This window comes from Saccopteryx leptura, chromosome 3 (assembly GCF_036850995.1).
Source record: "Saccopteryx leptura isolate mSacLep1 chromosome 3, mSacLep1_pri_phased_curated, whole genome shotgun sequence".
Classification (NCBI taxonomy): domain Eukaryota; kingdom Metazoa; phylum Chordata; class Mammalia; order Chiroptera; family Emballonuridae; genus Saccopteryx; species Saccopteryx leptura.
Genome location: NC_089505.1, coordinates 81,782,152 through 81,852,471, shown reverse-complemented (window position 1 = coordinate 81,852,471; position 70,320 = coordinate 81,782,152). Strand labels below are relative to the sequence as shown.

Here is a 70,320-nt window from a genome sequence, read left to right as displayed (position 1 = left end):
TTGTTCCTCCTCTCGCTTAAAAAGAAAATAAATAAATAAAAATAACCAACGGTACCTCAATTTAAAAAAAGAAAATGTCCCTAAATATAAATAAAATAGCCATGGTGGGCTAGCTCGGTTGCTCAGAACATGGGCCTGAAGCAGAGAGGATGTCAGTTTGCCCCATTCAGGGCATCTACAAGAGCAGATCAATGTTCCTGTCTCACTGTCCGTCTCTCTCCCCCCACCCCCGTCAACCTCCCCTTACTAAAATAAATGTTTTAAAAAATTAAAGCCCAAATAAATAAAATAAAAACCACTAGAGATGTCATCTGCTATAAATAAATAAATACCTCCCCAGATAATCTGGTATTGACAGAGGATTGAAAAACCTGGCTTGCAAGTGGCTAACAGTCTGAAGTGGGAGGGTGGCCTGCACCGGCCCTTCTGGGAGGAGGATTTACCCCAGGACCACTGAATGAGGGGACCCGCCGCCCTGCTTGCTCCATAGCGTCTGGGGCCTTCTGGAGGGTGACCTGCCCCAGGACCACGGAGGAAGCAAAGACACAGAACTGGCTGGGCACCTGTGAAGCCAGAGCCAACAGCACCTCTGAGCGTCTTGTCAGGTGAGGTCATGTTTCCCGCAGAGGGAGAGTACACGGGTGTTGTAGAGAAGTCACTGAGGCACCACAGCCCACAGGAGGCTGTGCTGGCAGATGCTGAACCACAGCCCGGGACCCACTCATTGTCACAAAGCAGATGTGCACTCAAGTCCGCTAAGCACCCGGCACAGAGGAGAGGTGCACGAGACCCTCCTTTGGCTGTCAGGGGTCTTTACTTTTCCTCCCTCTCAGAGCACGTTCATTAAAGCTGGGGACAGTGAGACAGGGAAGGCCTTAGGATAGAGGGAGCAACAGGAGAGCCTAAGCAAGAGTCTAAGAAGAGGAAGGGGGGAGGGGGGGAGAAGCAGACGGGCGCTTCTCCTGTGTGCCCTGACTGGAAATCGAACCTGGGACTTCCACATGCTGGGCCAACACTCTACTACTGAGCTAGGCCAGGGGTTTTGAGCATTTTAATATGGATGGTGGCATTCCTGGGCTTCACCTATCATGTGTCAGTGGTATCCAAAGCCTAGCTGTAAAACCAGAAACATGCCTGACCTGTGGGGGCACAGCAGAGCAAGCATCAGCCTGGAACCCTGAGGTTACCAGTTCAAAACCTGGGCTTGCCTGGTCAAGGCACATATGAGAAGAAATCAATGAACAACTCAAGTGAAGCAACTATGATCTTACTCCTTGTCTCTCTAAAAGCAATAAAGATCTTAAACAAAAACTCAGAAACATCTTCAGACATTGCTCAGTTCCTCAGAGGAGCAAGGTCATCCTGAGGTGAGATGCACAGGTTAGGAGGTGATGAAGAGAGTGATGAGAAAGTGAGTGGAATGGGAGAGAACCTCTGTGAGCTGCGGGTCAGGACACAGCACCGAGGAGGTGGGGTCGTGCTGAGCAGGGTGGCTGTATGGAAGGCTGTATGGAGTGCCCAACAAGAGACCACTTATTCTACCCACCCAACTTCCTAATTTCGCTTTACTTCTCATGAACACAAATCATAATTCCAGTACTATAAACCCCGCATGCTTGGCCCTAAGCCCTGAATTTTCAGCTCTCTGTTCCCTTGACTTGAAAGGTCCACCGTGATTATCTTCAAGCAGAGAAACAACTACGCTGGAGTCAACTCTGGCGTTCCTGATGTGTGGGCTGAGTATTTCTTGGTTGAGGATGACTGTCTTGTCCCTCATAGGCTGTAGTAGGACCTCTGGACTCTGCCCACTAGATGCCAGTACCACCCACAGCCCAGCAGAGACACTCAAATGTGGCCACACACATCACCAAATGTCTCCTGGGGGACAACACTGTCAACTGTTAAGCATCAGGAAACAACGAAAGCAGCACTGAACCTTAGGATATTAGAGGCCTTCATGAAGATACAAGATCATAAAAAAGGTCCATAACCAAGACCTGTGTTTAGAACAACACTTGAAAGCAATAAGAGCAGAGGCCTCCTGACGGCCTTCGCAATTCACCCTCTCCGGGAGAACATCCCATCAATCATGGCCCTGACAACTGGCCTGTCAGGGACACTTGGGCCAACCAGGCTCACTCAGATCCATCTCTGGATTTGAAATAAGAACCTCAGACAGGTCCTGGATGAGAAGCTTAGTTGCTTAGAGAATCATCCCAATAGATCAAATTGCAGGTTCAATCACTAGTTATGACACATTTGTGAATCAACTAATAAAATGCATTTAAGTAAATAAAACAACAAATCAATGTTTCTCTAATTAAAAAAACAAAAAACAAACAAAAACAAAACCCTCAGACAGAGGCCAATCTGTGCTGGGCGCTGGGGAGAGATGTACAGGGAAGTAGGGGCTCAGGGGGCCACTGCTGTCTCAAGGACATACAAGACAGCCCAGCAGCAAAGAAAGACATATAATATAAACATGAAAAAACAGAGACAAGGAATCCGAGCGCCACAGAGAGCACTGAGGAGAAAAGGCCACTTTGAACAGCATGACATGAATAGACTGAGACAGATAAGACAGAACAAAAGACCCAGGAACCAGGACAGAATCCTGGTGGTTCCCAGTTCCTATATCCTACCTTTGAGTTCTATAGAACACTCCCATTTCCTTTCACCAATTTCTAGAGGCAGAGGAAAACTGTGTCTTGCCCAGGGGACACATGGAGATGAAATAAGAAGTGAGTTTAGAAAACAACTGAGGCAGTGCCCTGGCCAGTTGGCTTAGCAGTACAGCGTCGGCCTGGAGTGTGGAAGTCCCGGTTTCCATTCCTAGCTAGGGCACACAGAAGAAGCGCCAGTCTGCTTCTCTACGTTTCCCCCTCTCCTTTCTCCCTCTCTCTTCCCCTCCCGCAGCCAAGGCTCCATTGGAGCAAAGTTGGCCCTGGGCACTGAGGGCCCCTCCCTGGCCTCCGCCTCAGGCTCTAGAATGGCTCTGGCCACAACAAGCAACTCCCCAGATGGGCAGAGCATCGCCTCCTGGTGGGCATGCTGGGTGGATCCTGGTCGGGCACATGCAGGAGTCTGTCCTTCTGTCTCCCCGCTTCTCACTTCAGAAAAATACAAATAAAAACCACCAAAAATCAAAAACATAAAAACAAAAACACAATGACTGAGGCAGTGGACAGGAGAAAAGAGAGGGTCCCGAGTGAGACCTTCTTAACCAGGCTGGTCTAGAGCCAGAGGTGGAATAAAGTGGCAGGTGTCCCCCGTGCAGTGGGGAGCACTTACCCAGAGACACCAGGAGCCTGCAGTTTTCCAGCATCACCTCCTGGTACAGGGTCCTCTGGGCCGGACCCAGTTGTGCCCACTCCTCATGGGTGAAAATCACAGCCACGTCATCGAAGGTCACAGACATCTGGAAAGTCAAATAGATATGTAGAGTTGGCCTTCTAGCCGTGGGATGGGACCAGAGATCAGCTGTGTGTCAGGGCAAAGGTGCAGATATCAAGGCCCAGAGCACCAAGCATCTCCTGAGGGCCGAGCTCTGTGCTAGGCTCAAGAGCAAGGTCAGAATCTGACCTGTGGTGGTGCAGTGGATAGTGTCGACCTGGAATGCTGCAGTCACCGGTTCGAAACCCTGGGCTTACCGGGTCAAGGCACATATGGGAGCTGATGCTTCCTGCTCCTCCCCCCTTCTCTCTCTTCTCTAAAAATGAGGGATCCAGGAAGTGAGAGAAACATTTAAATAATGGTAATGAGCCTAACCAGGTGGTGGCGCAGTGGATAGAGCATCGAACTGGGACGTGGAGGACCCAGGTTCAAGACCCCGAGGTTGCCAGCTTGAGAGCAGGCTCATCAGGTTTGTTTTCTTATTTTTTTATTTTATTTTATTTTTTATAATTTTTTTTTTTAATTATTTATTTATTCATTTTAGAGAGCAGAGGGAGAGATAGAGAGAGAGAGAGAGAAGGGGGGAGGAGCTGGAAGCATCAACTCCCATATGTGCCTTGACCAGGCAAGCCCAGGGTTTCGAACCAGCGACCTCAGCATTTCCAGGTCGATGCTTTATCCACTGCGCCACCACAGGTCAGGCAGGCTCATCAGGTTGGAGCAAGGCTCACCACTTGAGCCCAAGGTCGCTGGCTCGAGCAAGGGGTCACTCGGTCTGCTGTAGCCCCCTGGTCAAGACACATATGAGAAATCAATCATTAAACAACTAAGGAACTGGAACGAAGAATTGATGTTTCTCAACTCTCTCCCTTCCTGTCTGTCCCTCTCTCTGACTGTTTCTGTCATAAAAATAAATGAATAAATAAATAATAATGGTAATGATACCAATTATCAGGTGTATCAGCAGATGCACAATAGCCTAACTGATCCTACAACTGCCTGCCCCATGCTGAGGGCTCCACTTTCTGGTTCAAGAATCTCAAGTCCCCACTTCTGTCTCCTGTGGTTTGCATCCAAACTCTGAAACCCGACGCATGCCAGCTGTGTAACCTGGGGGGCATCATTTCATGTCTCTGAGCTTTGGGTTTTAGATCAGTAACAGTTTCCACATCAGCACTAACATCAGTGACAGCAATTATTGCATGTTCGGTTCGCTTTGGAGTTATTACCACCACAGCCCCTGATGTCAACATCTCATCACCTCTGAGCACATTCCACCAATTCACACAGAGTCTAACGCCTTACTAACCAGAAACAAAATTTTTTTTACAATTCTTTTTTTTTTAATTCAGTGAGAGGAGGGGAGGCAGAGACAGACTCTCGCATGCCCCCAACTGGGGGCCACCTGGCATGCCCACTAGGGGGTGACACCCTGCCCATAAGGGGCATTGCTGAGCAACTGAGCTCTTCTTAGACCCTGAGGTGGAGGCCAAGGAGCCATCCTCAGTTCCTGGGGCCAACTCTATTCAATCAAGCCATGACTGCAAGAGGGGAAGAGAGAGGCAGAGAGAAAGGAGAGGGGGAGAAGCAGATGGGCACTTCTCCTGTGTGCCCTGATCAACAATCGAACCCAGGACATCCACACACTGGGCTGATGCTGTACCACTGAGCCAGCCGGCCAGGGCCCAGAGGCAAGTTTTTAGCACAGGATACTTACATAGGATCTAACATTAACCTGAGCCTCTTCCATTATCTAAATGAATACATAGTAAGGAGATCATGAAGCACTTAGACCTGTTTTTTTGCTACAAAGTTCATTTCTTTCACCTCTAAAAATATACCTGTGGGCCCTGGCCAGGCAGTTCAGGTGGTTAGAATATTGTCTGATACGCCAAGGTTGTGGGTTTGATTCTCAGGGCACATTCAAGAATCAACCAATGAATGCATAAATAAGTGTAACAAGAAGTCAGTGCTCTTTCTCTAAAGGTCAATAAAGATTTTACTTAATTTTCTTTAATTTTAATTTTATTTTCACAGAGAGAGACAGGGACAGACAAACAGGAAGGGAAAGAGATGGGGGGGGACGCTCCAGCTGAGCCAGTGATCCCTTGCTCAAGCTGGCGACCTTGGGCTCAAGCCAGCAACCTCTTGGCTCAAGCAAGAGACCATGAGGTCATGTCTATGGTCCCATGCACAGGCCAGCGATCCCGCAGCCCATAAGCTGGTGAGTCTGTACTCAAGCCAGCGACCTCCGGGTTTTAAACTGGGTCTTCAGCGTCCCAGGTTGATGCTCTATCCACTGTGTGGGAGACGGGCCGTGGGCTGGCGCGGTCGTTGTACCCTTTTAATCCTAAAATCTTCTCAACACTAACCTTTTCTCCAAGCACTTAACTGTTGCATGATGTGGGGTGGTGCACTCTTATGAGGAAACCAATTTATGCCTCAGATGAGTAGCTTTGTATCAGAGACTTTCCTATTTGTATATTAGATTAAAGGCTTTAATTTTCTATGCTATATAATAAAGCAAAGATGGGGGCTCACTCTCTCTGATATTGCCATCAGCATTAAAGAGGCCTCTCAATCCCATCCTCTTTTCTCGGTAAGTATTTTCTTAATTCCGCACCTTTCTCCCTCAGGACCTGGAATTACTGGCTGCTCTGGTTTGCAGCAACACCGTCTGATCTGGCAAAAACGATTTTACATATAAATGAGCACAGATGGAGAAGCACGGACTTCACAGAAACGGTGGCACCTACCTAAGTAACGTCTAGGCCTGAACTGGCTTCCCACACCCTTCGTTCTCCCAACTCCCAGGCACATTCCACAACGAATCATTAACCTCTTCCTGCAGAAATCCTGAAATCACTTACCCCAGAGAACGGGATACTTCGGGACCAAGGAGCATAAATGAGGAAGTAAGGATAACACAGGCTGCGACTGTGAGAAGCCTTGGACTGATCAGGGCTTGTCGTGGGCAAGGATGGGTGACACTCTGCTAAAGACCACGCACTGTCACGGTCTGAGATGTATCTCAGCAGCTGTGGGAACCGGGGAGACCCCTCGCTGGGCCTCCTCAAACAACCTACTGACCTCGCCTCTGTCGGTGCACTTACGCCTGGAAATAAATGCTCGTCCCTCCTCAGGCCCCAATACCCACAGTCACCTGTTAGGAGAGGACAGGCAAGCCTGACCAGGCGGTGGCGCAGTGGACAGTGTCGGACTGGGACGCGGAGGACCCAGGTTAGAAACCCCGAGTTCGCAGATTTGACCCGAAAGATCGCTGGCTTGAGCAAGGGGTCACTCGGACTGCTGAAGTCCCCCGGTCAAGGCACATATGAGAAAGCAATCAATGAACTAAGGAACCACAACGAACTGATGCTTCTCATCTCTCTCCCTTCCTGTCTGTCCTTCTCTCTGACTGTCACTGACACACAAAGAGGGCGGGTCTCTGCACCACGTGGAGAAGGTCCCGGTCTCTCAGCCCCTCACCAACCACCTGTCAGAGGCCCGGCGCCATCCACGACTGGGGACAAACGAAGCGGGAACACACGACACCTGCAAACGCAAAGGCGGCGGCTGTCCGGTCTCCTCGCCAGTCAGTTCCAACGTCCCCGTCCACTCACCTGCGTGTGGCAGGTAGGCGACAACGCCATCGTGCGACCGCGGGGATGAAGGACGGGCGCGACCCGGCGGGGCACCGGGAAACACCCCAGTTACGGGGACTCGCACACCGGACACAGAGGCGGAGACGAGGCCTCACCTTTCGGGAAGGAGCGCTGACGACAGGCCTGAAGATACGGCCCCGCGTACGCCGGGCCTGGCCCGTCGACCAAACTGCAGACAAATGGCGTCGCGGAGAGCAACCCGGAAATCCCGCCCACGTACACATGCCGCCGGAAACACCTCTGTGCTGGGCCCTCATTGGCCAGTGCCTGCGTATCAGACGTAGGAAACCCAGCCTTCTGGTAACGTAGTCCCTAACAGCCCCATAGCTGACGATGGGAGAAGTGCCTTAGCGAGGACATCAGTCTCTGAGCAAAATGCCCACGAACCCCATAAATTGACGGGAAATAGAGGCTCTGAGGTTGAGATTTTCGCTCATTTAAGGGCCTGGCCCTCGGCTCGCCTGGTGACTTTTCCATTCCCATTACTACTTCCAACATTTTCTTCTGGAGAGACAAAAGAACCCGAAGCCTTTCCGGGGCGGGGGCTACTTCCTGAGGCTGACGACGGAAGTCCCGCCTCAACACTGAGCACCCCCTCACCGCTTCTACCCAGGAGGTGTTTTGACTAGAATCTCCTATTGTATGATGTTCTGAGCCACGCGTTTGGGCCCAAAGCACGCGAACGGATCTGTAATCGCTTGAGTTGGGGAAAGCCAAGTGAAGGCCTGGAGGAAAATTCGGGACTCCCATTTCCAATATGGCCAAATTTAAATATATGAATCCACAAGATGTCAGTCATGTAGACATGTCAACCTATGACAATGTTGGGAGAGAGTAGGAGCCTGGATATGTAAATTTGGTGGTTATCTGACAGTTTTGGGTTTTTTTTTTAAAGTCTTGATACTAGATGAGTCCATCAAGAAAATGAGTGTAGACGGGAGAGGAGACAGGACATAGTATGAACCGTGGACCAACACAATTGCACCAAGTGGTTGATGACAAAACCCAGCAAACGCATGTTACGGGTCCCAGCATCCACCCAAAGGTGTATATAAAGCAATTTTAGAAGTAAACAATGGTGGACTGTGTTTTTTATTTTTCTTTTTAATAACTGTGGAATGCCTGATCTGTGGTGGTGCAGTGGATAGTGTTGACCTAGAATGCTGAGGTTGCTGGTTCAAAACTTGGGATTTGCCTGGTCAAGGCACATCCGAGAAGCAACTCCTACAAGTTGATGTGTCCTACTCCTCACTCCAACTTCTCTTTCTCTCAAGTCAATAAGTAAAATCTTCAAAAAACTAAAAATTAAAAAAGCAGAGGAGCAAAGCCTGACTGGTGGTAGCGCAGTGGATAGACGATTGACCTGGGCTACTGAGGTCTCAGGTTCAAAACCCCAAAATTGCCAGCTTGAGTGTGGGCTCACCTGTTTCAGTGCGGGGTTGACAGTTGTAACATGGAGCCACTGAAATTATCCCAGGGTTGCTGCCTTGAGCCCAAAGATTGCTGGCTTGAGCTCCCAGTCAAGGCACGTATAAGCAGCAATTAGGCCCTGGCCAGTTGGCTCAGTGGTAGAGCATCGGCCTGGCGTGCAGGAGTCCCGGGTTTGATTCCTGGCCAGGGCACACAGGAGAAGCGCCCACCTGCTTCTCCACCCCTCCCCTCTCCTTCCTCTCTGTGTCTCTGTTCCCCTACCGCAGCCAAGGCTCCATTGGAGCAAAGTTGGCCTGGGCGCTGAGGATGGCTCTGTGGCCGCTGCCTCAGGCGCTAGATATGGCTCTGGTTGCAACAGAGCGACGCCCCAGATGGGCAGAGCATCGCCCCCTGGTGGGCATGCCAGGTGGATCCCAGTTGGGCACATGTGGGAGTCTAACTGCCTCCCCGTTTCCAACTTCAAAAAAATACCAAAAAAAAAAAAAAAAAAAAAAAAAAAAGCAAGCATGACCAGGCGGTGGCACAGTGGATAGAGCGTCGGACTGGGATGCAGAGGACCCAGGTTCGAGACCCTGAGCTCGCCAGCTTGAGTGCAGGCTCATCTGGTTTGAGCAAAATCCCAGCAGCTTGAACCCAAGGTCGCTGGCTCCAGCAAGGGGTTACTCGGTCTGCTGAAGGCCCGCGGTCAAGGCACATATGAGAAAGCAATCAATGAACAACTAAGGTGTTGCAACACGCAATGAAAAAGTAATGATTGATGCTTCACATCTCTCTCCGTTCCTGTCTGTCCCTGTCTATCCCTCTCGCTGACTCACTGTCTCTGTAAAAAAAAAAAAAAAAGTGCCAGAACTGTAAGTTGATGCTTCTTATCTTCCACCCTCTCACTAAAAATAATAATAATAATAAAAATAACTGTGGAACGAAGAGAATTAAAATGCAGTTCTCATGATTTGAAGATGCATATGAATTGAGAAATGGAATCAGGGAGTATAGAAAATGCATTAAGAGATTTTATTTTTTTAATATGTGAGAATAAAAAAAGATAAGTATAGTGACAGAATGTTAATTAGATCAAGAAATGAAGAGTATTGATCAGTTCTGCAAGTACTAAAATATATATTTAAAAATATATATTTATCTGTGTATATGTATGTGTATGTATGCATATATTTAGGGATGTATACTTAAACATATATGTATGGGTAGTATAGATGTCAGAGTTTTAAATTATTTTTATTTTTTATTTAATCATTTTTTAGAGCAGAGAGAGAGAGAGAGAAAGGGGGGGGGAGCAGGAAGTAACTCCCATATGTGCCTTGACCGGGCAAGCCCAGGGTTTTGAACTGGTGACCTCAGTGTTCCAAGTCAACACTTGATCCATTGCGCCACCACAGGTCAGGCTATGTCAGTTTTATTCCAGGTAAATGGCTTACGATGGTGGCCTGGCAAATCCACACCCACACGGTAGAGGGCAGGCTGAAAACTCTTCAGCCAGAGCTATTCTGCAGTCTGGAGGCTGAATTTTTTCCTAAGGGGATACTTACTTTTCAAGGCTCTTCAACTGCTTGGATAAAGCCCACTTGTTTAAAGTTAACTGATTTCAGATGATAAACACATCTACAAAATATCTTCAAAGCAACACCCATGTTACTGTTTGATCCAATGACTTTGTAATGTAGCCTCACCAAGCTTACTCACAAAATTGGCGATCATTCTCCACTGCTTGTTAACTTGATGCACATAGACAGAAATTTAACCCATACCTCATCTAAAAAAAAACACCAAAAAATCCACATTGTATAAAAAGATGTACTATTGTCTAACAAGATCAAATCTGGCATTAATCCATCTGATGGATATTACATGTGGTGGGTTACATATGATGAACGTAGTATGATCGTCTTAGATCTATCAGTTGAATATTAAATAATCTCATATTGTAACAGCATGGATGCACTTGTGGCTAATAAAGAAATTTAATGAGGGTTTTATATCTTTGAGGAAAGAAAAAGAAATATTATTAGGTCTCCATGCATATTAAGTAGAAAAATCAATGAGAACAAACCTTTCAGAGGTTAGTTTTTTATTGTTTTGTTTGTTTGTTTTTGGTTTTTTTTTGTATTTTTCTGAAGTTGGAAACGAGAAGGCAGTCAGACAGACTCCCGCATGCGCCCAACCAGGAATCACTCGGCATGCCCACCAGGGGGCGATGCTCTGCCCATCTGGGGCGTTGCTGTATTGAAACCAGAGGCATTCTCGCACCTGAGGCAGAGGCCACAGAGCCATCCTCAGCGCCCGGGCCAACTTTGCTCCAATGGAGCCTTGGCTGCAGGAGGGGAAGAGAGAGACAGAGAGGAAGGAGAGGGGGAGGGGTGGAGAAGCAGATGGGCGCTTCTCCTGTGTGCCCTGGCCGGGAATCAAACCTGGGACTCCTGCACGTCAGGCTGACGCTCTACCACTGAGCCAACCGGCCAGGGCCCAGAGGTTAGTTTTTTAAATTTCCTTTCTTTTCCCCCAGTTCATAGTCTATATAACTTCTCTATAAGAATTTGTTTCTGCAAGGCTTGAGGAATAACTACATCTGTTTTCCTTGTAACTGCAGGGAAACAGGAAATAATTTCTTACCTGCAGAATCCTTTTTCAGAAGTTTAGATACTTCTTACCAATTGGTATGAAAATATCTATACCATATAGTGTTAGGTAAAAATACCTAAAATACAAGATTAAACACATTATGCTACCTTTTGGCAAATAAAAGAAGGGAAAATGTTTTTTTTTGAGACAGAGATAGGAAGGGAGAGAAATGAGAAGCATCAACTCCACTATAGTTGTACACTGATTGCTTCTCATACGTGCCTGGATGGGGTCAGTGGCGTGAGGTCAAGCCAGTGACCTGAGGTCAAGCCAGAAACCATGGGATCATGTCAATGATCCCACGCTCAAGCCAGTGACCCCACACTAAAGCAGGTGACCTTGAGTTTTTTTTTTTAATTTATTCATTTTACAGAGGAGAGGGCGAGACAGAGAGAGAGAGAGAAAGGAGAGACAGAGAAAGAGAAGGGGGGGAGGAGCTGGAAGCATCAACTCCCATATGTGCCTTGACCAGGCAAGCCCAGGGTTTCGATCATGCAACCTCAGCATTTCCAGGTCGATGCTTTATCCACTGCACCACCACAGGTCAGGCAACCTTGAGTTTTGAACATGAGACCTCGATATCCCAGGATGAGGCTCTATCCACTGTGCCAGCATTGGACAGGATAAAATAAGAAAATTTTAATATACATTTGTTTTTCCAAAAGAAAAATCACTCCACAATTTACTTGTGAGTCAGGGAATAAGTAGGAATGAAGAAGCCACTCACTACTTTTTCACAATATTTTATTTTAATGCCATACACGTGCAGTTCCTATAAAAAAATTTCAAAAATCAGTTGCATTGTAACCTGATCGGTGGTGGCGCCATGGATAAAGCATCCACCTGGAATGCTGAGGTCACTGGTTCGAGACCCAAAGGCCTGCCCAATCAAGGTACATATGGGAGTTACTGCTTATCACTCTTCCCCACCCTTTTCTCTCTTCTCCACATCTCTCTATAAAAAAAATCAATAAAGTATTTTAAAAATCAATTGTATTACTTTAAATATACACATAATTTTCTAGATTGTGATCCAAGGCTTTATATCATACTAAAATGTCTTTAGTATGTCTTTGTGCTAGACACTGTTTTAAATTCTGGATACAGGTTTGGCCAGAAAGCTATGTTGGTTACAGCACTGTCCAAAGCACACAGATTGCAAGTCAATCCCCGGTCTGGGCACATACAGGTACAGATTGATGTTCCTGTCTTTCTCTCTCCTTTCCTTACTCTCTCACTAAAATAAATAAATGAAAATAAAAATAAGTTTTTGGATACAGGAAAAAATAAAACAAAAACCCTAATGAGCAGTATTAACAGGAGGAAAATATTTAGAGAGACAGAAAGTAAACAATAGTTACAATAAAGAAGTCAAATGTATTCTCTGGCCAAATGGCTTGGTTGTTTGGGGTGTGGTCCTGAGGTGCAGAGCTTCCTGGTTCAGTCCCCAGTCGGGGCACATGCAGGAGCAGCTCAATGTTCCCGTCCTTTCCTCTCTTCCTCCTTACCCTCTCGCTAAAATCAATACATTTAAAAAAAAAAAAAGAAGAAAGTTCTGGCCGGTTGGCTCAGTGGTAGAGCGTCAGCCCGGTGTGTGAAAGTCCCAGGTTCGACCCCTGGCCAGGGCACACAGAAGCGCCCATCTGCTTCTCCACACTTCCTCCTCTCCTTTCTCTCTCTCTCTTCCCCTCCTGCAGCTAAGGCTCCACTGGAGCAAAGTTGGCCTGGGCGCAGAGGACGGCTCTATGGCCTTCGCCTCAGGCATTAGAATGGCTCCAGCTGCAATGGAGCAAGGTCCCAGATGGGCAGAGCAACTCCCCCTGCTGGGCATGCCAGGTGGATCCCGGTCAGGGGCATGTGGGAGTCTGTCTCTCTGCCTCTGCTTCTCACTAAAGAAAAAAAAAAAGTAAAGTATGTATGAAAAGTTAATCAGTGCTAAGACAACAAAAAGGAGAGGGAAGAGGAGAGTCAAGTGAATATGGATGCCGGTAAGGTTAGGGTGTTGTTTTGTCATTTTTATTAGGATGATCAGAGAAGAGCTCATGGAGAAGGTGACATACAACTGAAGTCAACAAGGAGGTGGTAGGGGAACATGTGGAGATGGCAGGGGAGGGGAAATGTCCTGGCACAGACTTAAAAGTAAGTGTGTGTCCAGTCAGTGTATGAAATGGGAAGCTCACGTGGAGTCAAACAGAAAGAACATGCCTATAAGGACTTTGGCTTTGACTCTGAGAGGAAGAGACCACTGCAGTCAGGGTTTTGCGTAGAAGAGTCCATCCTAAGAAGGTATCTTAAATGTAATGGCTCAAACCAACATGCACCTATTATTTCACACTCTCAGTCGGTCAGTTCAGTGTTAAGTGATTTGTCAGCTTCAACATTTTACAAAGCTGTGAAATTAGTAAGAATTGAAGGTCCAACAGAGGAACAACACACTTCATAACTCACTCAGCTGATTGCTAGTTTATTTTCCAGTGTTTGTAGGACTGAAGACTTGTTTCTATTTCTTTCTTTCTTTTTTATTAAGTGTGAGGCAGAAAGAAAGACTCCTGCATGTGCCTGACTGAGATCCACCCAGCAAGCCCATATGGAGTGATGCTCCACTCATTTTGGGCCATTGCTTGGCAACAGAGCTATTTCAGCGCCTGAGGCAAGGCCATAGTGCCATCCTCAGTGCCTGGGGCCAACTTGCTCGAATGAGCCATGGCTGTGGGAGAGGGAAGAAGAGAGAGAGAGAAAGAGAGAGAGAGAGAGAGAAAGAGGAAAGGTGGAGAAGCAGATGGTTGTTTCTCTTGTGTGCTCCGACCTGGAATCAATCCAGGACTTCCACATGCAGGGCTGAGGTTCTACCACTGAATCAACTGGGCAGGGCCTTGAAGACTTGTTTCTTGATGTCTGTCACTAAAGATCACACAGACCCTAGAAATTTCTTATTATATGGGCCTACTAAAATGACCACCTGCTCATCGAGTCTGCAAGGAAGAGACAATCTGAGAGATGGGTCATGCCATCCCATGTAACATAACCATGTGTACAGATTATGACATACATACCATCACCTCTGGCATACTTCGTATGTTTCAAAGTAAGGTACAGGTCTGGCTCACAGTCAAGGAGAGAGGAGGACATATAAGGGCTAGAACACCAAAAGGCAGGATTATGAGGCGCACACTGGTCACCCTAGAGACCACCAGCCACACGTTTTCAGAAGTTCACCCAGACTCTTGGAAGAACAGACTCTAGTTGAGATGAGGATGGAAGCAGAGAACACAGGGGTTATTATTGGAACTCAGAAGATTTCATGGGTCAGATCAGAATACGGTGGAGAAACCCTGGCTGCTTACCTTACTTGTCTGGAGTGCTGTCCAATATGCAAACGTCATGTGTTCCATGGCCGGTGAGGGCACATATAAAGATCAACCAATGAATAAATGGAACAAATTGATGTTTCTCTCTCTCTCCCACCCTCCCTCCCTCTTTCCCATTCTCTCAAATAAAAAATCAATAAGGTGGAGAAACGTTCTCATTTCTAAGTTTCAAGAAAACCACGAAGAAACTGCTGCAGGACCTTCACACAGGTTTATCAATGAACATTTACTCACACTTCCTTTATCATCCTCATTCTCCACTGACTGGTGGACTAGTGACTTTTGGGTTTCATGGAATTATTGTCAGTTCAGAGTCAGTGTCCAGTAGTTTCTAAAATGTCTAATTCATCTTTTCCCACCATGTACACTTATCCTGGTAAATGGTCCCTTTGGGGAAGGCTGGGAGAGAGAATATTGGTATGAATTTTCTGTCGTGCACCATGGGCCTTCCTCCAGGGGACCTAAGTCACCCCTCCATTCAAGGGGTTCTCAATCTGTAAAATGGCCCAAGTCTGGGAATTCACTGACAGGCTGTGACTGTCTGTTTTTAAGATTCGAGTTCGATTTTATTCACTTAACCTAGGACTTTTATGTTATATGGATCAAGTAAGAGTTGAGTAGGCGTCCTATAGATTTCTCTTCTAGGAACACCATTGTTAGTAGCCGATGCCGTAGGTCTGTGTGCCTGGGAATATTCTGACTGTTGCCCCTCATGGTACCCTCCCCCACCTTGCCTTTGGCAGGTGAGTGCTGCCCTTGGCTCCTGCCCCCACTGGGGTCCAATTACTCCCATTGCATTTAGGTTTTCCACTTCTCACAGTATGGTCTGGCCTCCAGAGAAGAAGGATCAGGGAGCTTCTCAAGGATGTTGGGGCTTCCTCACAAATTTATGTCTCAAAGTACAGCAATACCTTGGTTTTCATTGATTTCGGTTATCATCGGTTTTGGTTTTCATCGATTTTTTTCTGCGAGAAATTTATCTTGGTTTCCATCAGTTGCCTCAGATTTCATAGATGTGCCCACGTGACCTCACTAATTTTGCAAAAACAATGGGCAACCCCGAGTTCTCCTGCTCAGTGTGGCAAGTTTCTCGGTGTGTGGGCATCACCCCATGCATCTAGCCAAACAATTCCATTGCTTTCCAGTGTTTTTAATTGATTGCAAGTGCTAATACTATGATTATATGTAAGTGATGACTGTGTATATGGTATTCGGTGTAATGTGTTTGTGATTTTCAGTTTCAAAATGTACATAACGCACATAAGATAAAATCACATGTGCTCAAATCTCATTGTCTCTGTTAAGTGTTTTGCTTGCTAATAAGTTAACCCGTTCCTTTTAGCTCCCTCATGGGACCAAAAAAAGTTTCTATTTATTCTTTACATTAGTCTTTTATATTCATTTTATATTAACTTCTTATTGGTTTAAGTATTAAACACTACATTTATTCTCTATAAAATGTTTTTGGTATGTATTTTGGAGTGTCTTGAACGAATTAATTAGATTTACATGGATTCATATGGAAATAATTGCCTTGGTTTTCATTGGTTTCAGGTTTCATCAATTGTTTTCGGACAAATTATTGACAAAAACCGAGGTATTGTTGTACTGAAGAATGGCACGTCTTATGGACCACCTAGTGTAGGTGAGTCGATCTGTTTTAAATTTTCACTTAATTTATTGGGGAGATGAAAATATAATTTATTGGGGTGATGCCAGTCAATAAAATTAAATAAGTTCAGGTGTACAGTTCTATAATACATCATATATAAAATGTATTGTGTGTTCACCATCCCAAGTCAAGTCTCCTTCCATCACCAATTAACCCCCTTTACCCTCTCCTACCTCCCCCACCCCCTTTCCCTCTAGTCATCACCATACTGTTGTCTGTTTCTATCAAATTTTATTCTTCTTAATCCCTTCACCATTTCCGCCCAGCCCCGTACTGAGTCAGTCTTAAATGACAAATCCTCTCCAACACTCAAATCTCCCCAAGTCTTTGAATCCCTTCCTCTACACGAAACCATGGAAGTTGAGCATTTCCGATTTGCTCACGGTGCGCCATCTTTTATCCGTGGTTCAGCCAACCAAACTGTTAAGAGCCCTTTCTGACTCCCTGAGCAGCAACATTAGATGCAGAATTTGTCTCTGCTTCATGAGCCTGGATGAAGATATTCAGCCTGATCCAACTTCATATTCCTTCCACCACCATCTCACATCCTAATCCACCTCACATTCTGTTCTCCAGAAAACTCAAGTGGTTCTTTTGTGGCTTAATGCACAGCCTTGTGGTCATATTAGGACCTCAGCTTTAGGAGCCTGCTGGACTAGAGTCAGTTATAGGTCTAAGACCATGAGGGGTGTTGGGAGTGGGTCCCAGGGAGGTTCAGCACTGCCTCGAATGTCAGCTGCCTCAGGGAGTGGGAACACCCTCACTGTTTCCTCAGGAAGGGCAGGGTTAATTCTCTCGGAGGTGGAAGGGTGGATAGGAAGTGGGTAACATGGTGTGGGGAGGTCCCTTCCACTGTGGATGGAGAGATCTTCCCACTGTCAGAAAAAACACTCATCAGAATACAGGATCTCCGTGCCGCCATTTTTATCAAGGTCTTCCCACATCCCTCTATGCCAGTTTCCTGGATCCCGTTCTTTCCTAATGACCGCCCTCACTTTAATAGTTTGATATCCTGTGAGGTTGGGAGTTCATTCCTGTTGTCATTCAATCAATCCCAGGATTGATTTTCAACAATTTCAGCCTTCTGTTTACAGGAGATAAGGGTCTCCTTCAGGGCACACACAGGAACTCTTAGGTCATTTATTGGGTGTGTGAGCTGGGAATTGGAATCCCTGCTCTCACCCTTTCTTCACCACTTTGTCCAGCAGTGTGAGCCACCGACCAAAACCATTGTATTTTTCTGTTTGAACGTATCATACACAGCCCTGGCCACGTAACTCACTTGGTTAGAGCATCATCCGATACACCATGATTGTGGGTTTAATCTCCAGAAAGAACACATACAAAAATCAACCAATGAATGCACAGATAACTAGAAGAATTCAATGTTTCTCTCAAATCAGTAAATAAAAAATTTTAAAAGCCAATGGAGATATTTTGAGTATCTTTTTTTTTTTAAGTGAAAGAGAGACAGAAAGAGACAGAAACAAGAAGGGATAGAGATGAGAAGCATCAACTTGTGGTTACAGCATGATAGTTGTTCACTGTTTGCTTCTTTTATGTGCTTTGACAGCGGGAGGGGTGACTCCAGCCATGCTGGTGATCCATTACTTCATGCCAACCACCTCGGGCTCAAGCCAGTGACATGGGATCGTGTTGATGATCCCTTGCTCAAGTCGGCCACCCCATGCTCAAGCTGAATGGGCCCACACAGAAGCTGGCAACCTTGGCTTTCAACCTGGGGCTTCCGGGTCCCAGGCTGATGTTCTATCCACTGTGCCACCACCAATCAGGCAAGGATGAATTTTACTAATTTGTTCTAGGTTTTCTGGAATAAGCTCTGTAGTCTGATTAGATTTAAAGTTATTAATGGCTCTATTTCCAATAGTGAGGAGAGCATTGATAGTCTATGGTGTGAACTGTTTATAGAGAAACTCAAAATAGCCTGACTACTGGTAGCACAGTGGATAGAGCATTGACCTAGTATGCTAAGAACCCAGGTTGAAATCCCAAGGTCGCCGGCTTCAATGCGGGCTCATTCGACTTGAGCACAGGCTCACTAGCTTGAATGAAGGGTCACCGGCTTGAGCGTGGGATCATTGACATGATCCCATAGTTGCTGGCATGAGCCCAAAGATCGTAGGCCTGAAGTCCAAGGTTGCTGGAGTAACCTAGGGGTCATTGGCTTGGCTGTAGCCCCCTAGTCAAGGCATGTATGAGAAGCAATCAATGAACAACTGAGGTGCCGCATCTACGACTTGATGCTTCTCATCTCTTTCCTTTCCTGTGTCTGTCTCTCTTGTTAAGAAAAGAGACCTGGCCTGACCTGTGGTGGCGCAGTGGATAAAGCGTTGACCTGGAAATGCTGAGGTCGCCGGTTCGAAACCCTGGGCTTACCTGGTCAAGGCACATATGGGAGTTGATGCTTCCAGCTCCTCCCCCCTGTCTCACTCTACTCTCTCTCTCTGCCTCTCTCTCCTCTCTAAAATGAATAAATAAAATTAAAAAATAAAAAAAAATTAAAAAAAAAAAAGAAAAGAGACCTGACCTGTGGTGGTGCAGTGGATACAGTATCAACCTGGAATGCTATGGTCACCGGTTCAAAAACCCCAGGGTTACTCAGTCAAGGCACATATGAGAAGCAACTACTGAGAGTGGATACTTCCCATTCTTCCCCCTTCCTTTTTCTCTCTCTTCTCTAAATATCAATAAATAAAATCTTTAAAAAGAAAACTCATCCTTAATATATATAGTCAGAGTTAAAATTTAAGAAAATATGCAGAAGTAAGCAAAGAGTTATCATCTGATAAGACTCAATAAATATAGTCATTATTCCTTATCTTTGGGGTACTGGTTCCAGGACTTCCTCCAGATACCAAAATCCAAGGATGCTCAAATACTTTACTTAAAATAGCATAGTAATGCCTGAGTGGTGGTGGTGCAGTGGGTAGAGCATTGACTTGAGATGCTGAGGTCCCAGGTTCGAAACCCCAAGGTCACTGTCTTGAGGGCAGGCTTGCCAGCTTGAGCGTGGGGGTCATTGGCTTGAGTGTGGGATCCATATGATCCCACAGTCACTTGCTTGATCCTAAAGGTCGCTGGCTTGAATTCAGCCCAAGGTTGCTGACTTGAGCAAGGGGTCATTGGCTCAAGTGGGCCTCCCCAACCCATCATGGCAAATATGAGAAGCAATCAGTAAACAACAAGAGTGATACAACTATGAGGTGATGCTTCTCATCTCTCTCCCTTCCTGCCTTTCTTTCTTTCTGTCTGTCTCTGTTAAAAAAAAAAATGGTATAGTAATGCCTGGCCTGTGGCAGCACAGTGGATAGAGCGTCAACCTGGAATGCTGAGGTCACCAGTTCAAAACCCTGGGCTTGCCCTGTCAAGGCACATACTACAAGCAATCAATGAACAATTAAAGTGAAGCAACTCTGAGCTGATACTTCCTGCTCCCCAACCCGATCCAAACCCTTCTGTGTAAAAATCAATAAATAAAATCTTTAAAAATAAAACAGTAAAATAAAAAGTAACTTTTAAAAGTGTAGTAATTTGGGCCCTGGCCAGTTGGCTCAGTGGTAGAGCATCAGCCCAGCATGTTGAAGTCCCCGGTTCGATTCCCAGCCAGGGCACACAGAAGTGCCCATCTGTTTCTCTACCCCTCCCCCTCTCCTTTCTCTGTCTCTCTCTTCCCCTCCTGCAGCCAAGGCTCCATCAGAGCAAAGTTGGCCTGGGTGCTGAGGATGGCTTCATGGCCTCCGCCTCAGGAAGAGCTCAGTTGCTGAGCAACAGAGCAGTACCTCAGATGGGCAGAGCATTGCCCCCTGGTGGGCATGCCGGGTGGATCCGAGATGGCCGCATGCGGGAGTCTGTCTGCCTGCCTCCCCACTTCTCACTTCAGAAAAAAAAAAAAAAGTGTAGTAATTTGAGGTGAAGAATATACAAATATAACATACAAATGTATTATATCATACATCTAAAACTTACATAATTTTGTTAACCAACATCATCACAACAAATTCAGTAGAAAAAGAAAATTTAAAAAATGACAAAGTGTCACTCTAACTTACACAGTCATCAAACATTTTGCGTGTTTCTCTAAGCACTAGAAATGATCCACTGTAAGGACCAACGCAGAATTTTTTCCTCTTTCAAACCCAGATTCCCAACCTTGGGCTAACTCCCAGAACTGGTATAATCCTACTGAAAATTGTCTGCAGAGTTTCAGCTCATTTCTTAGAAGTTTCCTCAAATCCAGAGTTGTAGCTTCTTGGTCCTCACTGCTTCTGTACTTCTCAGATATTTTCCCCCTCTGATATCTTTAAAAATATAATTTTTGCCCTGGCCGGTTGGCTCAGCGGTAGAGCGTCGGCCTAGCGTGCAGAGGACCCGGGTTCGATTCCCGGCCAGGGCACACAGGAGAAGCACCCATTTGCTTCTCCACCCCTCCGCCGCGCTTTCCCTCTCTGTCTCTCTCTTCCCCTCCTGCAGCCAAGGCTCCATTGGAGCAAAGATGGCCCGGGCGCTGGGGATGGCTCTGTGGCCTCTGCCCCAGGCGCTAGAGTGGCTCTGGTCGCAACATAGCGACACCCAGGATGGGCAGAGCATCGCCCCCTGGTGGGCAGAGCATCGCCCCTGGTGGGCGTGCCGGGTGGATCCCGGTCGGGCGCATGCGGGAGTCTGTCTGACTGTCTCTCCCTGTTTCCAGCTTCAGAAAAATGAAAAAAATAAAAAAATAAAAAATAAAAATAATTTTTGTCTGGCTTTTCTAGTTGTTCTTGGTGGGAACATGAGCCTATTATAAATTATTTCATCTTTTCCAGAATCATCAACTGTATCCCACTACTTTTGATACTTAAAATTTTCATTATCACGCAGTTCTAACTAGTTTTTATATTTTTATTCCAAGAATAACTCAAAAATGTTTTTAAATTTCCACACATATACTTTATTATTTTTTAAATATTTTAAATTGATTGATTTGAGAGAGACACATCGTTGATCCATTTACTTGTATACACATCGATTGCTTTTTTTTAATATATATATATTTTTAGATTTTATTTATTCATTTTTAGAGAGAGAGAAGAGGGGGAGGAGCAGGAAGCACCAACTCCTGTATGTGCCTTGACCAGGCAAGCCCAGGGCTTTGAACCAGCGACCTCAGCATTCCAGGTCGACGCTTTATCCACTGTGCCACCGTAGGTCAGGCCGATTGCTTCTTGTACAGGCCAATTGGAGACCGAAAGTGTGAACTTGGTGCGCTGGGACAACACTTTATCCACTGAGTCATCCGGTCAGGGCAAAAGCACACACACATATATTTTAAACAATTCTATTTTTGTCTCTTCTTTTTCTTCTTCTTTTACCAAGTGAGAGGAGGAGAGATAGAAAGACTCTCACATGCGCCCTGACCAGGATCTACCAGGCAACACTTGTCTGTGGCCAATGCTCTGCCCACCTAGGGCCATGCTCCCAACTGAGCTATTTTTAGTGCTTGAGGCAGAGGCTCCATGGAGCCATCCTCAGCGCCCAGGCCAATGCACTCAAACCAATGGAACCATGGCTGAAGGAGGAGAAGAGAAAGAGAGAGAGAGAGAGGTAGAGGTGAGGGGGAGGGGTGGAGAAGCAGAGAGTCGCTTCTCCTGTGTGTCCCGACTATGAATCAAATCCGAGGCATCCACACAGTGGGGCGACACTCTACCACTGAGCCAACTGGCCAGAGCCTAAACAATTCTTTTCTGCTATTGATTGTAATAATTATATTATGATCAGTTTAAAAAAATGTCCCAAAAGATTCCAACACTTTATAACAGTAAAGATGTGCTTTTCTTTTGGCCAACAATGGGTCTATTTTTTTTTTTTTAAGATTTTATTTATTCATTCTAGAATGGAGGGGGGAGAGGGGGGAGGAGCAGGAAGCATCAACTCCCATCTGTGCCTTGACCCAGCTATCCCAGGGTTTCAAACCAGTGACCTCAATGGGTCAATTTTCAAAAATACTACATTTGGGCTTGAAAAGAATGTTTGTTTACTAGTTGTTGAATCTATCAGATCAAGTTTGTTAATCATGTGCTCTTATCTTCCATTTCAAAACATCTGGGAAAATTTTTCAAAATAAATTTTTGATAATATATTATAATCTTCAACTATAATGGTAAATTTATCAACCTCTGTTTTATTATTTATTTATTTATTTGTATTTTTCCGAAGTTGGAAACGGGGAGGCAGTCAGACTCCTGCATGCACCCGACTGGGATCCACCCGGCATGCCCACCAAGGGGCAATGCTCTGCCCATCTTGGGGCGTCACTCTGCCGCAATCAGAGCCATTCTAGCGCCTGAGGCAGAGGCCACAGAGCCATCCTCAGCGCCCGGGCCAACTCTGCTCCAATGCAGCCTTAGCTGCGGGAGGGGAAGAGAGAGACAGAGAGGAAGGAGAGGGGGAGGGTGGAGAAGCAGATGGGCGCTTCTCCTGTGTGCCCTGGCCGGGAATCAAACCCGGGACTCCTGCACGCCAGGCTGACGCTCTACCGCTGAGCTAACCAGCCAGGGCTCAACCTCTGTTTTAAGTACGTAAACTTTAAAAAATAAATTGCACTCATATTATTAGGTAATTAAAAGTTTAATGTGCTTTAAAAAACGTAGTATCTAGGCTCTGGCCGGTTGGCTCAGCGGTAGAGCGTCGGCCTGGCGTGCAGAAGTTCCGGGTTCGATTCCCGGCCAGGGCACACAGGAGAGGCGCCCATCTGCTTCTCCACCCCGCCCCCTCTCCTTCCTCTCTGTCTCTCTCTTCCCCTCCCGCAGCAAGGCTCCATTGGAGCAAAGATGGCCCGGGCGCTGGGGATGGCTCCTTGGCCTCTGCCCCAGGCGCTAGAGTGGCTCTGGTCGCAACAGAGCGAAGCCCCAGAGGGGCATAGCATCGCCCCCTGGTGGGCGTGCCGGGTGGATCCCGGTCGGGCGCATGTGGGAGTCTGTCTGACTGTCTCTTCCCGTTTCCAGCTTCAGGAAAAAAAAAAATGTAGCATCTATTTGCATATAATATGCAGATCCAACAATAAACTCAGAAATTTCTAGAAATCGTGAGTTTGAGATGAAAAAGGAAAACAAAATAAAAATGAGATTTCTTTGGAAAAAATGAGCTAGTCAAGATGAAGCAGCTTCTACTTACAGTATTTTTTAAAACACCAATTTTAAAATTGTTGGCCCTCGCCTGACCAGGCGGTGGCGCAGTGGATAAAGCGTCAGACTGGGATGAGGAAGATCCAGGTTCGAGACCCCGAGGTCACCAGCTTGAGTGTGGGCTCATCTGGTTTGAGCAAAAATTCACCAGCTTGGACCTAAGGTCGCTGGCTCAAGCAAGGGGCTACTTGGTCTGCTGAAGGCCTATGGTCAAGGCACATATGAGAAAGCAATCAATGAACAACTAAGGTGTCGCAATGCGCAACGAAAAACTAATGACTGATGCTTCTCATTTCTCCGTTCCTGTCTGTCTGTCCCTGTCTATCCCTCACTCTGACTCTCTCTCTGTCTCTGTAAAAAAATAAATAAATAAATAAAAATAATTAAAAATAATTAAAAATTGTTGGCCCTCATAGAAACTAAATTCTCTAAAATCTGCATCTCGTCCTGCATCAGATTCCTATGTATTGAAATATTTTCTATTTTGTTGGGAATTCAAAGCTATAGTAGAGGTTTATAAAATTACTTTCTAAACCCAGGGCTTGCCTAGTCAAGGTACATACAGGAAGCACCTACTATAAGTTGATGCTTCCTGCTTCTCCACTCGTCTTTCCCTCTCTCTTTCTCTCCTCTCTCTAAAAAAAGATCAATAAAAAATGTTTTAAAAAATCAATAAATAAAATAAAAAAAAATAAAATTATTTTCAAGTTTACTGATTTCTGATATTCCAGTATTTCCCTTTCTTTATTATTTGCCTCACATGACAAGAAGATTCTTATTGGCCTGACTTGTGGTGGCGCAGTGGACAGAGCACTGACCTGGAACACTGAGGTCGTCGGTTCAAAACCCTGGGCTTGCCTGGTCAAGGCACATATGACAAGCAATCAATGAACAACTCAAGTGAAGCAACTATGAGTTGATACTTCTCTTTCCCCCACCCCTCTTTCCTCTCTCTACAAAATCAATAAATAAAATATTTATTTATTAATATATATATATATTTTTTATTGATTTTAGTGAGAGAGGAAGGGAGAAAAAGACACAACACGGAGCTGTGCCGGTATGTGCCCTGATTATGGATCAAACCAGCAATAACTGTGTTTCGGGACAAATGTTCTAACCAACCAAGCCATCTGGACAAGGCTAAGTAAAATATTTTTCTTTTAAATAAAGTTCTTTAAAAAATGTTTAAATTACTGATTGATTGAGTTTAGAGAGAGAAGTAGGGGTACAGAGAGCAAGAAACATGAATTTGTTGTTCCACTTATTTATGCATTCATTGGTTTATTCCTGTATGTGCCCTGACCAGAGATGGAACCCACAACCCTGGCATAGCAGCACAATGCTCTAACTAATTACCCAGCTAGGGCGAGAAAGAGAATTAATTATTAGTTAATTCTGAATTTGATAACAATGTCAGTGTTGGATAGGTGATCATTTCAGTTGCTAAAATATTGTTTTTCTAGTCAGCCTTATAACTGCTCCTTATAATTTTGATCCATTGGTACAGTTATTTTTTTCTTTTCCTGAACATTGCACTAGTTAGTTTATTGTTTTTCTTTTTCTTTTTTTCTTTTTTTTGAGTTTATTGTTTTTCTTTTTAGCTTAAATAATAAAACTTTATGAGAATTCCTGGGATAGTGGTGATCGCCTCCCAACCTTGAAGGAAGAACCAACACTACAGGAAGTCACCGAGAAATCACACACTGTCCCAAGAACTGTGGCCAACACAGGGGGAAGGAGAGTTACTCCCCTGAGAATGGCTCAGTCTTCATCCATCTGAGAAGGACGGGGAGGACAGATACAGAGGGGACCCTCACATGATATGGGGGTGGGGTGGGGTGTGCTGGACCTAACACTGCCTCCCCAGGAACATAGATCTGTTCCTGTAAGTGCCGTGAGCAGGGATCTAACTGGCAACCTCTGCGCTTTGGGCTGATGCTCCAACAGACTGAGCGATCCAGCCAGGGCTGGGACACCAGGGTAGAAACAGATCTACTTCTCGGGGCTGGAGTTCTTGGTCATCAGGCTGATTTCTCTCTCTCTCTTTTTTTTTAAATTTATTCATTTTAGAGAGGAGAGGGACAGAGAGAGAGAGTGAAAGAGAGAGAGAGAGAGAGAAGACAGACAGCGAGAGAGAAGGGGGGGAGGAGCTGGAAGCATCAACTCCCATATATGCCTTGACCAGGCAAGCCCAGGGTTTCGAACCGGCGACCTCAGCATTTCCAGGTCGACGCTTTATCCACTGCGCCACCACAGGTCAGGCCTTTTTTTTTTTTTTTTTTTAACAGAGACAGATAGAGGGATAAATAGGGACAGATAGACAGCAACAGAGAGGGATGAGAAGCATCAATCATTAGTTTTTCGTTGCAACACTTTAGTTGTTCATTGATTGCTTTCTCATATGTGCCTTGACCGCGGGCCTACAGTAGACGGAGTAACCCCTTGCTCGAGCCAGTGACCTGGATCCAAGCCAGTGAGCTTTGCTTAAACCAGATGAGCCCGCACTCAAGCTGGCAACCTCAGGGTCTCGAACCTGGGTCCTCTGCATCCCAGTCTGACACTCTATCCACTGCGCCACCGCCTGGTCAGGCCAGGCTGATTTCTTAGCCTCAGTGAGCCTGTCACACCTCCAGGTGAAGCTTTCGTCCTGAAGGTTCAGCAGCACAAGGTGATCAGCAGGAGGTAGACACAATTCTGTGACATGGCGAGGCAGTGGCCTGGCAGATGTTTGGGACTGCCCGATCTTTCTCAGCCTGATGTCGCCCCGGTCCCTGCTCAGTGCTTCTCCAAGGGGAGCAGGGTGGGGTGCGGGTTCGCACAATGCCAGGTCCCAGTATCGGGCCCTGTTCTTACCATTCCTGTCACTCTCGCCTCCCTCTGAATGTTGTTTTAGATGTCATATATATTTAAAAATTCTTAGCGTAACCCTAGCTGGGAGCTCAGCTGGCTGGAGCCTCATCCCGGGGCTCCCATGTTATGGGTTTGGTCCCCAATTGGGACGCATACAAGGGTAAAGCAATGAATGCATAAATAAGTGGGACAACTAATCGATGTCACTCTTTCTTTCTCTCTAAAAAATCAATAAAATCTGGCCTTGGCTGGTTTGCTCAGTGGTAGAGCATCAGCCTGGCGTGCAGGAGTCCCGGGTTCGATTCCAGGCAGGGCACACAGGACAGGCGCCCATCTGCTTCTCCACCCCTCCCCTTCTCCTTCCTCTTTCTCTTCCCCTCCCGCAGCCAAGGCTCCAGTCGACCAGGGTTGGCCCGGGCGCTGAGGATGGCTCTGTGGCCTCTGCCTCAGGCGCTGGAATGGCTCTGGATGCAACAGAGCAACGCCCCAGAAGGGCAGAGCATCGCCCCCTGGTGGGCATGCCGGGTGGATCCCAGTCGGGCGCATGTGGAGTCTGTCTGACTGCCTCCCCGTTTCCAACTTCAGAAAAAAAACACACAAAAAAACCCCCAAAAAAATCAATAAAATCTAAAAATTGTAGAAAATGTTAGCATGTTTACTCGATGTACTTTAAGACACAGTACTTAATTGAAACAAATATATACATATAAAAACTATATTTAATTTAGTCATGAAGCCATACAAATTCTATTGAACACCCAAAGGGTTGGGACTTATAAAGTTGTATCAAAAATATAAATATTAACAAATACAAACAGCAGAGAAGAAGGAAAAGGCAAAGGTGCTTTGAGGGAAATGGGGGAAGGCACAGGTGTGCTTAAGCGGCTGGGAGTCCTCACAAGTGTGTCACTGTCCTGGCTAAAAATCTTTTTCAGAACATGTCTGGTATTTGATTGACTCTAGTTAAAAAGTCAAATCTATCAATAGATAACATTTGTATTTCTTACCTAATTGTTCTCAAAATTTATACAGATATATTTTACTTCTGTGAGTGCATTTATTAAAGCTGGGGACAGTGGAACAAGAGTGGGTTCAGCACAGAGGCAGCCACAGGAAGGATTCCAGGAGGGGGGTGGCTCTGGCTCATGAAAGGTCAGAGAACAGGGCCCCCAGGGACAGATTCAGGGGTCAGCCATGGATGAGCTGCCGCGGCCCCATGCTCCCCTGGTGACAGGTCTCGTGGGGGCCCTGAGAGTTCAGGAGATGCTCTCCTGTAAGGGAAGAAGTGCGTAGCGGTGCTCCTGGGAAAGAGAAGACGCTTGAAAATATTTTTTAAATCACACAATTAATGTGTAATAACACGAAATTCTTCAGCAGGCTCTCCCTCATGGGAGCACACGCAAACCCTTCCCTTCCCCCTCTTCCGTAGGCAAGCATCTCCTAATCCAGAGGTCCCCAAACTTTTTACACAGGGGGCCAGTTCACTGTCCCTCAGACTGTTGGAGGGCCGGACTATAAAAAAAACTATGAACAAATCCGTATGCACACTGCACATATCTTATTTTAAAGTAAAAAAACAAAACGGGAACAAATACAATATTTAAAATAAAGAACAAGTAAATTTAAATCAACAAACTGACCAGTATTTCAATGGGAACTATGCTTCTCTCACTGACCACCAATGAAAGAGGTGCCCCTTCCAGAAGTGCTGCGGGGGCCGGATAAATGGCCTCAGGGGGCTGCATGCGGCCCGCGGGCCGTAGTTGGGGACCCCTGTCCTAATCCCTAAGGGTCCCCCTATACCTGCCACCAGGGGAGCATGGGGCAGCGGCAGCTCTTCCCGGGGTAACCCCTCAATCTGTCCCCAGGGGCCCTTTTCTCTGACCTTCCATGAGCCAGAGCTGCCCCCCTGGGATCCCTCCTGTGGCTGCCTCTGTGTTAAACCCACTCTTGTGTCACTGTCCCCTGCTTTTTATTTTCTTAATTTTATTTATTGATTTATTTAGAGAGAGAGAGAGAACACCAACCTGTTGTTACACTTCCTCACACATTCATTGGGAGATTCCTGTATGTGCCCTGACAGGGATTGAACCACTAACCTTGGCACTTTGGTTTGATGCTCTAATCAACTGAACTACCTGGCACGGGCTACTGTTCCCAGCTTTAATAAATGTACTTTTTTTTTTTAATTTTTTATTTATTTATTTATTCATTCATTTTTAGAGGAGACAGAGAGAGAGAAGGGGGGAAGAGCAGGAAGCATCAACTCCCATATGTGCCTTGAACCGGCAAGCCCAGGGTTTTGATCCCGCGACCTCAGCATTCCAGGTTGATGCTTTATCCACTGCGCCACCACAGGTCAGGCTACTTTTCTTTTTTTTAAGATTTTATTTATTCATTATAGAGAGGAAAGAGAGAGAGAGAGAGAGAGAGAGAGAAGGGGGAGGAGCAGGAAGCATCAACTCCCATATGTGCCTTGACCAGGCAAGCCCAGGGTTTTGAACCAGCAACCTCAGTGTTTCCAGGTTGACGCTTTATCCACTGCGCCACCACAGGTCAGGCAAATGTACTTTTTTTTTTTTTTTTTTAAATTATTTATTTATTTATTTTTTTAGAGAGGAGAGGGAGAGACAGAGAGAGAAGAGAGACAGAGAGAGAAGGTGGGGAGGAGCTGGAAGCATCAACTCCCATATGTGCCTTGACCAGGCAAGCCCAGGGTTTCAAACCGGCGACCTCAGCATTTCCAGGTCAACGCTTTATCCACTGCGCCACCACAGGTCAGGCTACTTTTTTTATTTTTATCTTTCACTCTTCTTAGGGTTAGGTTTAAATAAAATCACCAGGACTCATGTTGTGAAATCTTTCCTGCGTGAAGTCAAGAACTCACACATACAGGCTGGCCTGGGGCAGACCTAATTGTTCTGCTCTGGGCCCGGTCCCTTCTAGTCAGTCTCATGATCTATGTCAATTATATCTCAATTTTAAAAAGATACCACCTTTTGTATTTAAAAAAAATTACCTATAGATTTTTAACCCTCTTGGGGGCAGAACAGTGAAGAAGGGGAAGTTCTACTTTGCTTTTATCTAAACTATAACTCTTGTACTGTGAACAGTAAAAAAATGTATCAATCCTCATAAACATGGACACTTTCAACCAAAAACACAAAACTTGACATTTTATACTGCTGTGCTGTGGGTTACAGCTATAAATAACGAGTCACATTTGACAACTTACTCAGTGCTCAAACTCTTAAAATAATTGAAAAAGCCAAAACAATGAAAAGAACTTGTTGACTTCTCTCAAAAATGATCAAAAACCTAAAGAAAGAAAAATGGCAAGAGCCTGACAGGAAAGGCGCAGCGGATAGAATGTCAACCTGGTAGGTATGCTGAGGTCCCAGGTTTGAAACTCCGCGGTCACCGGGTTGAGCATGGGCTCACCCGCTTGGGCACAGGATCCATGGCTTGAGCGTGGGATCATAGACATGACCCCATGGTCACTGGCCCTCTGAGGCCCAAGGTTGCTGGCTTGAGCATGGGGTCACTAGCTCGGCTGGAGCCTCCTGTACACCTCCTCAGGCCCCTTGTCAAGACATGTATGAGAAGCAATCAGTGAACAACTAAACTGATGCAACTAGGAGCTGATGCTTCTCATCTCTCTGTCTTTCTCTCTCTCACAAGAAAAAAAGAAAAATTAAAAAGGAAAAAAAAAATAGCTTCCCCAGGGATCCATGACCAGTGGTCTCCTGAGAGTCTCAGGGCTGCAGGGTCCTCCAGTGCCCACATCGTGGCTCCTACCTGGACAGAGGCTTTGGGAGAGGTCTTCCTTCACCACGCACGGCTCCGGCCCGGGCTCCAGCTGGTCGATCAGCTCAGGTCTTGGCACAGGACACCCTATTCATGGAGAAAGAGAGAGGACACAGGAGTTTTTGTGAAAGGAAATAAAACCTCTCAGTCTACCCTGGGACTTCAGGACGTGGACAAGACCGCAGAAGGAAGCTGCTCTCAACCACACAAACAGTGACACGTGACCTGGAAACTGAGAACACAGACACTGTTGCTGAGATCCAGACCATAGGCGGAGACACTGCCTATAGAGACAAAGCACGGAATCCTCAGTCTGTCCAGCTTTTGCTGTGACCTGGGGAAATGACGCCTCCTTCCAAAAGGTGTTTTCCAATTCATCCCAGTGAGTGGGTCTCAACCCCTCACACACCACAACTCCAGGGATGTCTGCTTCACATGCAAACAAAACTAGATCTCTGCCTGACCTGTGGTGGCACAGTGGATAAAGCGTCGACCTGGAAATGCTGAGGTCGCCAGTTCGAAACCCTGGGCTTGCCTGGTCAAGGCACATATGGGAGTTGATGCTTCCAGCTCCTCCCCTACTTCTCTCTCTCTGTCTCTCTTTCCTCTGTCTCTCTCTCTCTCCTCTCTAAAAATGAATAAATAAAAAAACAACAAAAAAACCCCACAAAAAACTAGATCTCTGCAGATGAGGCCTAGGTCGTGGGAGATTCAAAAACCTCCCAATTTGGGGTGGTGAACAAGATAGTACACAGATGGTGTATTATACTATCGTATACTTGACAACTGTGATTTTACTAATCAATGTTTCCCCAATAAATAAAAGCAATATAAGTAAAAGAAAATCATCTTAGCCTGACCAGAAGGTGGTACAGTGGATAGAGCATCGCACTGGGATTCGGAAGACCCAGGTTCGAAACTCCGAGGTCGCCGGCTTAAGCCTAAAGTCACTGGCTTGAGCAAGGGGTCACTAGCTCTGCTGTAACCCCCAACCCTCGCCAGCACATATGAGAAAGCATTCAATGAACAACTAAGGTGCCACAACTAAGGTGCTGGAGCTGCACACTGTTGGAAAAGCAGAAAAGGAAGGGAGGAAGAAAGAAAAGGGAAAGGCACTGGTGTGCCCCAAAGAAAAAGTCTGCCAGGAATCTTTCCCCCTTATGACCTCAGGGCCTTTGCACCAGCCAGACCTTCTACCTTGAACTGATGCTTCTCATCTGTCTCCTTTCCTGTCTGTCCTTCCCTATCTCCCCCCCCCTCTATCTCTCTGTCTCTCTGACACACACACACACACACACACACACACACACACACAGACAAAATCTTCTTAAATACAAATAAAATAGGCATCACGGATGGCCCAGTTAGTTCGGGCATTGGCCGAAAGTGCAGAGGTTGCCGGATGGATCCCAGTCAGGGCACATACAGGGACAGACGAATGTTCCTGTCTCTCGTTCTCTCTTTCCTCTTTCCCCTCTCACTAAAATCAATAAACTAAAAAAATAAAATAAAATAAAATTAAAATAAATAAAATAAAATCTACTAGAGACGTCATCTGCTATAAATAAATAAATACCTCCCCAGATAATCTGGTATTGGCAGAGGATTGAAAAACCCGGCTTGCAAGTGGCTAACAGTCTGAAGTGGGAGGGTGGCCTGCACCGGCCCTTCTAGGAGGAGGATTTACCCCACGACCGCTGAATGAGGGGACCCGCCGCCCTGCTTGCCCTATAGCGTCCTAGGCCTTCTTGGAGGGTGACCTGCCCAAGGACCACAGAGGAAGCGAAGACACAGACACTGGCTGGGCACCCGCGAAGCCAGAGCCAACCGCGCCTCTGAGCGTCTTGTCAGGTGAGGTCATGTTTCCCGCAGAGGGAGAGGACACGGGTGTTGTAGAGAAGTCACTGAGGCACCACAGCCCACAGGAGGCTGTGCTGGCAGATGCTGAACCACAGCCCGGGATCTATCCATCGTCACGAAGCAGATGTGCACTCAAGTCCGCTAAGCACCCGGCACAGAGGAGAGGTGCACGAGACCCTCCTTTGGCTGTCAGGGGTCTTTACTTTTCCTCCCTCTCAGAGCACGTTCATTAAAGCTGGGGACAGTGAGACAGGGAAGGCCTTAGGATAGAGGGAGCAACAGGAGAGCCCAGGTGGGGCTCACAGGGGGCCTTGGAGACAGGTTCTGATCATTAGTCTGGGACCAGCTGCTACCACCCACTGCTCCCCTGGGTGCAAGTCTTGTGGGGACCCTTAGAATTCAGGAGCTGCACACTGTTGGAAAAGCAGAGGGGGAAGGGAGGAAGATGGAAAAGGGGAAGGCACTGGTGTGCTCCTAGGAGGGAGTCTGTCAGGAGTCTTTCTCCCTATGACCTCAGGGCCTTTGCACCAGCCAGCCCTGCTACCCAAAAGGCTGTTCTCACCCACAACTTGCTCCTTCTTGTGATAACTCTCTGGGTCTCAGCTCAAGTGTCACTTCCTACGATTTCTCTGAGCTACGGCTCCTGAGTCCAGCTGCTTCATAGCATCCACACAGCACGACCACATCCCAAGGACTGTGCCAAACAATGTAAATGCATCATGTCGTTTAAAACAGAAATAATAGTATGCAATCGTATCACAGAGGGTCTGTGTCTTCATTAATCTCAATCGCTTTTTAGACCCTGAGTGTAGTTTGAAGGAGTGAGCCTCAGGTCCTTGTCATTTATACCTACGATGACCTAGATCTGCAAGGACTCAAATTCCCTGATTGGCATCTTATCTGCAAGAGACTGATCGCAGCAGTCTGTTTTTCTGCGATCAACACACCACATATCGGAGCTGGTGACCCAGGGGCAACCAGGAAAACGAGGTAACTGGCTATAGCATTGGACTGAGGCCCCCTGGAGACTGCTGGGATGCAGATGGGATCATCTAACCCACCAGTCAGGGGGTGGCCACTCAGCTCAGTCACCCCCTCTCCCACCCTGCAGGAGACTGATGGACGGCACTAGCCTGTCCTTGCAGAGGACATCTCTCCCTGGCTTGTGGTGGCGCAGCAGATAAAGTGAGACCTGGAATGCTGAGGTCGCCGGTTCGAAACCCAGGGCTTTCCAAGTCAAGACACATAGAAAAAGCAACTACAAGCTGATGTTTCCCATACCTCTACCATCTCCCTCCCTCCCTCTCCCTCTCTCTCTCTCTCTCTCTCTCTCTCTCCTCTCTCTGAAACTACAAGCTGATGTTTCCCATACCTCTACCATCTCCCTCTCTCTCTCTCTCTCTGTCCTCTCTCTGAACTCAATGAATAAAATCTTTAAAAAAAAGCTCACCAGCTTGGACCCAAGGTTGCTGGCTTGAGCAAGGGGTTACTCGGTCTGCTGAAGGCCCATGGTCAAGGCACATATGAGAAAGCAATCAATGAACAACTAAGGTGTTGTAACAAAAAAACTGATGATTGATGCTTCTCATCTCTCTCCATTCCTGTCTGTCTGTCCCTATCTATCCCTCTCTCTGACTCTCTCCCTCTCTGAAAAAAAAAAAAAAAAAATCTTAAAAAAAAAAGACACCTAAAGAGATGCCTTAATTCATTTGTGATCATCCAGCCCCAGCCGATGTGTCTGATACATTAGGATTGTCAGTCTGCTCTCCAAAGCTGGGCACAGTCAGGGGCTGCCGCTGCTGCTGTGCTGGTTGGAACCCCCCCCCCCCCCTCCAATGCTGGCGATGCCCTGGAAACAGCATGCACTGTGTGAACTAGTGGAGAGACCGCCACTCACAGCAGGGGCCGCCAGGAGCTTATCAGGTCAACAGTCAAATAAAAAAGAAACAAAAATGATCAGGGACAAAGAGGTGACCTCCCCTCCTCCTCCGTCTTTCAAAAGAATTTTGCTTGAAAGGAAAAAAAAAAAGGGAGGCAAGGTGGGAAAAGGGACTGCATATATATGCTGCTGACCAATGTAATCCCAAGGACAGGCTGTTGCCTAGAGGCCCCAGACCCTTGGGCATCCTGCCCTGTGTAAAGTCAGGGGACTAACTAATAACCAGGGCTAAAAGTCCAAGAGAAAAATAAAAATAACAGGCAGGCTTTAAACCTAATCTACCAAGCAAATGCTATGTCTAGCAACCATAAAACTAGTGCTAGACTAGTCATTGGTTGAAAAACTGCAACAACAAAAATAACCCTGGATGGGGTGGGGGGGGATAAAATAAAAGAAAGGTAAATATATGAACACAGGCCCCGCCAAGTGGCTCAGTTGGTCAGAGAAATCACCCCAAGCAAGGTTGTGGGTGGGGTTGATCCCCAGTCACAGCAGATACAAGAATCAGCTGGTGAATGCATAAATAAGTAAAGCAACACATCGATTCTTCTCTCTCTCTAAAATCAATCAACAAACAAACAAAATTAAAGCGCCCTGGCTGGGTGGCTTAGTGGATGGAGCATTGGCCAGGCAAGCTGAGGTCACGAGTTAGAGCCCTGGTCAGGGCATGCAGGAGAAGCAAACAATGGACACAACACTAAATGGAACAACGAAGTGGAACAACAAATTGATGTTTTTCTCTCTCTCTCCTTTCCTGTCTCTCAAATCAATAAATAAAAGTATAAAAAGAAAAATCAGATTTGGCTGGTATGTCCTCCCATTCAGCGCCTATTTCAACGGCATCTCAGCCAGTCCTACTCCTGGTCAGAAGAGAACAATACTTTTCCAGGTGACCCCTGGGGACACTCCACCGTCGCACACCATTCTAGGAGACACAACCCTCGCTGCATCAATCTTCCTCCTGAGCACAGCTGTTACAGAAAACTGATGACAGCCTTGTCCAAGGAGACTGTTAAGTCCAACATCTTTTAGTCCTTTTAGGGACTAGTTTTGATAACAGTACTACTCAACATTATCTTAGGTGTCTGGGCAATATATTTCTCATTTATAGCTTGAACCAAATCTCACAGATGCTGAAACTTACAAATCAGCCTCCTTTAAATTGGACTCCTCCCATTTAAAGGCTCTGAAATCTGTTCAAAATATGGCTAAACATACACTGACATAAGTACACTCAGAGCCTCCTTCGCAACAGACGCAGTGGCGAGCTCTTCGGCCTCCCGGAGTCCCTGAGAAACCAAGGATTGCCCTAGGCTGGCTGTCCATGGGTTTCTGACAGGAGAAACAGTCCCCTAAGCCTCCTGCTATGCACCATAAGAACAATGACTGACTCTACACTACGCTTTCTTGAAAGGAGAGGCTCTCACGGACCCCAAGCCTGTGAGCCTCCACACCCTGATCTCCAGAGATTTTCTTCAAGCAGAGAACCAGCTACGCTGGTGTTCCTCAACCCTGGTGCTCTTGATGTGTGGGCTGGTTAATTGTGTCTTTGTTTTTTTTCGTTTTGGGACAGAGACAGAGGGGGACAGACAGGGACAGACAGGAAGGGAGAGAGATGAGAAGCATCAATTCTTCATTGTGGCACCTTAGTTGTTCATTGATTGCTTTCTCATGTTTTTTTTTTTTTTTCGTTTTTCTGAAGCTGGAAACAGGGAGAGACAGTCAGACAGACTCCCGCATGCGCCCAACCGGGATCCACCCGGCACGCCCACCATGGGGCGATGTTCTGCCCACCAGGGGGCAATGCTCTGCCCATCCTGGGTGTCGCCATGTTGCGACCAGAGCTACTCTAGCGCCTGGGGCAGAGGCCAAGGAGCCATCCCCAGCGCCCGGGCCATCTTTGCTCCAATGGAGCCTTGGCTGCGGGAGAGGAAGAGAGACACAGAGAGGAAAGCGCGGCGGAGGGGTGGAGAAGCAAATGGGCGCTTCTCCTGTGTGCCCTGGCCGGGAATCGAACCCGGGTCCTCTGCACGCTAGGCCGACGCTCTACCACTGAGCCAACCGGCCAGGGCTTCTCATATGTTTCTTGACCAGAGGGCTACAGCAGAGCAAGCGACCCCTTGCTCAAGCCAGTGAGCTTGGACTTAAGCTGGTGAGCCTTACTCAAACTAGATGAGCCCATGGTCAAGCTGGCGACCTCCAGGTTTTGAACTTGGGTCCCCCGTGTCCCAGTCTGATGCTCTATCCACTGCGCCACTGCCTGGTCAGGCTAATTCTTGGTTAAGGATGACTGTCTTGTCCCTCGTAGGCTGTAGCAGGACTTATGGACTCTGTCCACTAAATGCCAATACCATCCACAGCGCAGCAGAGACATTCAAAAGTGGCCACACACATCACCAAATGTCCCCCTCCTCCTGGGGGACAACACTGTCAACTGTTAAGAAGCACCAGGAAAAAAACAAAGCATCACTGGCCCTTAGAAAATTAGAGGCCTTCATGAAGATACAAGACCATAAAAAAGGTCTATAACCAAGACCTGTGTTTAGAACAACACTGGTAGCAATGAGAGCAGGTCTCTTGGGGACTTCACAATTCATCCTCTCCCGGGAGAACATCCCATCACTCACGGCCCTGACAACTGGCCTGTCAGGGACACTTGGGCCAACCAGGCTCACTCCCTCAGATCCATCTCTGGATGCAAAATAAGAACCTTTGACAGGCCCTGGCTGAGTAGCTCAGTTGGTTAGAGTGTCGTCCCAGTACGTCAAGATTGCAGGTTCAATCCCTGGTCAGGGCAAGTACATGAATCAACCACTAAATGCATAAGTATTGATATATGGAACAACAAGTCAATGTTATTCTCTTTATAATTAAAATAAAAGGAAAGAAAAAAGAGAAACTCAAACAAGTCAGTCTAGTCTGTGCTGGGCCCCGGGGTGAGACGTACAGGGAAGTAGGGGCTCAGGGGGCCATTGTTGCCTCACAGACACACAAGAGAGCGCAGCAGCAAAGAAAGGGAAACAACATAAACTTGCAAAAAAAAAAAAATAGAAGGATGCAATCTGGGGGCCACCAACAGCAGGAACTGAGGGGGCCAGTCCTGTCACAAACTCACTGAGAAGAAAAAGCCATTCTTAACAGCATGACATAAGCAAACTGAGACAGAGAAGCCAGGACAAGAGACCCAGGGGCCAGGGCAGAATCTCGGTGGTTCCCAGTTCCTACATCTGCCCCTCAAGGGCCCAATTAGACATTTTGCCGTTGGGTTCTGAAGAATACCCCCATTTTTGGCCTGACCTGTGGTGGCACAGTGGGTAAAGCGTCGACCTGGAAATGCTGAGGTCACTGCTTCGAAACTCTGGGCTTGCCTGGTCAAGGCACATATGGGAGTTGATGCTTCCAGCTCCTCCCCCCTTCTCTCTCTCTCTGTCTCTCTCTCCTCTCTCTCCCTCTTTCTGTCCTCTCTAAAAATGAATAAATTAAAAAAAAGAATATCCCCATTTTCTAGGAGCCAGAGGAAAACTGCCACATGCCCAAGGGACACAAAACCAGGAGAGAAGAAGTGGGTCTAGAGAATGACTGAGGCAGTGGGGAGGAAAAAAGAGGGGGTCCCAAGTGAGACCTTCTTAACCAGCCAGGTCTGGAACCGGAGGTGGAACAAATGAGGTAGGTGTCCCCCGTGCAGTGGGGAGCACTTACCCAGAGACACCAGAAGCCTGCTGTTGTCCAACATCACCTCCTGGTACAGGGTCCTCTGGGCTGGGTCCAGTTGTGCCCACTCCTCCTGGGTGAAAGTCACCTCCACATCCTCAAAGGTCACAGACACCTGGAAGGAAAAAGGGACAGGGAGAGTTGGCCTTGGAGCTGTTGTATGGGACCAGAGATCATCTCTCCATCATGGCAAAGGTGCTGACATCAAGGCCCAGAGCACCAAGCACCTCCTGAGGGTCGAGCTCTGTGCTCTGCTCAAGAGTGAGGTCAGGCCCTGGCCGGATGGCTCAACAGTAGTGTCAGCCCAGTGTGTGGAAGTCCCGGGTTCAATTACCATTCAGGGCACACAGGAGAAGCGCCCATCTGCTTCTCCACCCCTCCCTCTCTCCTTTCTCTCTGCTCTCTCTTCCCCTCCCAAAACCAAGGCTCCATTGAAGCAAAGCTGACTCTGGCATTGAGGACGGCTCCATAACGTCCACTTCAGGGGCTAGGATAGCTCAGGTTGCAACGGAGCAATACCCCAGATGGGCAGAGCATCACCCCCTGGTGGGCATGCAGGGTGGATCCCGGTCGGGCGCATGTGGGAGTCTCTCTGTCTCACCGCTTCTCATTTCAGAAAAATACAAAATAAAGTAAAAATAAAAAAGAGTGAGGTCAGCAACACTTTGAACATAACACAGCAGCATAGGAGAGAAGCTTCCTATGCAGGAGCCATTGTAAACGGACACAAGACAATGGACATGACATAGGAATTGTGAAATGAAGACAGTAAGGGACCCAGGATGTCAGAGGAACGTTTAAATAATGGTAATGATACCAATTATCAGGTGCATTAGCAGATGCAATGGAGCCTCACTGATCCGACAACTGCCTGTTTCATGCTGAGGGCTCCACTTTCTGGTTCAAAAATCTCAAGTCCCCACTTCTGTCTCCTGTGGTTTGCATCCAAACTCTGGAAAACTGACATATGCCAGCTGTGTGACCTGGGGGGCATCATTTCATATCTCTCAGCTTTGGGTTCTGGATCAATAACAGTTTCCACTTCAGCACTAACATCAGTGACAGAAATGAGTCTATGTTTGGTGTGCTTTGGAGTTATTACCACCACAGCCCCTGAGGTCAACATCTCATCACCTCTGAGTGTATTCCACCAATTCACAGAGTGTCTAACGTCTTACTAACCAGAAACAAGATTTTTTTTTTTACTTTTTTTTTTTTTTTAATTCAGTGAGAAGCAGGGAGGCAGAGACAGACTCCCGCATGCCTCCAACCAGGGTCCACCCAGCAAGCCCACTAGGGGGTGATGCTCTGCCAATCTGGGGCATTGCTAAGCAACCGAGCTCTTCTTAGCACCTGAGGCGGAGGCCATGGAGCCGTCCTCGGCGCCCATAGCCAACTCGCTCCAATCAAGCCATGGCTGCGGGAGAGAGGAAGAGAATGAGAGGAAGAGAGGAAGTGAGACAGATACAGAGAGAGAGAGAGAAAGAGAGAGAGACGCCATAAGGGGAAGGGTGTTGAAGTAGATGGGTGCTTTTTCCGTGTGCCCTGACAGGGAATGAAACCCAGAACATTCACATGCCGGGCTGAAGCTCTACCAGTGGGCAAACCGGCCAGAGCCCAGAAGCAAGTTTTTAGCAGAGTTGACTTGAGTAGAATCTAACATTTACCTGAGCCTCTCCCATTATTTAAGTGAATACAAGGAGGTCGCGAAGCATTTACACTTTATTTTATTTATTTTTTGCTGTAAAGTCCGTTTCTTTCACCCCTAAAAACAAATACAATATACCTGTGGAACCGGACCAGGCTGTATAGGTGGTTGGTTATAGAGTGCTGTCCTGATACGCAAAGGTTTTGGGTTTGATACCCAGTCAGGGCACATACATGAATCAACCACTGAATACATGAATAAGTAGAACAAGTCAATGTTTTTCTATGTGGATAGAGCGTCGGACTGGGACCCGGAGGACACAAGTTCGAGACCCCGAGGTTGCCGGCTTGTGCAAGGAGTCACTCATTCTACTGGAGCCCCCGGGTCAAGGCACATATGAGAAAGCAATCAATGAACAACTAAGGAGCCGCAACGAAGAATTGATGCTTCTCATTCTCTCTCCCTTCCTTTCTGTCCCTCTCTCTGTTACACACACACACACACACACACACACACACACACACACACACACACGAAGCGGGCGGCTCACTGCACAATGCGGTGGGGTTGAGAGTCCGGCGTTCTCCCCACTCAGTCCCGACACCTCCCTCCTCTCACCTGCGTGCGGCGGGTCGGCGACGTCGCCATCGTGCGACCCCGGGGATGCAGGCCGGGCTGGGGTGGGGACACAACAGCGGGACGACCAGGGTAGACACGCCTGTGACGGGCAGCCACGCCCCAGACACCGAGCCGGAGGAGGCGAGACCTGTCGGCCGCCCCGCTCAGCCCGAGGAACGGTACCGGTTCCCGCGCGCGCTTGCGCGCACAACCGGGAACCGACCCGCAGAAACAAATGGCATCCACAGAGGTTCACCCGGAAGTCCCGCCCACATCCCCGGACAGCCGGAAGCACCACCCTGTTCCGGGGCCATCATTGGTCAGCGCTCAGACGTGCGAAGCTCAGCCTTCTGGGTAATGTAGTCCCCAGTCGCTCTTGACGGGAGGAGCGCGTTCGCCTCGAAGTTCTTCCCCACGTATAAGGCCCACGAGCCCCAGAAATCGTGGGGGAAAGTCGAGGCTGTGAAGGCGGAGAGATGTTCGCTCACTTCAGGGCAACTCTAAAGGCAACGAATCAGGCCCTCGACTCGCCTAGTGACTTTCCCATGCCCGTTACTGGCCTTCCCAGATTCTCTTCTGCACAGACAAAGAAGTCCCGTTTCCTCCAACTTGCGCCCTCTCGGACCACCTCGCCCGGGACTTGTTTGGACCAGAACCTCCTTCTTGTGGGAACTTCCCAAGCCGCGCAGTTGGGTCCAGATCACCCGGAGGATGGATCTGTCATCGCCTGAGGTGGGGCTAGACAAATGGAGGAGGGCTGGAAGGCGCATCCAAGGATACCCGTGTTTCTAGCATGGTCAGAGATGGAAACGTCTGCAGCCACCAACTGTCCATCCTGTAGGCATGGCAACGTAGGACCTTGTTGGGCGAGATTTGGGAGCCTGGATATCTATCCATTGGGGAGTTATTTTAGTGTTTGTTTTTGTTTTTTCTTCAAAGGACGATACTAAGTGTATCTATCCATCAAGGACATGAGTGTAGACTACAGAGCGGACTGAGGAGAGAGCGTGAAGCCTGGACCCACCCGACTTCATTAAGTGGCTGATGAGAAAACCAACAAACTCCATGTTAGGGTCGGACTCCTACGTCCACCCAGAAAGAAGTATGTTAAGCAATCGTAGAAGTCACCATAGGTGGGTTGTGGGGTTTTCCCTCCAACCCCCAACCCCACACATTTTTTAGAAGATTTTATTTATTGATTTTTGAGAGAGAGGGGAATGGGATTGTAGTTGCTGCTCGTATGGGCCGTGACCGTGGAAGGGCGGGGTTTTGGACTCGGACCTCAGCGTTCCAGGTGGACGCTCTGCACACTGTTCCACGAAAGGTCAGTCGTTCTTTTTGTTTGTTTGTTTTTTAATAACTGTGGAGCGAAGAGAATAAAATGCATCTGTCATGATTTGAAGATGCATATGGGTTGAGAAATAGTATCGGGAGTGAAGAAAGTGCCCTGAAGAGATTTTATCTTTTTTAACATGTGAGGAAGAAAAAGAAGGTAAGAGAAGTATGGTGACAGGATAGTCATTAGGTCAAGGAATGAAGATTATCGATCAGTTTTGCATAAAGTCCTAGAACCAGGATGGTGAACCTATGACATGCGTGTCAGCACTGACATGTGCAGCCATTTTTGATGGCATGTGGCTGCATACCAGAGAAGTATGGGGCTGCATGCCGAGAAGGACATTTCATCCTCGGCTCCTGCATAACCAAGTGCAGGAGCCGAGGATAAAACACTTGCTGTAGCGTAGACACTGTGTGCTGGAGGTCTGTAGGCCAAAACAACAGAACTCCAGCACAGAGCGTCTAGTTCTGGGACTTCTGGTTAGACGTCAGGGAGCATCGGAATGCCGAGGGGGGACGCATCTCTGGGGGCTCTGTGATCGCCATTACCAGCAACCATCATCAACCTACTGTTCTTAGATGTGGTGGATTTCTAATTGACCATCATTACTGAGATAAGTGAGGGGGCGGCTGGGAGAGGCGAGGGCCTGTGCTATGGATGCCGTTTCCCACCATTAGAAATAGCGGCAGCCATCTTAATTTACATAAGGTGCAACTTGCAGAATTTCAAGACAGCATCTGGGCTCAGGTGTTTGTCGACTTGAGGTCAAAGCTTGAGAATCTGGAAAGGTGCCGCTTGGAGAATCAAGAGGAGTGCCATACAAACAGGAAATTTGGAGTGCCTGGAACCGATTACCAGACACTTTTTAGCACCCTGAAAAATATAGCAATGGCTTTACTCACAATTTTTCCCTCTACATACTTTTGTGAGACCTTATTCTCAGCGTTAAATAATATCAAAACCAACAAAAGAAACAGATTGACAGATGAAGTTAGTAGTGCTTGCTTGGGCTTGAAGTGTACAACATACCAACCTTCAATTGAAGATTTAGCCAATGAAATTCAGCAACAAAAGTCACTAATAGGTTAGTTAAAGAATTCTCCCTCCCCTCACTTATCTTAGTTCACGGCACCCCACACAAGTTAAATAATATCAAGACCAACAAAAGAAACCGACTGACAGATGAACAAAGAAGTCACTAAGCAGGTAAGTTAATCAGGGGTCTCAAACTCGCGGCCCGCCGAACAATTTTGTGTGGCCCGCAGACTAATCCACGGGCTTACTTAATTTTATCCAAAATATTTTGAACTTCGTGGATTAGTCTGCGGGCCGCACAAAATTGTTTGGCGGGTCGCATGCAGCCTACGGGCCGTGAGTTTGAGACCCCTGAGTTAAATAATTAGTTTTTGGTTTATTAAATACAGTTATATATTACAATTATACATTTTTGTTATTTAAACTATAAATATCGTGAAATTATGGTTTTTTTCTTGAAGTGACACACTACCCAAGTTATGCTCGGTTTTATTTATTTATTTATTTATTTGTATTTTTCTGAAGCGGGAAACAGGGAGAGACAGCCAGACAGACTCCCGCATGCGCCCGACCGGGATCCACCTGGCATGCCCACCAGGGGCTACGCTCTGCCCACCAGGGGGCGATGCTCTTCCCCTCCGGGGCATCGCTCTGCCACGACCAGAGCCACTCTAGCGCCTGGGGCAGAGGCCAAGGAGCCATCCCCAGCGCCCGGGCCATCTTTGCTCCAATGGAGCCTTGGCTGCGGGAGGGGAAGAGAGAGACAGAGAGGAAGGAGGGGGGGCTGGAGAAGCAAATGGGCCCTTCTCCTATGTGCCCTGGCCGGGAATCGAACCCGGGTCCCCCACAGGCCAGGCCGACGCTCTACCGCTGAGCCAACCGGCCAGGGCCTTATGCTCGGTTTTTTGGCGAATTTTGACACACCAAGCTGAAAAGATTGCCCATCACTGTCCTAGAATATCCACTTTACAAATATATAGGAATGTATACTTACACGTATATGGATGTGTAGTATATATGTGAGAGATTTATTCCAAGTAATTGCCTTATGATGGTGGCCTGGCAAATCCTACTCCTTAGGGTAGAGGGCAGGCTGGAAATTTGGCCTGGAGGCTGAAACCCTTCCTAAGGATATACTTTTTCTCTTAAGACTTTTCAACTGATTGGATAAAGCCCAGGTATGTTATCATAATAAAATCATGTTCTTAGCCTGACCAGGTGGTAGTGCAGTGGATAGAGCGTCGGACTGGGATGCAGAAGACCAGGTTCGAGACCCCGTGGTCGCCAGCTTGAGTGCGGGCTCATCTGGTTTGAGCAAAAGCTCACCAGCTTGAGCTCAAGGTCGCTGGCTTGAGCAAGGGGTTACTAGGTCTGCTGAAGGCCCGTGATCAAGGCACATGTGAGAAAGCAATCAATGAACAACTAAACTAAGGTGTTGCAATGTGCAACGAAAAACTAATAATTGATGCTTCTCATCTTTCTGTCCCTATCTATCCCTCTCTATGACTCTCTCTCTGTCTCTGAAAAAAAAAAGGCACACAACTCTGAAGACACTGAATGCCATGTATGCTTAAAAGATTATTAGAATAAGTACATTTAAAATAACAAAAAAGAAAAAAAAAATCATGTGCTTAAAGTCAACTGATTACAAATGATAAGCACACCTAAAAAGTACCTTCAAAGCAACACCCATGTTCCTGTGTGATCCAATGACTTTGCAGTGTAGCCTCGCCAAGTTTACCCACAAGACTAGCAATCATTCTCCACCTCTTGTCAACTTGGCGCCCATACACATGTTGTAAAGTACCGTACCTCACTTCCGTGGGTTTATGTAGAGACACCAAGTCCAGATGAATTTTGAAGGAGTTTTATTAAAGGAGGAGATTTATTAAATATGCCAGCCGCATATGACTAACATGGGGCATTGCAGACCCAAATCGTGCACTCCAAATACATCTCAGAGGCTGGTTATATACCCTTTGACCACAGACAGGTTGTGGGGGAGCATGACAGCATGACATAATCATTAACAAGATTATAACATTTGTCTAGGGGATTTAAAAAACATTAAAACTTTCAAGGTAATACAATCAAAGACATTCACAAATCTTTAGTGTCTATTTCTCCTCCTTTGCCTAGAGGTACACGTTAATCTCAGGATTCCAGGAAGGGAAATAGCTAAAATCAGTGTAGGGTGGTATGCAAATTTTATCTCTTATTGAAAGGGAAAGGAAGTTCTTCAGATAAACTTAATCCTTTCAGACAACTAAAGTTAAATGACCCAGTTGTCCTTGTAATTCAGGAGACTTTCATATCCTTCTCCCTCCATTTTCCAAAGAAAGGACAGGACGGAAAGCCTGACTTAAAAATGGCGTTGCCGCCTGACCAAGCAGTGGCGCAGTGGATAGAATGTCGGGCTGTGATGCGGAGGACCCAGGTTCGAGACCCCCAAGGTTGCCAGCTTGAGCAAAAAGCTCACCAGCTTGGATCCAAGGTCGCTGGCTTGCGCAAGGTGTTACTCGGTCTGCTGAAGGCCCGTGGTCAAGGCACATATGAGAAAGCAATCAGTGAACAGCTAAGGTGTCGCAACAAAAGCTGATGATTGATGCTTTTCATCTCTCTCCGTTCCTGTCTGTCTCTCCCTATCTATCCCTCTCTCTGACTCTCTCTCTGTCCCTGAAAAATAAATAAATAAATAAATAAACATCCCTTAAAAAAAAATGGCGTTGCCAATACTAAGTTTTACAGTTCTCTGGCGCCTTACCACAACATATCCTTAACCCAAACTTCATCTCAAAATAAAAAAAAAGTAAAAAAAAGATATGCATTTGTCTAACCAGATCAAATCTGATATGGACCCATCTGAAGGATATTACATATAGGTTACACATGTTGAATGTAGTGTGATCCTCTTGGATCTACCATGTTTCCCCGAAAATAGGACCATGTCTTTTTTTTTTTTAATTTAAGAATGCTTTTTTTTTTTTTTATTATTACAGAGACAGAGAGAGTCAGAGAGAGGGATAGATAGGGACAGATAGACAGGAATGGAGAAATGAGAAGTATCAATCATTAGTTTTTTTTTGCGACACCTTAGTTGTTCATTGATTGCTTTCTCATATGTGCCTTGACTGTGGGCCTTCAGCAGACCGAGTAACCCCTTGCTTGAGCCAGCGACCTTGGGTCCAAGCTGGTGAGCTTTTGTTCAAACCAGATGAGCCCATACTCAAACTGGCAACCTCGGGGTCTCGAACCTGGGTCCTTGGCATCCAAGTCCAATGCTCTATCCACTGCGCCACCGCCTGGTCAGGCAGGACTGTGTCTTATATTAATTTTTGCTCCTAAAGACACTCTAGGTCTTATTTTCAGGGATGTCTTATTTTTCCATGAACAAGAATTCACACTTATTGTTGAACAAAAAAATCAACATTTATTAATGTAATGTAGTCATGTCATCATAAACATCAGCATAACCAGCCAAAATCTGAATTCCATCAAGAATTTCTCGTGACTCTCTTTCCATGTACAACAATCTACCCTGTTTCCCTGAAAATAAGACAGTGTCTTATATTAATTTTTGCTCTTAAAGACGTGCTAGGTCTTATTTTCAGGGGAGGCCTTATATTTCTAAGCTTGAAAAAAAATTGCACTAGGTTTTATTCGGGGAAACGGTATCAATCTAAAAAAAAAAAAATCTCATATTATAATGCCATGGGTGCACTTGTGGCTAACAAAGAAATGTCTGAGGGCTTTATACCTTTGAGGAAATAAAAACATTAGATAGCTATGCATATTAAGTAGGAAAATCAATTAGAACAACAGACCTCTCAGAGGTTAGGGTTATTTTTCCAGTTCATAGACTATAGAACTCCTCTGTAAGCATTTGCTTCTGCAAGGCTTGGTGACTAACTGCATCTGCTTTCCTTGTAACTGCAGGGAAACAGGAGATAATTTCTTATCTGCAGACTCCTTTTTCAGAAGCTTAAAGGACCTATAGCTTTTTTAAAAATTGTTTATTTATGGAATTTAGAGAGAGAGGAAGCAGGAAAGAGAGAGAAAGAAACGTTGATCTATTCCTGTAAGTGCCCTGACCGGGGATCAAACCTGCAACTTTTGAATATCTAGGCGATGCTCTGACCAGCTGAGCTATCTGGCCAAGGCAAGGACCTATGGCTTTTAAGAACAACATGGACACGGCTCCTATACTGGTATGAAAATACCTGTACCATAAAGTGGTAAGTAAAAATCCCTAATATCCAAGGCTAAACACATTATGCTACCTTTTGGTTAATAAAAGGGGTAATTTTTAATGTACGTTTGTTTTTGCTTAAAGAAAAGTCCTTCAACTGCTTACTTGTCAATTAGGGAATAAGTGGGAATAAAACTTCCTATGACTTACCATAATATTTTATTTTTGTCCCATATACACAAGCAATTCCTATTCTAGAACTTTTAATTTAAAAAAATCAATTGTATTGCTTAAAACATACCCATAATTTTCTAGCTTGTGATCCAGGGCTGCATTGTATCATACTGAAATGTCCGTAGTGTGTCTGCATGGAACTAGACATTTTTTTGTTTTGTTTTGTTTTGTTTTTTTGTATTTTTCTGAAGTTGGAAACAGGGAGGCAGTCAGACAGACTCCCACATGCGCCCAACCGGGATCCATCTGGCACGCCCACCAGGGGGCGATGCTCTGCCCATCTGAGGCGTCGCTCTGCTGCAATCAGAGCCATTCTAGTGCTTGAGGCAGAGGCCACAAAGCTATCCTCAGCGCCCGGGCCAACTTTGCTCCAATGGAGCCTTGGCTGCAGGAGGGGAAGAGAGAGACAGAGAGGAAGGAGAGGGGGAGGGGTGGAGAAGCAGATGGGCGCTTCTCCTGTGTGCCCTGGCTGGGAATCGAACCTGGGACTCCCGCACACCAGGCTGACGTTCTACCACTGAGCCAACTGGCCAGGGCTGGAGCTAGACATTGTTTTAAAATTACTGGATATGAGAGTAAATAAAACAAATGCCCTTATGGGTGTGAGCAGTATTTAGAGGGGGAAAATATTTAGAGAGAGAGAGGCAGAAAGTAAACAATAGTTATAATAAAGAAGTAAAGTATTAAAAATAAAAGTCAAGTATATACCAGAGGTAATCAGTGCTGTGACAACGAAAAGGAGAGGGAAGAGGAGTCAGGTGAATATGGATGCCGGTAAGGTGAGTTAGGGTGTTGTTTTGTCATTTTTATTAGGATGATCAGAGAAGAGCTTATGGAGAAGGTGACATACAACTGAAGTCAATAAGGAGGTTGGGGGACATGTGGAGATGGCAGGGGAGGGGAAATGTCCTGGCAGACTTAAAAGGAAGTATGTGTCCAGTCAGTGTATGAAACGGGAAGCTCACATGGAGTCAGGCAGAAAGAAGTACAGGCCAGTCGGAAAGGAATTTGGCTTTGACTCTGAGAGGAAGAGACCACTGCAGTCAGGGTTTTGTGTTGAGGAGTTCATACTCAGAAGATATCCTAAAAGTAATGGCTTAAACTTACACGCACCTATTTTTTCACACACTCAGTCAGGAGTCCAGTGTTAAATGATTTGTCTGCTTCAATGTTTTACAAAGCTGTGCTGAAGGTAGTGAGAACTGAAGGTCCAACAGAGGAACAACACACTTCAGACCTCACTCAGGTGATTGCTAGAGCTTATTTTCCAGTGCTTGTAGGACTGAAGACTTGTTTCTTGATGTCTGTCACTAACAATCACACAGACCCTAGAGACTGCCTACAGTTTCTTATTACATGGGCCTACCAACATGACTACCTGCTCATCGAGTCTGCAAGGAAGAGAGACAATCTGCGAGATGGGCCATGCCATTCCATGTAACTTAATCATGTGTACACATGATCACATACATACCATCACCTCTGGGATAGCCTATATGTTTAGAAGTAAGGTACAGGTCTGACTCACAGTCAAGGAGAGAGGAGGACATACAAGGGCTAGAACACCACCAAAAGGCAGGATTATGAGGCCCACACTGTCATTGTATAGACCACCAGCCACACATTTTAAGAATTTCGCCCAGCCTGACAAGGCGCGCAGTGGATAGAGCATGGGCCTGGGAGGCCGAGAACCCAGGTTTGAAACCCCAAGGTCGCCGGTTTGAGCACAGGGTCACTGGCTTGAGCGTTGGGTCATAGATATGGCCCCTAGGTTGCTGGCTTGAGCAAGGGGTCGCTCACTCTGCTGGAGCCCCCCCAGTCAGGGCACATATGAGAAAGCAATCAATGAACAACCAAGGTGCCACAACAAAGAATTGATGCTTCTCATCTCTCTCCCTTCCTGTCTGTCTGTCCCTATCTGTCTCTCTCTCTCTGTTTTTCTTGCTAAAAAAAATAAAAAGAAGTTTACTCTGTCTCTTGCAAGAACAGACTCTAGTGGGTGGATGGAAGCAGAGAGCACAGTAAGGAAACTATTACAGGAACTCAAAAGAAACATTTTATGGGTCAGATCAGAATAAAGTGGAGAAACCCCAGCTGGGTAACTTACTTGTTTGAAGTGTCATCTGATACACCAAGGTTGTGGGTTCCATCAGGAGTCAGGGCACAGACAGGAGCAGCTTGATGTTCCTGTCTCTGTCTCTGTCTCTGTCTCTCCCTTTCCTTTCTTGCTAAAATCAATAAATAAAAATCGTTTTAAAAAAGTCAATCAATGAGTGAGTAAATATGTGGAACAATAAAACAAATTGATGTTTCTCTCTCTCTCCCTCCCTCCTTCCCTCCCTTTCTTTCTTAAATGAAAAATCAATAAGGTGGAGAAACGTTCTCATTTCTAAGTTTCAAGAAAACCACGAAGAAACTGCTGCAGAACCTTCACACAGGTTGATCAATGAACATTTACTCACACTTGCTTTATCATCCTCATTCTCCTCTGACTGGTGGACTAGTAACTTCTGGGTTTCATGGAATTATTGTCAGTTCAGAGTCAGTGTCCAGTAGTTTCTAAAGTGTCTAATTCATCTTTTCCCACCATGTACACTTATCCTGGTAAATGGTCCCTTTGGGGAAGGCTGGGAGAGAGAATATCGGTATGAATTTTCTGTCGTGCACCATGGTCCTTCCTCCAGGGGACCTAAGTCACCCCTCCATTCAAGGGGTTCTCAATCTGTAAAATGGCCCAAGTCTGGGAATTCACTGACAGGCTGTGACTGTCTGTTTTTAAGATTCGAGTTCGATTTTATTCACTTAACCTAGGACTTTTATGTTATATGGATCAAGTAAGAGTTGAGTAGGCGTCCTATAGATTTCTCTTCTAGGAACACCATTGTTAGTAGCCGATGCCGTAGGTCTGTGTGCCTGGGAATATTCTGACTGTTGCCCCTCATGGTACCCACCCCCACCTTGCCTTTGGCAGGTGAGTGCTGCCCTTGGCTGCTGCCCCCACTGGGGTCCAATTACTCCCATTGCATTTAGGTTTTCCACTTCTCACAGTATGGTCTGGCCTCCAGAGAAGAAGGATCAGGGAGCTTCTCAAGGATGTTGGGGCTTCCTCACAAATTTGTGTCTCAAAGTACTGATGAATGGCATGTCTCATGGAGCCGCATAGTGTGGGTGAGTAGGTCTTTTTAAAGTTATTTAATTTATTGAGGTAACAAAAAATAATTTATTGGGCTGACTAGGGTTAATAAAATTATATATTGAATAGTTTCAGGTATATGATTGTATAATACATTAGACTTAGAATGTACTGTGTGTTCACCATCCCAAGTCAAGTCTCCTTCCATCACCAATTATCCCCCTTTACCCTCTCCTACCTCCCCCACCCCCTTTCCCTCTAGTCATCACCATACTGTTGTCTGTTTCTATCAAATTTTATGTTTCTTAATCCCTTCACCATTTCTGCCCAGCCCCGCACTAAGTCAGACTGTCTCAATTGACAAACCCTCTCCAACACTCAAATCTCCCAAGCCTTTGAATCCCTTCCTCTACAAGAAACTGTGGAAGTTGAGCATTTCCGATTTGCTCACGGTGCGCCATCTTTTATCCGTGGTTCAGCCAACCGAACTGTTACAGCCCTTTCTGACTCCCTGAGCAGCAACATTAGACGCAGAATTTGTCTCTGCTTCGTGAGCCTGGATGAAGAGATTCAGCCTGATCCAACTTCATATTCCTTCCACCACCATCTCACATCCTAAAGTATCTGTTCTCCAGAAAACTCAAGTGGTTCTTTTGTGGCTTAATGAACAGCCTTGTGGTCATATTAGGACCTCAGCTTTAGGAGCCTGCTGGACTGGAGTCTAGTTATAGGTCTAAGACCATGAGGGGTGTTAGGAGTGGGTCCCAGGGAGGCTCAGCACTGCCTCGAATGTCAGCCACCTCAGGGAGTGGGAACACCCTCACTGTTTCCTCAGGCAGGGCAGGGTTAATTCAGAGGTGGAAGGGTGGATAGGAAGTGGGTGACATGGGTGTGTGTGGGGGGGTCCCATCCACTGTGGTAGGAGAGAGACCGTCACTACTTTCAGAAGAAAAAAGATGGTATGACCTGTGGTGACGCAGTGGATCAAGCGTCGACCTGGAACACTGAGGTCGGCTGTTCAAAACCCCAAGGTCACCGGCTTGAGCGTGGGCTCATCTGGCCTGAGAGCAGGTTCACCAGCTTGAGCGCTGGGTTGCCGGCTTGGACATGGGGTCATTGACTTGATGACCCCACACTGGCTTGAGCCCAAAGGTCACTTGGCTTGAAGCCTAAAGTCCCTGGCTTGAAGACCAAAGTTGCTGGCTTGAGCCCAAGGTCGCTGACTTGAGCAAGGGGTCACTCACTCTGCTGTAGCCCCCCCCCCCCCAACCTGGTAAAGGCACATATGAGAAAGCAATCAATGAACAACTAAGATGCTGCAACGAAGAATGTTGCTTCTCATCTCTCTCCCTTTCTGTCTGTCTGTCCTTATCTGTCCCTCTATCTGTCTCTGTCACACACACACAAAAATAGAAATGTTAATAAATATGTATAAACAGCAGAGGAGAAGGGAAAAGGAAAGGTGCTTTGAGGGAAATGGGAAGGCACAGGTGTGCTTTAGAGAGAGAGCCCAGGTGTCCTGACAAGTGTATCATTGTCCTGGCTAAAAATCTTTTTCAGAACATGTTTGATATTTGATCAACTATATAGTTAAAAATCAGATCTATCAATAGATAACATTTTTATTTCTTACCTAATTGTTCTTAGAAATATACAGATATATTTTACTTCTGTGAGTGAATTTATTAAAGTGGGGTACAGTGACATAAGAGTGGGTTTAGCACAGAGGCAGCCACAGGAGGGATCCAAGGGGGGCAGCTCTGGCTCATGGGAGGTCAGAGAAAAGGGCCCCTGGGGACAGATTGAGGGGTTACCCCGGGAAGAGCTGCCGCTGCCCCATGCTCCCCTGGTGGCAGGTATCGGGGGACCCTTAGGGATTAGGAGATGCTCGCCTATGGAAGAGGGGGAAGGGAAGGGCTTGCGTGTGCTCCCACGAGGGAGAGCCTGCTGAAGAATTTCGTATTATTACACATTAATTGTGTGATTTAAAAAATATTTTCAAGCGTCTTCTCTTTCCCAGGAGCACCGCTATGCACTTCTTCCCTTACAGGCGAGCATCTCCTGAACTCTCAGGGCCCCCTCAAGACCTGTCACCAGGGGAGCATGGGGCCGTGGCAGCTTATCCATGGCTGACCCCTGAATCTGTCCCCGGGGGCCCTTGTCTCTGACCTTCCATGAGCCAGAGCCACCCCCCTGGGATCCTTCCTGTGGCTACCTCTGTGCTGAACCCACTCTTGTTCCACTGTCCCCCGCATTTTGTTTTTATTCATTTTTATTTTAAAATTTTATTTATTGCTTGATTTAGAGAGAGAGCGAGAAAGAGGGAGAGGGAACATCAACCTGTTGTTCCACAACCTCATGCATTCATTGGGTGAGTTTTGTATGTGCCCTGACAGGGATTGAACCGGCAACCTTGTCATGTTGGGACGATGCTCTAAGTAACTGAACTTAACCTGGCAAGGGCTTCCTGTTCCCAGCTTTAATACATGTACTCACAAAATCACCTGGACTTCTGTTGTGAAATCGTTCCTACACGAAGTCAAGAACCCACAGACACAGGCCAGCCTGGGGCAGACCTACCTGCTCTGGGCCTGGTCCCTTTCTAGTCAGTCTATGTCAATTATATCTCAATTTTAAAAAGATACCACCTTTTAGCCTGACCTGTGGTGGCGCAGTGGATAAAGCGTCAACCTGGAACCCTGAGGTTGCCAGTTTGAAACCCTGGGCTTGCCCGGTCAAGGCACATATGGGAGTTGATGCTTTCTGTTCCTCCCCCCTCCTTCTCTCTCTCTCTCCCCCCCCCCAAATGAATAAAAATAAAAAAAAAAAGATACCACCTTTTATATTTTTAAAGAAATTATCTATAGATTTTTTGTGTGTGACAGAGACAGAGAGAGGGACAGATAGTGACAGACAGGAAGGGAGAGAGATGAGAAGCATCAATTCTTCATTGTGGCACCTTAGTTGTTCATTGATTGCTTTCTCATATCTGCCTTGACCGGAGGGCTACAGCAGAGCGAGTGACCCCTTGCTCAAACCAGAGACCTTGGGCTCAAGATGGTTGAGCCTTGTTCAAACCAGATGAGCCCGTGCTCAAGTTGGCGACCTTGAGGTTTGGAACCTGGGTCCTCCGCGTTTCAGTCCAACGCTCTATCCACTGCGCCACCACCTGGTCAGGCTACCTGTAGATTTTTTACCCTTTTAGGGGCAGAGCAGTGAAGAAGGGGAAGTTGTACTTTGCTTTTATCTGAACCATAACTCCTATACTGTGAACAATAAAAAATTCATCAATCCTCATAAATATAGATGTTTTTCAACCAAAAATACCAAAGCTTACAGCTGCGCTGTGGGTTGCTGCTATAAACAATGAACCGTTGCCCGGTTGGCTCAGCGGTAGAGCATTGGCCTGGTGTGCAGGAGTCCCGGGTTCGATTCCCGGCCAGGGCACACAGGAGAAGCGCCCATCTGCTTCTCCGCCCCTCCCCCTCTCCTTCCTCTCTGTCTCTCTCTTCCCCTCCCTCAGCCAAGGCTCCATTGGAGCAAAGTTGGCCCTGGCACTGAGGATGGCTCCATGGCCTCCACCTCAGGCGCTAGAATGCCTCCAGTTGCAACAAAGCAACGTCCCAGATGGGGATGGCTCCATGGCCTCTGCCTCAGGCGCTAGAAGCGCTCTAGATGGGCAGAGCATCATCCCCTGGTGGGCGTGCCGGGCGGATTCCAGTCGGGTGCATGCGGGAGTCTGTCTGACTGCCTCCCCATTTCCAACCTCAGGAAAAAAAAAATGAACCATGTTTGAGATCTTGCTCTCAGTCACTGTCCTCTGAACTCACACTTACAAAAAATAACAAACAAAACAATGAAAAGAACTTGTCACCTTCTCTCAAGACTGATCAGTGAACTTAAAGAGAAATTGCAAGAGCCTGGCCAGGCGGTTGCACAGTGGATAGAGCAGGGGTCGGGAACCTTTTAGGTTGAGACAGCCATGAATGCCATGCATTTTAAAATGTAATTCTGTGAGAGCCATACAACAACCCATGTATGTTACACATTATCCAATAAAAATTTGGTGTTGTCCCAGAGGACAGCTGTGATTGGCTCCAGCCATCCACAACCATGAAATGAGTGGCAGGAAATGAATGGATTGTAATACATGAGAATGTTTTATATTTTTAATGTTACTTTTTTTTTTTTCCCCCATTTTTCCAAAGCTGGAAACAGGGAGGCAGTCAGACAGACTCCCGCATGCACCCGACCGGGATCCATCCGGCATGCCCACCAGGGGGCGATGTTCTGCCCTTCTGGGGCGTCGCTCTGTTGCATCCAGAGCCATTCTAGCGCCCGGAGCAGAGGCCAAGGAGCCATCCCCAGCGCCCGGGCCAACTTTGCTCCAATGGAGCCTTGGCTGCGGGAGGGGAAGAGAGAGACAGAGAGGAAGGAGAGGGGGAGGGGTGGAGAAGCAGATGGGCGCTTCTCCTGTGTGCCCTGGCCGGGAATCGAACCCGGGACTCCTGCACGCCAGGCCGACGCTCTACCGCTGAGCCAACCGGCCAGGGCCACTTTTTTTTTTATTATTAAAGATTTGTCTGCGAGCCAGATGCAGCCATCAAAAGAGCCACATCTGGCTTGCAAGCCATAGGTTCCTGACCCCTGGGATAGAGCATCAACCTGGTACCCTGAGGATCCAGATTTGAAACCCCGAGGTCACCGGCTTGCATGTGGGTTCATGCAGCTTGAGGGCAGTGTCATTGGCTTGAGCATGTGATGATCAAAATGATCCCAGCGTCTCTGTCTTGAGCTCCAAGGTCGCTGGCTAGAGCAAGGGGTCACTGGCTCAGCTTGAGACCCCAGGTCAAGGCACATATGAGAAGCAATCAATGAACAACTAAAGTGCCGCAACTCCTAGTTGATGCTTCTCATCTCTCATGCCCCTTTTATTCCAGTCGTCTCTCTGACTCTCAAAAAATAAAAGGAACTGTGATAAAATAAATTTCTATTAAAAAAAAAAGAAATTGCAAGAAGAAGGGGAATCTTTTCATTCCTTGCACATGCCCCCTTACTTGTCTAACTCTTGCCCATGCAGGGGAGGGTCCTGTTTTTATTTACTATTTTATATTTTGTAAACATGAACTCTTTGCAATCAATTTTTTTTTAAGTATTGCATCAACTATTATTTATCTTGATCACATAATTTTTTGCACCCCTCAAATACTGCTTCTGAGGTGACAGTCTTGCTTGTCTCACCTGGTATTAATATAAAGAACCCTTTTATTTTAATTTTTAAAAATCTGTCATTACTGGCCCTGGCCGGTTGGCTCAGTGGTAGAGCATTGGCCTGGCGTGCAGGAGTCCCAGGTTCGATTCCCGGCCAGGGCACACGGGAGAAGCGCCCATCTGCTTCTCCACCCCTCCCCCTCTCCTTCCTCTCTGTCTCTCTCTTCCCCTCCCACAGCCAAGGCTCCATTGGAGCAAAGATGGCCCGGGCGCTGAGGATGGCTCCATGGCCTCTGCCTCAGGTGCTAGAATGGCTCTGGTTGCAACAGAGTGACGCCCCAGATGGGCAGAGCATCGCCCCCTGGTGGGCATGCCGGGTGGATCCCAGTCGGGTGCATGCGGGAGTCTGTCTGACTGCCTCCTGTTTCCAACTTCAGAAAAAAAAAATTATACAGGTTTCAGGTATACAATTTTATAATATGTAATATATCTCCCCTCTGTTAATTTTTTTCTACATAGAATAGTGAATTTATTCATGAAAAACAACAAATGAAAGTTTCACATGAACTTGCAAAGATGTATAGGGTTGTCCTACAATGTATACATTATAAAGTAATATTGGTATAAGATTTTAGAACAGGAAAAGCCATTACAGATTCTTGAAGTCTCTCATTTGACATGGTCCAAATTATTAAATTTTTATTAATAAAACAATAAAAACCAAAAAAATAAACAAGCAAAAAAACCCCAAATACATTTCTTTTAGTAGAAAAATAAAGCCTGGCCAGGTGGTGGTGCAGTGGATAGAGCATTGACCTGGGATGCTAAGGACCCAGGTTCAAAACCCCGTCATTGCTGCCTTGAGCACGGGCTCATCCAGCTTGAGCGCAGGTTCACCAGGTTTAGCGTGGGATCTTAGACATGACCCCATGGTCGCTGGCTTGAGTCCAAGGTCGCTGGCTTGAGCCCAAGGTCGCTGGCTTGAGCAAGGGGTCACTGGCTTAACTGGAGCCCCCTGGTCAAGGCACATATGAAAGCAATCAATGAACAACTAAAAGCAGCACAACTATGAGTTGATGCTTCTTCTCTCTCTCTCCCTGTCTCTGTCTCTGTCTCTCTCTTGCTTAAAAAAAAAAGAAAAGGAGTCTTATCTAGGCCTTCTTAGATTCTATCATTTTCTTTTAAGAAATGATGGAATTAGTAAAGGTGTACCATTTGTGTCACCACTAAGTACTAAATAAGTGGGAGGGGCTAGTCATATAAAACCTACCTCCCCACCAAGCTGCTGTCTTTTGGCGGAAGGTTGAGACTCTTCTCTCTTCCAACATGGCTGATGGGGACTCTCCAAACAGTAAGTTCACACTTTCCACTACGGTCTCAATTCCGTTAGTTTGGGGAGGAAATTGGGCTCTAAACCTTGTGGGTTTGCCCTGACCAGGCGGTGGCACAGTGGATAGAGCACCAACCCGGGATGCTGAGATCTGTCGTTCAAAACCCGGAGGTTGCTGGCTTGAGCACAAGAGCACAAGGTTGTTGGCTTCAGCAAGGGACCTCTGGCTTGGCTTGAACACCCTTCCCTTTCCATCAAGGCACATATGAGAAGCAATCAATGAACCACTAAAGTGAAGGAACTACAGGTTGATCCTATTTCTCTTTCCTGCTTCTTTCTTCCCGTTTCCCCCCGCCCCCCTTTCTGAAAGAAAAGAAAAATAACTTTACAGGCTTGTTAGAAGCAGTGGACGCTCCATTTCTTAAACTTCTAAATGACGGTACTGGGGTTAGGGAAACCATTTTCTCTGGGGTCATATGAATATCGGCTGTCTTGGGCGCATTTGAGCATCGGGACAGCCAAGAACTGAACACACCAAAATCTTGCTTCAGGAAGGAAGAGGAGAGGAGAGAACAGGGAAAAGGAGAGGGAGAGAGGACACAACTCAAAGAAAGAAACTGAGAGGCACCACACAGTTCTGAGACCAGAATGCCTTTAGAGTCAAAGGAGCTTCCAGATTTCCTTCTTCTGTTTTTTTTGTTTGTGTTTTTCCCTCTCCTAACCAAACATAATCCGGTTGAAAATTCCCGTTGGTTTACACTTCTGTTTCAGGAAATCTGACCATTGATTCATTGTGGGGCAGTTGTGTGAGGTTTGCTGGCTAGTTTACCGGCTGCAAGCACTTGGCCCGATGGGTGCATGAGTGTATGGGTTCGCACGTGTGTCTGGCTTATGTCAAGCTATGGGTGCTTGCGCTCCGGAGGATGGCGGATGGTGGATTGCCTGCCCGCCCCTGTGGGGGGCCATTTTTGCAGTTTTCTTTGTCTGAGAAGTGGTTTTCCCTTGCCTGTGGGCTCATCTGCCATTGGGAGACTGTTAAACAGAACGACCCAACGCTTTCTGTCTGCAGTTTCTTTACTGTCTGCCCGAATCCACCGTGGACCTGCCTGCTCTCAGCCACCGGCATTACATCAGTCTAATGCCACCATTGCCATTCTGGGTGTTCTAAATGTCCTCCTGACTGATCTGTCTGTATCAACCCTGACCTCTCAGATCATTGGAAACTTCTGTCCAAATCATCATTTCTTAGTTTCTGATGAAAGTTTTACTTGTTTTTGTTGGAGGTGGGGGGGGGGGGGGGAAGAATAGTTATTTCGTAGTGTTTAGAGTTTTTATTTTTTGGGTGATAGAGACAGAGAGTCAGAGAGAAGGACAGAGAGACAGGAAGGGAGAGAGATAAGGAGCATCAGTTCATTGATTGCTTTCTCATATGTGCCTTGGGGGCTACAGCAGAGCAAGTGACCCCTTGCTCAAGCCAGCGACCTTGGACTTCAAGCCAGTGACCTTTGGGCTCAAGCCAGCGACCATGGGGTCATGTCTAGGATCTCACACTAAAGCTCCTGAGCCCGCACTTAAGCCAGCGACCTCAGCGTTTTGAACTTGGTCCTCTGCCTCCCAGTCCTACACTCTATCCACTGCGCCACCACCTGGTCAGGCTTTGCATCATTTAAAAAAAGATTTTTTAAAAAATTGATTTTAGAGATAGGAAGGGAGGGGGAGAGAAACATCATTTGTTTCACTTATTTATGAATTCATTGGTTGATTCCTTTCCCTCTTTCTCTCTCTCTCTCTTTCTTACTTTCTTTTTTAAATTTTAATTTGAGAGAGGCAGGGAGAGAAAGGCAGGAACATCGAGCTGCTCCTGTATGTGCCCTGACTGGAGAATCAAACTAGCAACCTCTGTGCTCTGGGATGACACTCCAACCAACTGAGCTATCTGGCCAGGGCTCAGTTTTCATTGATTTTTAGAAAGACTGTGAGAGAAAAGGAGAGAGGGGAGGTGGAGGGGAAGCATTGGTTGTTCCACTCAGTCCTGCATTCTTTGGTTGCTTCCTGTGTGTGTGCCCTGACTGGGTATCGAACCCACAACCTTTTCCTTTTGGGACAATGCTCTTAACTTACTGAGCTAACTGGCCAGGGCCTTTTACTTTTTTCCCCCTTAAACATAGCACAAATTGGTTATCTTAACGTGCTGGAGGTCCGAAGTCTGTCATAGGTCCCCAGGACTGTGGTTCTTCTGGAGGCTCCAGGGGACAATGTACTTCCTTGTCCTTTCTAGCTTCTGAGATTGCCTGCATGCCTCAGCTGTGGTTTTTCCTCCATCTTGAAAAACAACAGCAGAGCTTCTTGACATCTTTCCTTGTCTTTGTGGCCACATGGGTTTTTGTCTCTCTGATCTCCTGTCTCTCTTCATTGGTTAATTTTTTTTTTAAGCGAGAGACAGGCAAGAAGGGATAATGATGAGAAGCATCAACTTGTGGTTGTGGCTCTTTAATTGTTCACTGATTTCATTTATTGCTTTCTAATACATGGCTTGACGGGAGGGAGGGGGGTTCCAGCTGAGCCAGTGACTGCTTGCCCAAACCAGTGACCATGGAGTCATGTCTATGACCCCACACTCAAGCTGGTGAGCCCGTGCTCAAGCAGGGACCTTGAGGTTTCGAACCTGGGTCCTCAGTGTCCCAGGTCAGTGCTCTATCCACTGTGCCACCGCCTGGTCAGGCTCACTGGTTTATTCTTGAATGTGCCCTGATGACTGGGGATGGAACTTGCAACCTTGGCGTATCGGAACGATGCTTTAACCAACTGAACTACCTGGCCAGGGCTCTCATTAATTTTTCATGGTGTTTGAAAGCAGAAGACCTTAACTGCCCAATCAAGGCATTCAGATCAGCTGGAGAAGTTCAAGAATCCCCTTTGGCATGGAAGGGCTTTATAATCCTGTGAGAGTTCTGACCCTAGTAGGTTCTACTGAATTCCACCTGAAAAGAGGAAGTGAGAGACCGATCAGCTTGAACCTGAACATTGGAATGTATGAATGGACTCATTCAATGATTCTTCTCTCCTGATCTTTCCGTAGCCGTGCACTGTCGACGCAGCCGCACGAAATTCACGGAAGATCAGTTGAAAGTCCTCATCCAAGCATTCGACCAAAATCCTTACCCAGGTTACGCCATCAAGCAAAAGCTTGCTTTAGAAATGAACATTGAAGAGTCCAGAATCCAGGTAAGTTACAAACTGTGGATCTCCGAGACAAGAAGTAGAAAGCATGGGGCGGGGGGGGGGGGGGGGGGGGGGGAGAACCGTGAATTGAGCACATATTAGCCCCAGTGCGCTGAGGGCTTTGCATGGAACATCTTTTCTTTCTTTTTTTGAGTTCAGAGAGACAGAGAGAGAAGTACTCATTTGCTGTTCCCCACTTCAGTGGTGCATTCATTGGCCACTTTCTCTATGTACCCTGACTGGGGATTGAACCCGCAACCTTGGTGTTTTGAGACAACAAAGTGATTAAGCTTACCGCCCAGGGCCTGTTGTCGTTCTCTTGTGTGTGGAATGTCTTGATCAACATGCAGAGGACACTCATAAGGATATTGCTCCTGGTCTCACTTCATAAATGTGGACACTGAGCATGACAGAGGTCACAGGAGTGGGAAAGAGTGAGTAGGCACACTGTCAGAGCAGGGAAAATGCTTGATTCGGTTCTTTTTTTAAAAAGTTTATTGGGGTAACATTGGTTAATAAAATTATGTTTCAAGGATATAGTTGTATAATTCATCACCTGTATATTGCATTGTGTACTCATCACCCAAGTCTAGTCTCCTTATGCCTGACCAGGTGGTGGCACGGTAGATAGACCGTTGGACTGGGATGTGGAGGACATGGGTTTGAGGCCCCGAGGTCATGGCTTGAGTGTGGGATCATAGACATGACCCCATGGTTGCTGGCTTGAAGCCCAAGGTCACTGGCTTGAGCAAGGGGTCACTCGCTCTGCTGGAGCCCTGCGGTCAAATCACATATGAGAAAGCAATCAATGTACAAGTAAGGAGCTGCAGCAAAGAGTTGATGCTTCTCGTCTCTGTCTACCTGTCCCTCTGTCTGACTCTGTCTCTGTCAAAAAATAAAAAAAATAAAAATAAAGTCTAGTCTTCTTCTGTCACCATATATCTGACACCCTTTACCCTCTGCACCCTGCCCCTCTGGGAAGCACTATACTCCTGTCTGTGTTTATGAGTCTGTTTGCTTGTTGCTTCCTGTTTCATACCCAAGTCAATCCTTTGAGTTGGTTCTTAAAAGCATAACAATCCCAGCATCTACTGATTAGCTTAAAAGATTGTTAGAGCCCATCAGGTCAGGACCAGATTGTGAGGATCCTCAATACCAATCCCTGACCTGAGACTGAGTCAGAAGGGACAGAGATCAGCACTAATCCTGAGCGTCGAGGCCTCAGCACAATGACTGCCTCTGGGACAAGGCGGCAATAGGGCTGGTCTGACACAATCATACTCAGTTCTCTCTTCCTCACTCAGATTTGGTTTCAGAATCGAAGAGCAAGGCACCAAGTCCAGAAAAGACCAGAGCATGAGGAGGACTTAGAAGCAAGCCAAGACAAAGATCAGCCTGTAGAGAAGACTCAAAGTAAGTAGCCTGCTGCAGTCCTGTTCCCCCAGCAGAGCCCCGGGGTATCCAAGCACCTCTCTCTGGGTGTGGAGCCAACTGCTACTCTGAGCCAACTACTACTCTGACAGAATGGTCTCTCTCTCTCTCTCTCTCTCTTCTTTCTCGTCTGGAACCTCCTGGTCAGCGTCTTCTAGTGGCAAACGGTTCAACAAAGCTCCTGGAAATTCTTCCCTGCGTGATCCATGGACCTTCCTTCTAAATTGTTAGAGAGAAAGAAAGAGAGAGAGAGAGAAACATCGATATGTTTGTGGTTCTACTTATTTATGCATTCAGTGGTGGATTCTTTGTGTGCACCTTGACAGGGCATTGAACCCAGAATCTTGGTATTTAGCACCCCTTCTCAATCTAGTCCTGACATGATTTGCTACAACAGCCTTTTAAACTAGTAACTCGATTCTGTGGTCATTATGCATTTAAGGACCAAGTCAAAGAATGAACTTTGTCGGATATAAAACGGGAAGCAAGAAGAGAACAGACTCATAAACACAGACAGGAGTGTAGTGCTTCCCAGAGGGGCAGGGTGCAGAGGGTAAAGGGGGTCAGATATATGGTGACAGAAGGAGACTAGACTTTATTTTTATTTATTTATTTTTTGACAGAGACAGAGAGTCAGAGAGAGGGACGGATAGTAAGGGAGAGAGATGAGAAGCATCAACTCTTTGCTGTAGCTCCTTAGTTGTTCATTGACTGCTTTCTCATATGTGACTTGACTGAGGGGGTGCTACAGCAGAGCGAGTGACTCCTTGCCTAAGCCAGATACTTTGGGCTCAAGCCAGCGACCATGGGGTCATGTCTATGTCCCACGCTCAAGCCTGACGAGACCACGCTCAAGCTGATGACCTCAGGGCCTCCAACCTGGGCATTGGGGTGACACTCTAATGAAGTGGCTACCCAGCCAGGCGAGTGGAAATCTGGGACATGTTTGGTTAATTGTCTGACTAGGGGAACTGAACTCTGCGGTCTTCCACCTCCCCCAGGTAAGGAAGGTAGACGTTGCCGGACCAGCTATACTTCCTCCCAGCTGCACACCCTCAACACGGCGTTTGCGAACAACCCTTATCCTGGGATTGAGTCCAGAGAGCAGCTTGCTAAGGACATCGGGGTTCCAGAGTCAAGAGTCCAAGTAAGTGCTAAGGCATCTGATGGTTTCATCTCCTAGGCATGGAGATGTCTGGGGGAGGGGAGCCACTCTGGCTTGGAGCAGTTCATCAACATGCTGGGCACTCTCCCATCCCCGGGGCCTTTCATGAGTGATCCTTTCCATCTGGTAAGTTCTACCTCCAGGAACCCATGTAGCCCATGCTCTCACTGCCTTCAGGTTTTTTTTGTTTGTTTGTTTGTTTGTGACAGAGAGAAAGAGAGGGACAGACAGACAGTAAGGGAGAGAGATGAGAAGCATCAATTCTTCATTGTGGCACCTTAGTTGTTCACTGATTCCTTTCTCATATGTGCCTTGACTGGGGGGCTACAGCAGAGCCAGTGACCTTGGGCTTCAAGCCAGTGATCTTTGGGCTCAAGCTAGTGACTATGGAGTCATGTCTATGACCTCACACTCAAGCCGGCAACCCCATGCTCAAGCTGGCAACCTCGGGGTTTCAAACCTGGGTTCTCTGCGTCCCAGTCCGACGCTCTCCCACTGCGCCACCACCTGGTCAGGCCGCCTTCGATTCCTTTCTGTTGTAATCATTGTTGTATTCCTTGTGCTCTGAACAGTGACCCTCATTAAGAATGGGTTGAATGAATGAAGGAAGGATGGGACATTACTTTGCATGGAATGTGAGTCACTCACATGGCTGAAGTCTTTCTATGACATCCTTCTGCTTTTTAAAATTATTCCTGGGATGCCTGACCTGTGGTGGCGCAGTGGATCAAGCGTCAACCTGGAATGTTGAGGTCGCTGGTTCAAAACCCTAGGTTTGCCCGGTCAAGGCACATATGGGAGTTGATGCTTTCTGCTCCTCCCCCTTCTCTCTCTCTCTCTCTCTCTCTGTCTCTCTTCTCTAAAATGAATAAATAAATTTTAAAATATTATTCTGGTGCAGTGGATAAAGCATCGACCTGGAAATGCTGAGGTTGCCGGTTCAAAACCCTGGGTTTGCCTGGTCAAGGCACATATGGGGGTTGATGCTTCCTGCTCCTCCCTCCCCCTTCTCTCTTTCTCTCTCTCTCTCTCTCTCTCACTCTCTCTCCTCTCTAAAAATTAATAAAAATAAAAAATAAAAAAAAAGAAAAAATTATTCCTGGGTTTACTTTAGAGATTGAACCTTTAGTTCAAATCTAGAAAACAACAAATGAGCAAACAAAACGAAACAGAGAAAATATTCATAGCTACTGAGAACAAGCTCATGGATGCCGGGGGCACAAGATGGGCGCAAAGGGGAAGAGGATTAAGTACAGACCTTCAGTTATAATATAAGTCATGGGGGCCCTGGCCGGTTGGCTCAGTGGATAGAGCATTGGCCTGGCATATGAATGTTCCGGGATTCGATTCCCGGTCAGGGCACACAGGAGAAGCCACCATCTACTTCTCTTCCCTTCCCCCTCCCCCTTCTCTCTCTCTCTCCTCCTCTCGCAGCCAGTGGCTCAATTGGTCCTAGTGTCAGCCTCAGGAGCTGAGGATAGCTTGGTTGATTCAAGCATCAGCCCCAGACAGGGGTTGCTGGGTGGATCCCGGCTGGGGCGCATGCAGAAGTTTATCTCTCCTCCTCTCACTCAAAAGAAAAGGTCAAAGGAATGTAAAGTCAATAATATCACAATAACTATGTAGGAGGACAGATGGTTAGTAGACTTATATGGTGATCACTTTATAAGGTGTAGACATGTTGAATCACTGTGTTTGTTGTATATCTGAAACTAATAGAATATTGTATGTCAATGCAATTCAAGATAGATTTTAAAAATTAAAGTGAATTTGCCCAACCAAGTGGTGGCACAGTGGATAGAACGTTGACTTGGGACACTAAGGACACAGGTTCAAAACCTCTAGGTCATTGCCTTGAATGCAGGCTTACCAGCTTGAGCGAGGGGTCACTGGCTTGGCTAGAGGCCCCCGGTCAAGCTAGGCACATATAAGAAAGCAATAAACGAACAACTAAAGTACTGTAACTATGCGTTGATGCTTCTCATCTCTCTCCCTTCCTCTCTCTCTCTCAAAAAAAATGAAGTTAAAACAATAAGCTCTGGCCTGGATCAGTGGATAGAGCATTGGCCTGGCATATGGACGTCCCAGGGTTTGATTCCTGGTCAGGGCACACAGGAGAAATGACCATCAGCTTCTCTCTCCCTTCCTCTCTTCTCTCTCTTCCCCTCTCGCAGCCAGTGGCTCGATTGGTCAGCCCTGGGCACTGAGGATAGCTTGGTCGATTCAAGCATCAGCCCAAGACAGGGGTTGCTGGGTGGATCCCAGTCAGGATGCAGGTGGGAGTCTCACTATCTCTCCTACTCTTCTCACTTAAAAAAAATCTAAAAAAATGAAAGATACAACAACAAAAAACATTTATCTCAGAGAAATGTAGTGGCCTGCCTATAGAGTCATTGCTGCTGAATCCTAAAATAGAATATACATCTGGCCTGACCTGTGGTGGCGCAGTGGATAGAGCGTCTACCTGGAATGCTGATGTTGCCTGTTCAGATCCCTGGGCTTGCCTGGTCAATGCACATACGGGAAACACCTACTACTTGTAGATGCTTCCTGCTTCTCCCCTCGCTTTCTCTCCCTTCTTCTCTTTCTCTCTTTCTAAAAATTAGTAAATAAAATCTAAAAAATCCCAATATAATTCTGTCAGTGCTGTGGAGGGTGTGTGTGTGTGTTTGCATAATCATGATATATACATATAAGGGTTTATAAAATTATATTATGGCCCTGGCCAGGTAACTCAGTTGGTTAGAGCATCAACCCAATACACCAAGGTTGCAGGTTCGATCCCCAGTCAGGGCACCTACCAGAATCAACCAATGAGTGTTTAAATAAGTGGAACAACAAATTGATGTTCCCCCCCCCCCTCTCTCTTTCTAAAAATCAATAGATAAAACATTTTTTAAAAAATGATATGGTTTCTTTTACCTCTGTGACGTGTTTCTTGAGCCTATTTCTTCTACTGCTCACCTTCTACCTCTGTGACTTTCTAAATAAAATTTCTCTTATAGCTTGAAACAATTCTGTTGTGGATGAGTATATATAACATATATATCTAACATGCATAGGTATGTGTTCATTTATGGGTGCAAGAAAGAGGTCACAATTAGTTGTGTCTTATGGGATGAAAAAATGTCTTCTTAGAAAAAATAGGTGTTTTCAATAGGAAGACAGAAAAATAAAAATTCCAGGAAGAGAGAAGAGCTGACATATAGGTGTGGCACTTTAGGGGTACACCAATACTTGTCATGAGGGTCACATGAGGACTTTTAGGATGTGAAACCCCTCACTGGGTCATGAAGGGACAAGGTGTAGAGGTTTAGAAATGTGAGCTTCAGACCTGAGAGACTTTCCCAGATGTCACATGGAATGTCAATGATTTTGGATTTAGACTTAAAACAAACCACGTCTTTTCCCCCTGGGCTTTCTGGGGGGGGGAAAAAAAGCAATAGTGAGGCTTGCAAAACCTCAGTGTTTTGTGGGGTTTTTTGTTTTGTATTTTTCTGAATTGAGAAGCGGGGAGGCAGAAAGAATCCACATGCACCCAACTGGGATCCACCGGCATGCCCACCAGGGGGCAATGCTCTGCCATCTGGGGCGTTGTACCGTTGCAACTGAAGCCATTCTAGTGCCTGAGGCAGAGGCCATGGAGCTGTCCTCAGCGCCCAGGCCAACTTTGCTCCAAAGGAGCCTTGGCTGCAGGAGGGGAAGAGAGAGACAGAGAGGAAGGAGAGGGGGAAGGGTGGAGAAGCAGATGGGCGCTTCTCCTGTGTGCCCTGGTCGGGAATCAAACCCGGGACTTCCACATGCCCGGCCAACAGTCTACCCCTGAGCCAACTGGCCAGGGCTCAGTTATAATGAATTCTCTTTGTTTTACTCCTTTAGATTTGGTTTCAGAATCGAAGATCTAGAGTCCAGGTCCAGGTTAAAAAAGAACCGGATTAGCCTGGCCTATGGTGTGGTGGCTAGAGCGCTGACCTGGAGCGCTGAGGTTGCCGGTTTGAAACCCCCCAGGCTTGACCCTTCAACGCACATACGACAAGCAAATGACGAGCTCAAGTGAAGCAGCTATGAGTTGATCCTTCTCGTTCCTCCCTACCCTTCCTCTCTCTGTCAAAATCAATAAATAAAAAATTTTTTAATTAAAAAAAAAGAAACAAAAACTAGAAACTGATGAGCTTTTAAAACAATAACAAGACCAGGAACAAAATCTCTGACACCAGAGAGTTCAAGGTCATCGGCCTTTGAACTCTCTGGCTCAAAGCAGAGCCTCCTAAGTGCTCAGTCTTCCCAAGGTGGTGGGGCCAACTCCAACTTCCCCTCAGAGGTGAGAGATTCCATCCATTCAAATGCCTGGTCAGGCTCCATGGAGTCAAGGGGATCAGTTCCAGTCTCTGAAGACTCTTCCCAAGTCTGGGTCCTCCCCAAGGAATTCCCTTGCATGCTTTTCCAGCTGGCATGCAGAGATCCGATGAAAACATAAATATTTTTTACCTGACCTGTGGTGGCACAGTGGTTAGAGTGTCAACCTGGAACTCTGACAGGGTCGCCAGTTCGAAACCCTGGGCTTGCCCCGGTAAAGGCAACTCGAGTGAAGCAAGTAAGAGTTAGCTGATTCTTATCTCCCCCTCCCCCACATTTCCTCTTTCTGTAACATCAATCAATAAAATATTTAAAAAAAAATTTGTTTTAATGTGAATTTTTTTGTTCGCTGAAGTCTTCCCCCGTGCCTGGTACATGGGAAACAATGAATGAAAGTTTAGTGGACAGTACAATGGGATGAATGGAGAAGTGAATCCTTGCGTGGGTTCTGCCAGGGGCCGGCTGGTGGCTTTCTCGGGAGGTGTCCTAGGTTCCCTGTGGGAAGGTGGGAAGAGTTGACTTCTATGTTGAGAGTATATATAAATGGCCTTCTGGGAGTTTTCTTTCCTTTCTTTTCTCCTGAGGTACAGAAACTGTGAACAAGGGGCCCCAGTCTCATGAACAACTGTCTTATGTCTCTGAAGACAAAGCCAGATGGACCGAGAGACAAAGGATAAAGAATCATCTTATTCATATCATTTTTAAGTCATCGTAGTGTTATTGATGGGTTCGGGGGAAAATCATCAGTGGATGTGTGGGATATTGTGATTTCTTTTTTGCGATTTTTTTTTTTGTATTTTTCTGAAGCTGGAAACGGGGGGAGACAGTCAGACTCCCGCATGCGCCCGACCAGGATCCACCCGGCACGCCCACCAGGGGCGAAGCTCTGCCCACCAGGGGGCGATGCTCTGCCCCTCTGGGGGTCGCTCTGTTGCAACCAGAGCCACTCCAGCGCCTGGGACAGAGGCCAAGGAGCCATCCCCAGCACCCGGGCCATCCTTGCTCCAATGGAGCCTCGGCTGTGGGAGGGGAAGAGAGAGACAGAGGAAGGAGAGGGGGAGGGGTGGAGAAGCAGATGGGCACTTCTGTGTGCCCTGGCCGAGAATCGAACCCGGGACTTCTGCATGCCAGGCCGACGCTCCACCACTGAGCCAACCGGCCAGGGCCACAATTTTTTTTTTTTTTTGGTATTGTGGTTTTAAAAAAAATGTTTATTGATTTTAGAAAGAAAGGCAGAGAGAGAGAGACAGACAGGAACTTTGATCTGTTTGGGTCAATGCTCTAACCAACTGAGCAATCCTGCCAGCGCTGTGATATTGTGATTTTCTTTGTGTGTGTGTGACAGAGACAGAGAGAGGGACAGATAGGGATAGACAGAGAGGAAGGAAGAGAGATGAGAAGCATCACTTCTTCGTTGCAGCACCTTAGTTGTTCATTGATTGCTTTCTTGTATGTGCCTTGACTGGTGGCGGGGGCTACAGCAGACCCCTTGCTCAAGCCAGTGACCTTGGACTTCAAGCAAGCGACCTTTGGGCTCAAGCCAACAACCATGGGGTCATGTCTATGATCCAACGCTCAAGATGGATGAGCCCACATTCAAGCTGGCAACCTTGGGGTTTCAACCCTGGGTCCTTGGCATTCCAGGCCTATGCTTTATCCATTATGCCACCGTCTTGTCAGGCAGTGTATTTTCTTTTCAATATTTAAGGTTAAGTATAATTAAAAAAAAAATTAGGCCCTGGTTGGTTGGTTCAGTGGATAGAGCATCTGTCTGGCATATGAATGTCCCGGGGTTGGTCCCCGATCAGAGCACCTGTGAGAAACAACCATCTGCTTCTCTCCCCCTTCTCTCTCTCTTTCCTCTAAAATCAATAAATAAAATATTTCTTTTTAAAAGATTTTTTAAATCGTAAAATCTTTTTAAAATATTAAAAAAATATTTTTTAAGATTTTTTTTTTTTACTTATTGATTTTAGGGAGGAGAGAGAAAAAGAAGCAACATCTCATAGTTGCTTCACTTCAGTTGTTCACTGATTGCTTGTTACCTGCTGCTTGTGCCTTTACTAGGAAGCAAGCTTGGGGGTTCGAAGCAGCAACCTCATCATTCTGGTGGATGCTCTACCCCCTGCACCCCCACAGATCAGGCAAGAAATAAAACCTATAAAAATTTTAAAATTGATTTTAGAGAGAGAAGAACAGAAGGAGAGAGAAAGACAGGAATATCAATCTGTCCTGTATGTGCCCTGACCAGGGATCGAACTAGGAACCTCTGCTCTTTGGAATGATGCTCTAACCAGCTGAGCGATCATGCCAGGAATGTGTCTACTTACCTTCATTGTGCTGATGGTTTCATGGCTGTGTACATATATCCAAGGTCATGAAAACAATACAATCAATTAAAAAGTCAAATAAAATAAAACTTGAATTCTAGTTAATTAGGATGAAAGCGGTGATGAAGGAATCAGAAGAATGTCTCATTTGTGGGGACTCCATTGAACAGGGAAGAAAGGCAACCCATTCGAATGTCGGTGGGAATCGCCCGGCAAAGACCCTTTTATTAGTTGGCTTCTGCCACCATCATGTGGCCACACAGGGAACTGCCACAAAAATCCACAGACACTCAGGCTCACACCCTCAAGGCAGATAATAATAACATGCTCAAGGGAGGCATTTTGTATCCAGGAAGGATACAACTCATAAACTTCATAGACATTTCCTGACCTGTGGTGGCGCAGTGATAAAGCATTGACCTGGAATGCTGAGGCCACCAGTTCAAAACCCCCGGCTGGCCCCCGTCAGATTAGCTCTGTTGGTTAGAGCAGTGGTCCCCAACCCCCAGGCCGCAGACCAGTACCGGTCTGTGGGCCATTTGGTACCGGTCCGCATAGAAAGAGTAAAGAACTTACATTATTTCCATTTTATTTATATTTAAGTCTGAACGATGTTTTATTTTTAAAAAATGAACAGATTCCCTCTGTTACATCCGTCTAAGACTCACTCTTGACGCTTGTCTCCGTCACGTGATACATTTATCCATCCCACCCTAAAGGCTGGTCCGTGAAAATATTTTCTGACATTAAACCTGTCCGTGGCCCCAAAAAAGGTTGGGGACCACTGGGTTAGAGCATCCTTCAGAAGCACAGAGGTTGCTGGTTTGTTCCCCGGTCAGGGCACATATGGGAACAGATCGATGTTTCTGTCTCTCCCCCTCTCTCCCTTTGTCTCTTGCTAAAATCAATAAATAAACATTAAAAAATTGAACAAAACAAAACAAAAAAAACCCCACCCAGGTTTGCCCAGTCAAGCCACATACGAGAAGCAACTATGAGCTGATGTTTCCTGCACATTCCCTGTGGCCTTTCCCTCTCTCTCAAATCAATAAACAAAATCTTAAAAAAAAACCCACCCAACTTTACAGACAATTAAAAGCAGAAACATGCAAACGCCTCAACGGGTTCTTAACACCCTATATGTTTCATGATTTCAGTGCTTCCTTAAACAATAAAAGAAATCTTTATTGGAAAAGTAAAGTAAAATAAAATTAAAATGGCCCTGGCCAGATAACACAGTGAGATGAATCATTCCCCCAATAGGCTAAGATTCAAGATTTGATCCCCAGTCAGGGTACATACAAGAATCAACCAATGATAGCATGAATAAGTGGAGCAACAAATTGATGTTTCTCTCTCTCTCCCTTCCACCATCTATGATATCAATATATATATTTTTTATTTTTTTATTTTTATTTTTTACAGGGACAGAGAGTGAGTCAGAGAGAGGGATAGATAGGGACAGACAGACAGGAATGGAGAGAGATGAGAAGCATCAATCATCAGTTTTTCGTTGCGACACCTTAGTTGTTCATTGATTGCTTTCTCATATGTGCCATGACCGC

At 46.5% G+C, this 70,320-nt stretch overlaps 3 protein-coding genes across 10 annotated transcripts in view; 1 reads left to right on the top strand and 2 right to left on the bottom strand.

Annotated features, from left to right (window-relative positions):
* Positions 1-7,279, bottom strand: part of LOC136399455 (zinc finger protein 264) — a 14,618-nt gene extending 7,339 nt beyond the window's left edge. Inside the window, exons 1-2 of one of the 3 annotated variants that reach the window (XM_066374625.1) lie at positions 7,017-7,279; positions 3,292-3,418 (exon numbers count right to left, since the gene is read on the bottom strand). In XM_066374625.1, coding sequence (XP_066230722.1) covers positions 3,292-3,418; positions 7,017-7,046 — 157 coding nt within the window. In that variant the 5' untranslated portion in view covers positions 7,047-7,279. The remainder of the gene's footprint in view (positions 1-3,291; positions 3,419-7,016) is intronic. The other 2 variants (XM_066374626.1, XM_066374627.1) reach the window with 2 other exon arrangements.
* A 12,446-nt stretch (positions 7,280-19,725) lies between these two features.
* LOC136399505 (zinc finger protein 805-like) lies at positions 19,726-40,018 on the bottom strand. Of its 5 annotated transcripts, none has more exons than XM_066374727.1 (4): positions 39,781-40,018; positions 37,503-37,629; positions 29,982-30,091; positions 19,726-20,040 (listed from the first exon to the last, which is right to left on the bottom strand). In XM_066374727.1, the coding sequence occupies exons 1-4, from the start codon at positions 39,808-39,810 to the stop codon at positions 19,927-19,929; spliced, it is 381 nt and encodes a 126-aa protein (XP_066230824.1). In that variant the 5' UTR covers positions 39,811-40,018; the 3' UTR covers positions 19,726-19,926. The 5 variants fall into 5 exon arrangements, with proteins under 5 accessions (XP_066230824.1, XP_066230823.1, XP_066230826.1 ...); XM_066374726.1 differs by lacking the exon at positions 19,726-20,040 and adding an exon at positions 21,148-21,447 and having other exon boundaries at positions 29,996-30,091; XM_066374729.1 differs by lacking the exon at positions 19,726-20,040 and adding an exon at positions 21,475-21,729 and having other exon boundaries at positions 29,996-30,091.
* Positions 40,019-40,178: 160 nt separating this feature from the next.
* DUXA (double homeobox A) lies at positions 40,179-66,654 on the top strand. Of its 2 annotated transcripts, XM_066374723.1 has the most exons (6): positions 40,179-41,104; positions 49,608-49,745; positions 59,331-59,476; positions 60,778-60,886; positions 61,906-62,051; positions 65,949-66,654. In XM_066374723.1, exons 2-6 carry the CDS (start codon positions 49,715-49,717, stop codon positions 66,006-66,008), a joined length of 492 nt encoding a protein of 163 aa, XP_066230820.1. In that variant the 5' UTR covers positions 40,179-41,104; positions 49,608-49,714; the 3' UTR covers positions 66,009-66,654. The 2 variants fall into 2 exon arrangements, with proteins under 2 accessions (XP_066230820.1, XP_066230821.1); XM_066374724.1 differs by lacking the exon at positions 40,179-41,104 and having other exon boundaries at positions 49,546-49,745.
* Positions 66,655-70,320: the final 3,666 nt, after the last annotated feature.

Bases quoted from the DNA above. Each gene is read 5' to 3' on its own strand.
- LOC136399505 (XM_066374726.1), bottom strand. From the start codon at position 39,810: ATGGCGACGTCGCCGACCCGCCGCACGCAG. The intron at 30,092-37,502 runs GTAAGTGCTCCC...CTCCATGAATAG, and splicing joins CAGGCTTCTGGTGTCTCTGG to GGTGTCCTGTGCCAAGACCT. The intron at 21,448-29,995 runs GTAGGAGCCACG...CGGATGACTCAG, and splicing joins CTCCCAAAGCCTCTGTCCAG to TGGATAAAGTGTTGTCCCAG.
- DUXA (XM_066374723.1), top strand. From the start codon at position 49,715: ATGGCATGTCTCATGGAGCCGCATAGTGTGG. The intron at 59,477-60,777 runs GTAAGTTACAAA...TTCCTCACTCAG, and splicing joins TTGAAGAGTCCAGAATCCAG to ATTTGGTTTCAGAATCGAAG. The intron at 60,887-61,905 runs GTAAGTAGCCTG...CACCTCCCCCAG, and splicing joins GCCTGTAGAGAAGACTCAAA to GTAAGGAAGGTAGACGTTGC.